This window comes from Ictidomys tridecemlineatus, chromosome 9 (genome assembly GCF_052094955.1).
Source record: "Ictidomys tridecemlineatus isolate mIctTri1 chromosome 9, mIctTri1.hap1, whole genome shotgun sequence".
In the NCBI taxonomy this organism is placed as follows: domain Eukaryota; kingdom Metazoa; phylum Chordata; class Mammalia; order Rodentia; family Sciuridae; genus Ictidomys; species Ictidomys tridecemlineatus.
The window spans coordinates 68,051,562-68,102,443 of NC_135485.1; the positions used below are offsets into that span (position 1 = coordinate 68,051,562).

At 37.4% G+C, this 50,882-nt stretch overlaps 1 protein-coding gene and 1 long non-coding RNA gene across 2 annotated transcripts; one reads left to right on the forward strand and one right to left on the reverse strand.

Moving 5' to 3' along the window:
* Positions 1–1,872: 1,872 nt before the first annotated feature.
* On the forward strand, positions 1,873–3,032 carry LOC144366519 (uncharacterized). The gene is made up of 2 exons (XR_013425578.1): positions 1,873–2,157; positions 2,324–3,032. It is a non-coding gene; the product is annotated as an uncharacterized LOC144366519 (long non-coding RNA).
* Positions 3,033–30,306: 27,274 nt separating this feature from the next.
* Hsd17b13 (hydroxysteroid 17-beta dehydrogenase 13) lies at positions 30,307–44,622 on the reverse strand. The gene is made up of 7 exons (XM_078021591.1): positions 44,259–44,622; positions 41,813–41,920; positions 40,710–40,841; positions 38,518–38,624; positions 36,687–36,824; positions 35,707–35,823; positions 30,307–30,590 (listed from the first exon to the last, which is right to left on the reverse strand). Exons 1-7 carry the CDS (start codon positions 44,466–44,468, stop codon positions 30,500–30,502), a joined length of 903 nt encoding a protein of 300 aa, XP_077877717.1. The 5' UTR covers positions 44,469–44,622; the 3' UTR covers positions 30,307–30,499.
* Between the last annotated feature and the right edge of the window lie 6,260 nt (positions 44,623–50,882).

The following is a 50,882-nucleotide window of genomic DNA, read 5'->3' on the forward strand; positions in this document are numbered from 1 at the left end:
TGGTGTTAACCAGGGAACAGTGGTGAGACAGTTTTGTTTTGACATCTGCATCTATAACATTCTCAGTTCACCTTGGCCAAATCACTTAATCCCAGTAACTTCACCTTAGAAACATTTTCTGAACCTTGATGACTAATTTTGTCTATCTGTTTTTCACTCTTGGTCAGGGACTCTTCATTAGGGTTTAGAAATTGTGATTAGTTAACTTTCTTAATCAAGTATTTGTGTCTGTAATAAATAAAGGTTAATTTTATTGTGGGCCTAAAATGCCTTTAAGTATGAATATGAAAGTAGCAAGTTATGTGTTTGACAACTTGGAGCCATCACAAAATGAACATGAAATATGCCCTATCAAAATGCTTTCTTATGTAATAGTTTGAAGGATTTTTCTGTTTTTAAAAACATTTTGCTGCTTTTAAAGGGAACAATATTTAAAAAACCAGTTTCTCTTATGACAATTACCCTGTAAGAACCTGGACAAATGATGTATTATGACAACAGGATGAGACATCCAAAATTCTTAGAAAATAAAATGGTTGTAAAAACTCCATATTAAAATATGCTTAGGGCTGGGGATGTGGCTCAAGTGGTAGTGCACTTGCCTAGCATGCATGAGGTAGTGGGTTTGATTCTCAGTACCCTGTAAAAATAAAATATTGTGTCCATCTAAAAAACTAAAAATAAATATTAAAATATAAATAAATAAAATATGCTTACAGTGGAAGATTATTTTTTGTAGATGAAGATTTGCAACATTCCTATATTTTATTTTCATATTTATAAGTGGTGCTAAGGATCAAACCCAGTGCCTCACAAATGCTAAGCAAGTGATCTGCCACTGAGCTACAGCCCTAGACGTGGGGAAGACTATTACAGGAATAAAAGTCATTAGAAAAGTAAATAAGAAATGCTGAATTAAAACATCAATTTAAATTTGGATAATTAATAATGATAAGCTTTACAAAAATGAAGAAAAATTGGAGGAAGTACCAAAGAGCAGTTTACACAGAAAGAAAATGGTTAAATAGAAAATACATTAACACATCTGTAATGCAATGGTGAGCCATAAAGATATAGAACATAAGAAAAAAAAAGCATTCAGGAAATTGTAAGTCAAAATAAGACTTGTTGTATATCAAATAAAAGTTTCTGTATGAAAAATGTGGGAAGGAATAATAATCAAAGACAGTCTCTGAGGTTTGGATGAATACTCATGTTTGAAAATGAAACGAAAACACTCATGTTTGAAAAGAGTCTCATTCTTGTGGTTGTAAGTGTGTTTAAAAAAAAACAAATAAGGTAGATCTCTGATAGTATAATAACATTTACACAGGAAAGGGCTATAAAGTTAAACATTTTAAGGTTCCCAGTTATTGGGGAAAAAAAAGATTCTGGTTAAGTTTACTTAGATGTTTCATTTGCATAATTGAGTTGTGTGAAATCACAATGGGAAATAAAATATGATATATATCAATAAAAGGGAAGAAATGAAGTAGCATTAAGAAAGGGCAGAAACATGGATCAATATAGTCAAATGCAGGAAAGAACTATTTTAAAAAGCACAAGTAGAACAACCAACACATTACATAAGACTCTACATGTAAAAATAAAATTCAGTATTTACAACAAATAAAAATAGATTAATCTTACTAGTGATGTCATTTACTGACTTTGAGTGTATTCCACCAATTCTTAGGGAGAAACAAGAAGCCTCATCTTTGAATTTTGCATCTAATTTCCTATTGCCATGTAAATATGCCAATTCTATTTCTTTCCCTAAGCATCAGTAACTACATTTCAAGTCTCAATCTCAGGAGACTTATTTTCTGCCTGCACTTAATTGTCCTTTATGTATTTGCTTTATCAAATCATTGTTAGTTAGACAGGCTTATAAATCTGTCTATAAATCACATTTCTGTAAATCAGCAAATGAAAATTTTTCATCTGATACAAGGATTACCGTATTTCTTCTCTGAAATAAGCTGACACCCCCATGTTCTGTAATTCTAGTTATGACTTTTACATTGTGAATCAGTCTTCAAAATCTGGTACTTTACTTCTGCTCATTATTGATGTTTTCTATGACACCATCTGCTTGGACCTGGATACAGGACAGTGTTTAACTTACAAACTGTACACAAGAACTACAATTTGCCAGTGAGTATTTTGTTACTGATTTGCCTTCAGATCTCTAAAATGTGCTGTTCAAAACTGAGCAAATTTCAACCTCTGAATTGATATCTATGATAGTGTAAACTTAGAGAATGTAAATGTAAGTTTAAGATGTAAAGTAAAAGTTGTTTTTTTTTTTTCTCTACTAAAGGGCATCATCTGAGTTCCTGCTCCTTGCCACTATACCCATAAACTGGCTTACCTTGTGGGCCAGAATAGTCACCAAGAACCAAATAAATCACAGTCCAACTCTCTTACCTTTGAGCTACAAAGGAAGAAAGACCTGATGTGATGTTGAAAACCACAGTTTGTACTTTGTTTTTTTTGTTGGTTTTAATTTTTTTACTTTAGGATATCTAAAATAGATTCTTATCAAAGTTGTAATCATTTTTTATTGCACATGGGAGAATGTTGACTAGCAACAGAGATACAAAATCAAAGAAAAAAATATATATACCCAAAGGAAATTCAGAAATATGACTCTGATATTTGGGATTGCTTATTATACCACATATTCCACAGGAGGCAATTGAGTGAGAAGTTGGATGTATGTTGACAGATATATAGGTCTGTGTTGAGAAGATGGGGTCCAAATCAGCAGTGCTTTCTACTCAAAATATTACCACTGACTTGACCCAAGACTAACTTTTCAGCCTGCAAAGAACTGCAAAGAACAAAGTATTGTCTTGCAATTTCCTTTTCAAATGTTGAAAAGCTTATGTAACTAAATGTGCCCAATGGGCGCATTCCAAATAGTGCCACTGATAATTGAAAAGAATCAGACATTTATCATCTATGGATTGTATCTTGAACAAATGTATATTTAGAGAGGTAATAAACAGAACCTGGCAGATTGGAAACATGGAAATCTTTTGCCACTTTTTCTGCAAAAGATGAAATTATTTCATCTCTCTTAACCTTTTTATTGGGTTGATGTTCCAAGTGTGATACCATGTTAACTGCACTATCATCAGCAGAAGTTTTGAGTTCATGGTTTATGTGAAGCTACATGCTTTTTCTGGAACCACACAGGTTGCTCTTTCCACTTCAGAGGATTCTTTGAATAGACTCAGGAAACAACATATGAGAACTTTGTTTTCTTTTACTCCTTTAAAGATAGTGGTATTTGGGCAGGGAGCAGACATTAGTTTCAAATATAACTATACTGGGAAATAATTTGCTTTGATTATATGGTAATTGATTTAGGTTTGCAATTTGTGCCTATCTCAGGAAAAGTGACAAAGCACTTAAGAAAATTTTTGTAACACAGTTAAAATCCTACTGAGAATCAAGGCCAACAGTGATGAATATAATAGAGGAGAAAGACCCACAATTATACAAGTCATTGAATTGAGTGTCTTAAAATATGTTCTACTGATTAAATTGATGTTTTTCTAAGATAAAAAATGGAAATATTACTGAAACTAGAGCACTGTCTTATTCCAAAATCCTATTAGTCTTCTCTAAAGGAAGTTGGGTATGGCTATTATACAATGATAGGAGTGGAGTGGGGAGGTAACTCTCCCTAGACCTTCTTGCTGAGCTGCTCATGGAACTCCCTGTAATGATGAATATCCTTCCTCAGATAGTTACATACTATAAACTTCCAGCAATGAACTCAGAGCATCCTTCCTCAGCTAGCGATTCCCACTGTGAACAGAAATCTTTCCACTGCTGAATTTCAGTATTTTCAACACTCAAGACAAGCAGTGATGGATCTTGGATTGAAGGAAAATAGTTATGACAAGCAAATATCTAATTGCCATTGCTTTGATTTTTATTGATTTGATCATACTGGAAATATTTTAATTTTCACAAAGCAGAATGCAAAAAGATAATTTAAAAGCTGGTGTTTTAGGCTTGATGAGGACTTTTTGTCTATCTCAGGAAGAACTTTGAAAGAAGCAAAAATCTTCCAATGTGATGAATTGGTAAGACAGATTTTCATGTCATTCAGGGCTAAGCTAGGACCACAAGTCAGGTTCCCCTAATCCCCACAGCTGATAAGAAGATCTTCCATCCTGGGGAGAACTGGGTGGCAGTTGGGGCTTCAAGACTCAGACTGGGATCACTTCATCACTTCTCCCTGTGCCTCCCCAGGGCTCCATGTCATATTTAAGCAGCCCATGCTCCCTACTTGTAACTGAGGGCCACCGACATTGAGAGCAGCCTTCACTCTAAGCCATTAAAAAATGATGAGGCACAGTTAATAGGCCATAATTTGATATTTCTGTATTCTGTTCCCAAGGGTTCCCTCCTAAGTTATTACCTAGGAAGAAACATGAAATTGCACATAAGACTGTGTATTTCATAGAAACAAAAGAAGGAGCTCTTTTTTCCCTGTACCTCCCTGTAATTTTAGGCAGTGTGTCTTCCTAGATAGAAATGAGGTTGCTACTCACAGATCAGAGATGTTGCCTTCACTGGCTTGTGCCATTGGGATGTGGACATGTGTACAGGGCTGGCTGCAGAATTTGTGTATCCTGGTGCAAAATAAACATGTGGGACCTCTTGTTAAAAATCTAAGGAATTTCAAATCTTCAGCAGATGATCATTAACCAAAGGTGGGGAATTTCTGAGTAGATTACTGGGTGGCTGCAGAGATGGCATGTCTGCAGAGCCAGGTCTGCACAGGCAGGATGCTCTGTGGATCAGAAGGTCAAGGCCTCAAGCAGACTCTTGACTTTGCCTGGCCTCTGCATCCAATGGAGACTGTAAGAAGATGAGGAGAAAGTTTGGGGTGGCTTCTTTGGGAGAAGGAGGGGTGGCCAAGGACAAATTCATCTCTAGTGATTCTCCTGGTCCTGATGTGCCTGGAGTTGGGTACTACAGGGCCCAAAGATCAGAAAATAGATAATGACAGGAGGATATTGGAAGGAAGAAAGAATCTAATATGCAAGAGCATGCTGGGATTGAAGAAGGGGTAGACACAAGGCAGGGGTTCTGGGCAGGGAATTATCCCCATTGTATTTTCATTGAATCAACTATATATGTATTTGTGTGTGTGTTTATTTGTTACACACACACACACACATGCATGCATGCACACATACATTATTTTCTTATTTTTAATGAAGTACAATGCATCAAATTCAGATAAATTAATTTAGATAAATCATTTTTTTCCTGTAACCTACTCCTCCCATTTCTCTACCTTGCTAATTTTTAATCACTGTCCTCCTCATTGATCAAGGCAGAAACAGGTAGTCATCTCTGACACCTCTCTAATACCCTATCACTTCTACCATCAGTGTCTCTCTTTAGGCAAAACAGGTCCTTTCCATGGATGCCACCATTATTCCTGGACATGACTGACAACACACTTTTCAATTCTTACCTTTTGCACCATGCAGACAGAAGTTTGAGTCTTCCTTTTGCACATATTATCTGGATGACTTCACTGAACCTCAGTTTCCTCTTCAATAAAGTGAGAATAATACTACTTATCTTTAAGTGTAATTACAGAACGTGAAATGAGAGTAGGGCTTTACCATCATCCTTGCTTTTGTATCCTCAGGTCATAGTTTAAATGTAACATTTTTTTAACTCTTAATATAAAAGCATTTAATATTACCACTTTATTTTGTGTTGAAAATATAGTTGTAAGCTATTAGTATATTAGGACTTTATTTTCCATGTCTCCCTTTACTTTTCCAGATAATTTCTGCCAGCATTGGAAATGTTGGCCTTGTCCAACTCATTGTGTTAAATCCATAAACAAATTTTCAGGTATGAGAATGACCTGGATGTATGCCAGAACGGAGTCTGACATCATTGGCCTGTACAAGGTACTGCATGAGCTGATCCTGGCCAGAGGTGACCTGGAGATGCAGGTTGAGAACTTGACTGAAGAGCTGGCCTATCTGAAGAAGAACCACAAGGAGGTCAGAAGTTGTTTCTTTCCTCCAAGACCCCCAAATTACAGTTTCAAGTTTACAAATCTGGAGTTAAAATATGTCCTGTTAAAGTGGTCACTTGTTTTAGACGTGCCTGTGTGAACATTGCTGCTGGTGCTGTTGATAATGGTTCCTACTAAGGTTTAACAAATTAGAGGAACTTTCTGATTTTATTACTTTCATTATTAGGTAATGAGAATTCTAATTATCTTGATTTAGTGATTTTGAAAAAAAATATGTATGGTATTTCAAAAGTTAGAAAATAAACAAGTCTATCAATAATACAAAATGCTATCTATGCCACACATAGAACTCTGATTGGCCATGGTGTATATTAGGGGCTGGTGTAGAGAATGGACACTGGCAGTAAATTCCTAAAGGACTCCACTCAATTTTCAATGACTCTGCAATCCCTGCAGGCCTAGGCACTGTTTTCAGCCCTCAGTTTGACAAACTGTAGTTGAAATCCTTCCAGCAACATGCTTACCAGGCCTCCCCTTCCTGTACAGATAGTGGACTCTCTAGAAAAAGAGCCAACTATCCCTTCTGGCCCATAGGTGCAGCATGTAGGGTCATAGTCACTAAAAGGACCAGTGAAAATATCATAAGTTTTTTTTTTTATCGTGTTCAAATATATTGCCTTTTTTTGTTCTAATAAGTTACATATGAGAGTAGAGTGGATTTTGGCACTTCATATATAATGGAGTATAACTTCTCATTCTTCTGACTGTATATGACATAAAATTACAGTGGTTGTGTTTTCATATTTACACACGAGGTAATAATGTGTGATTTATTCTCCTAACCCACATACTTCTATACCCCCTCCTCCTTTCATTCCCCTGTATCTAATTTAATGTGTCTCTACGCTTCCCTAGACACCTTCCCTTACTGTGAATTTGAATCTATAAATCAGAGAAAACGTTTGGCCTTTGGTTCTTTGGGATTGGCTTATTTCACTTAGCACAGTATTTTCTAGCTGTATCCATTTGTCAGCAAATTCCATCATTTCATTCTTTATGGCTTGGTAATATTCCATCACATATATATATACACCACATTTTCTTTATCCATTCATCTATTCAAAGGCACCTGGTTTGGTTCCATAGGTTAAGATATTGTGAATTGAATGACAGTAAACTTTGATGTTGCTGTGTTACTTTGGATATAAACCAAGAAGTGAGATAACTGGGTCAAAAGGTGATTCCATTCCATTTTTTTCTGAAGAATATTCATACTGCTTTCCATATGGTTGCACCAATTTCCAGCCCCACATGCCCTGTATGAGTGTACCTTTTCCCCCACATCCTCATCAAAATTTATTGTTGCTGATATTCTTGATAGTTACCAATCTGACTGGAGTGAGATGACTGCAGTGAACATTTTCTCATATATTTGTTGATTATATTTATTCTTCTCTGACATGTCTGTTCATTTCCTTTGCCCATATATTGACTGGATTATTTGGTTTTTAGGTGTAAAGATTTTTGAGTTCTTTATATATCCTGGAGATTATGCATATGATAACTATTTTCTCACATTCTGTAGACTCTCAATTCATCTTAGTAATTGTTTCCTTTGCTATTAAGAAACCTTGTAGTTTAATTCCATCCCATTTATTTATTATTGATTTTACTTCTCATGCTTTAGGAATCTTGTTAATAAAGTCAGCTCCTAAGCCAAAGTGGTGAAGAATTGAGCCTACTTTTTCTTCTCTTAGGCACAGGTTCTCTCTTCTAGTGTGTAAATTCTTGGTTCACTTTGAGCAGAGTTTCTCACAGGGTGAGAAACATGTTTAATTTCATTTTGCTACACATGGATTTCCATTTTCCCAGCACCATTTGTTGAAGATGCTATCTTTTCTCCAATATATGTTTTTGGCAACTTAGTCTAGTATGAGATAACTGAATTTATGAGGGTTTGTCTTTGTACCATCTAGTCTGTCATTAATCTATATGTCTGTATTGGTGTCAATACCATGTTGTTTTTGTTACTATCACTTGTAGCATAATTTAAGGTTCATTGATTTCCTATAAACATCTTTTTTTTAAACAAGGGATTAAACTCAGGGGCACTCAACCACTGAGCCACATCTTCTGCCATATTTTGTATTTTTATTTAGAGACAGGATCTCACTGAGTTGTTTAGTGTCTTATCATTTCTGAGGATGGTTTTAAACTCACTATCCTCCTGCCTCAGCTTCTATAGCCACTGAGATTATAGATGTTTGCCATTGTGCCCAGCTAAATATCACTTCTTTAGGGATCCCTTTTCTGCTATGCTCAGTGATGGCTCTCACAGGACCCAAACTGCTCTGCAGCATTCATCACATGAATCTGTCTTCTCATACCTGTCCTCTCCAAAAGGACAAGTATTCTGACCTTGGTATACCTTATGAGGGGCCTGACAAGGAGATGGAGTTCCCATCATTATATAACTAATATATTCATACATACTCAGCTTTAAGTAAGTGAGTAAATTCACACTAAAATACCACTCCAGAGATTCCATTAACCATGGATGCTGGTGTGCTTGCTTTACCAGAGCCAATCCTTTATAAGAAACAGAACTTGGTCAGAAAATGCCACTCCAGGCAGGCCTGTCAGAGTCAGGAATCCAGGTTCCCAGGTCAACACAACAGAACACAGGGGGTATGGAGCAAATGTATGGCAGTGCAGAGGGCAGGAGGAAACCCCAGGGGAAGGAATGAAAGTGGTATTATAAGGTTCCTTGGCTGAGGGCCACCTGAGTTGTTTGTCCTCTGGCCCTGGCAGCTCCCCACCCTGTCTTCCCAACTAAGACCATCTGAGAAAGACATAAGGGGGCCAGTGCCCTGAGAACACCAACACAGGCCTAAAGGTGGGGTGGCTTATTTTTGTGTGATCTTTGTGAAATAAAATACATATGCAAAGTACATGAAATGTATCTATGGAGATTGATGAATTATAGCATGAGTGGGCTGACACCCACCTCCCCAGTCAGGACCTACAGCATCCCCAGCACCATAGAATCACACACATATTATTCCTGACCTACTTGCTACATCCATAAGGTGGCCTTGGCCCTGGATTTTGTCATTACCATGTCCTCACACCCCAAAGATTAATTGTATGTCTCCTGGTTTTGAAGGTCTTAAGGATGGGAACATAGAGCACATTTTGTTCTTTCCACTCAGTATTTTGTGAGTCATCTTCTGGTTGTATGTAGCCTGTTTACACACTGTTCCTGCATTAAATTTTGCGCCTGAGAGTCTCATAAGCTATGCATCCTGATTCTGTTGATGGACAGTTGTGCTATGTCTGGCTTGTGTGCACTCTGTGTCTTAATGTGAGGCTATCCTTCTGGATGACTTGTAACATTGTGGGGAGTTTGGAGGGGAAGGGAAGGGAGGAGACACAGGAAGCATCTATTTTCATGGGGACAGGGCCGTTGTGAGAGGCCTGGCCTCAGAAGTGAGAGTGGGCCTATGGGCACCATGATGAAAAGGCACTGCAAATCTCCTTTGATGTTTACTCCAGTATGAGACTGGACAGGGATCCTTCTCCTAAAAAGATTTGGTTGTTATGGGCACCCCACGATCCTCTGGACTGGGCTACCTGATCCGTGCAACCCTCTGGGGTATAAACTAGTCCTATATGCATAGAGAAGCCAGGCAAGACAATCTATTGCAAAACACTGCCCATGAGGGACAGAGGAAACACCACCAACTGGCCAACAACTGTGTCTCTTTCCCAAGATGGGCATATCTCAAGAGGTTTCTGTTTGGGAGATTCAGGGATTCACTGTCACACATCCAGGGGCTGGCCTGCTTAGAGATAAGGTAGCCAGAACCCTGGAGTGAAGATGCTTACACAGCTGGCCCCTCCCCACAACTCAGCTGTGCTGGGAACCAGGCTGCTCAGGGAACCCAACTCTTGGAGACTTCTGAGAGCTCAGGGCAGAGCTCCCCAGCTTTTCAAGAAAACCTATCTCAGCATCACCTCAAATCTCCTATTTCCTACTGGGGACTCTCCTGGCCAAAGATGGCCAGGAGTCTCTCCTGTCATAGGAGACTGGGGGGGGGGGGCTAAAGCTCCAAACCCCAGTTCTTCTGTTGTGAAGAAATAAGACTTTGAGTCAGTCACTGAAAACCAGAAAAGAGAATTTTATTAGTAGTAAAACTAAATTAAGACTCAAACAAAGAGCACTCCCAAGAGGGTAGGTCATCTCCCAGCAAAGAACAACAGGAAACAGTGCTATCTCTGAATTTTTGGTGTTTTGTGGTTGCCTTGAGAACTGGGTCTACCTTCAGCACTCTTTGCCAATCAGGTGTTCACCTCCTTTGTGTTGGGTGGTGGAGTTTTGACCTTAGTTGGTCCTCTCCAGAACTGTCATGGTGGCCTTCTTGTTCAGAGGACTTCATCTACAAGTCAGTTTTCTGTTAATATGAATATTCAGGTTAATGACAAGGCATAATTCACCTTACAGCTCCTACACTACTGAGAAAATTTTTCTTCTGAAATATATTGGGACACCTATGGCCATAATTTCTAGCTTTATAATGACCCCAATTTACCCTGTCAAGAGTTAGAATAGCCCTCGTTAATCTTTCTTTCTGGATATATATCTTGATTGGCCCTCTTTTCCCTGTTTATTCTTTAAGGTTTCCACACCTGTTGTTTTTCTGTAAGTTATCTGTTTACCCATTTGCCTTAAAAGTAACGTAAAGAAAACCATAAAAGTAACTTTATTTTTTAAATTTTTTTAATTGGTTGTTCAAAACATTACAAAGCTCTTGACATATCATATTTCATACATTAGATTCAAGTGGGTTATGAACTCCCATTTTAACCCCAAATACAGATTGCAGAATCACATCGGTTACACATCCACATTTTTACATAATGCCCTATTAGTAACTGTTGTATTCTACTACCTTTCCTATCCTCTACTATCCCCCTCCCCTCCCCTCCCATCTTTTCTCTCTACCCCATCTACTGTAATTCATTTATCTCCTTGTTTATTTTCCCATTCCCTTCACAACCTCTTATATGTAATTTTGTATAACAATGAGGGTCTCCCTCCATTTCCATGCAATTTCCCTCCCACCTCATGTCTCTGTTTAATGTTAATCTTTTCTTCCTGCTCTTCCTGCTCTGTTCTTAGTTGCTCTCATTATATTAAAGAAGACATTTGGCATTTGTTTTTTAGGGATTGGCTAGCTTCACTAAGCATAATCTGCTCTAGTGCCATCCATTTCCCTGCAAATTCCATGGTTTTGTCATTTTTAGTGCTGCGTAATACTCCATGGTTTATAAATGCCACATTTTTTTATCCATTCATATATTGAAGGGCATCTGGGTTGGTTCCACAGTCTTGCTATTGTGAATTGTGCTGCTATGAATGTGGCAGTATCCCTGTAGTACGCTCTTTTAAGGTCTTCAGAGAATAGTCCGAGAAGGAAACTAGCTGGGTAAAAAATAACTTTAAAGAAAACCCATGACCTTGCCATGTTATTGGTTTCCATTTCACTGGTCACTACTAACTGCTACCTAATACCCCCTGCCAAGGTTCAAGACCCTAAATCATATCTGGGACAAGGGTGACTAATACCTACTTTCTGCTGATAAGGGTAGGTATCTTCCATACTTGCTGTCAGTGAAATGCTCTTGATTATGAGTTAAGCTCTATCCAGGGGGCCTCAATATCTGAAATAGAGGAAATCGTTTAGAGGCAAATGCCCTATGAGAAAAACAACAAGATACAACTATCAACATAAAATTGATATACCAAGAGACAGAGAAATATTAGATACATTGAGCTGTTCCAAAGACCAGAAATTTCTTCCACCAGAAAGTGCTAGAAAACCCCTAACTAAAACTTCTATCCATGGCAAGGGTGGTGAGGACAGAGCATCTTCTGGGGAATGTAAATCTGGTTTTTATGGTAGGGGTTACCAGAGACTGAAGTCAGAGGAAACTCAACACTAAGCAACATCCCCAACAATTTTTATATTTTATTCAAAGACAGGGTCTTCCTGAATTGCTTGGGGCCTTGCTACTTTGCTGAGGCTGGCTTTGTACTTACCATCTTCCTGCCTGAGTCTCCCCAGCCACTGGGGTTCAGGCATGTGCTTCACTTTCCAGTGGCTTGTCCTGCCACATACAGGGCGAGAAGTCTTTGGAAACCTGTCCTTAATTGGGCAGATTTTCTTCTAGTTCCCTCACTTTCTGTAATGATGACAGACACCTACAGAGGCTCAAGGGTTCTGTGGGGAAGAAAAGAGGGTGGCCATGAAGAGCTGCAGTCAATAATTGTATTGGTCTCTTGGCCCTCTTTTCTCCTTTCTTAGGTCCCTTCATGTTTCCTCCCGGTTTGATCATAAAAGACCTGCATGGCTAACATTAAGGGAAGTCCCAGGGCCTGCTACCAATTTTGTAATTTCTAATATCTGGAGCAAATTGAAGAATAAATTTATCTTTTAAAATAAGTTGCCTTTCAAGAGATGCAGGATCTAAGAATGTATATTTACTAAGCCTTCCTTCAATATTTCTACAAAAGTCCTGGGATTTCACCCCAACCCCTGATCAATTGATGCCAATGTCATAGAATAGTTTTCATCCTATAATTTTTAAGTGCTGCCTTGAGACAAATGATCAGGTGATCTCTGTATCACTTTCAAAGTGATTCATCATAACTCCAATGAGGATGCTCAGTTTGAACAGCAGAAGGGCCCACAAGGTATAAAGTGTTAGGAAAATATAAATTATCCTCCAAACCTTAGCAAACTGAGGTCTCTGTTAGAGTTTGACTCAAAATTATTGTTATATCTCTCCAGATTACCTCGAGGCCTGAGTTTGAATCCCTCTATATATTTATCAGGGTCATCAGCAAATCTTCCTAAATCCTGTTGGGCCTGTTTTAGATCTTGCATAGAAAAATGTACCTGTGTTCTTACCAGTCAATATTCTCCATTTTCCTCTTGTAATGTGTATAAACTGGTAGTAGGCTAAATAGGGACAGACTCGTGATGAGGGAAACCAGTGTTGCAGGAATGGGAGCAGGTAATGGTGGGTACAGAGGAGAGTGGGAGAATTTGATATTGACAGATGAGTGTTAGGTACATTGTTGAGAGGAAGGAAGGTGTGGTTTGGAGGCTCCTAGGCCAGTAAAGTTTTGACTCATTTGACTAGAAAGGCCTCATCAGAGTAGGATGGGCATGATATTGAAAGTGGGGTAGGGGAGCAAGAGTTTTTGTGTCACTCTATTGGAAAGATAGGTAGTCCAAAAATAACAACAGGATTACTGACATAGAAAAGAGCAAGAATCATTGTATTCCTTGGCTTTCCTTTGGAATAATAAATGTGAGGGGACGTGGGATCCATGCAAAGGCACTATAGAGTAAGGACCATAACAACCATTTGGGTGAAGAAAAGATACCAACTGAGAATATATTTCTTAGCTATGAGGGATCTTCAACTAGTGCCCCATAAGAAGATTTGTAAGTAGATAAAGGGGGTTAGCTCATTGCCCTCCAGATTCTGGAAGTAACCTATGAAAATGGTGGTGTGATGCCCATTACTGAAAAGAGACAGGGGGACACCATAAGGCAACAGCCACAACAGTGGAGCCTCATTGCCTCTCTGATGGCCTTGCACAAAAGAATGCCACAAAAAGCAAGAGAAAGTGTACATCTACATGTCAGTAGGAAAAAAATGTCACTGTTATTAAGAGGAAAAAAAGATGAACAGTGACAACATAAATTACATTAGACAAAGCATGAATGTGACATAAGGAAGAGGTTTCAGCAAAGGAAAGTGTAGACAGAGAAACTCAAAGCAAACTGTAAGATATCAGAGGCTAAGTTAGACATCATCTCAACCAAAGCTGGGAGAGGAATAAGGTGAAGTTTAAATTCCTTCCTGTAGATGGCTGTCAATCTGAGTCAAGGCACTTGATTAGATGTCACTGGAGAGTGGGGGGTTGAAACTCCAACCTCAGGTCTTGTGTTCCAAAGAAAGAAAATTTGAAGTCAGAAACCAAAGATAATGCAAGATAACTTTTTCTTAAAGTAAAAATAAAGTAAGGCTCAAACAAAGAGCATTCTCCAAAAAGTGGTTCACTCCCAGCAGAGAACAATGAAGGAAAGAGTGCTGTCTCCAAATTCATTGGTATTTTATGGTTGCCCTGGGAACTGAGTCCACATTCACCACTTTTTGACAATCAGGTGTTCAACTCCTTCATGTCAAAGGGTAGAGTTTTTACTTAGTTGTTCTTCTCCAGAACTGTCATATTGGCCATCATATTAAGTGGGGGGCTTCATTTACAAGTAAATACTATGTTACTGTGAGTATTGGGGTCAAAGACCAGAAAGAACTTAACTTTTTTCTCCTGTAATTCTAAGAAAATGCTCTTCTGAAATTTGAGACACTTATGACCATAAATTCTAGCTTCACAATGACCCCAATTGACCCTGACAAGAGTTAGTAATAGCCCCATTAATCTTTCTTGGTGTATTTCTTAATTGATTCTCTTTGTTATGATTATTTGTGTACCTGTTGTTTTTCTGCATTATCTGTCTACCCACTTGCCTTAAAAGTAATTTAAAGAAAACCTTAAGAGCAACATAAAGAAACCCATGACATTGGCTGTTATTTGTTTGCATTTCAGTGGTCACTACTAACTGCAATCTAACATCTCTCACCCACTGAGACAACTGACAATGGCCTTCTTTGGTTTGGCAGGTAGAGGTCAGAGGAGGGTCCCTTTGCCTTGGAGCTGGCAGGCGGCATGGCAGATGAACAAAATCCCCCTGCCTTCCACAAAGATCATGAAGGAAAGCAGGTAGAGAGTGGGGGTCAGTCACAGAGCTACCTTTGTCAGGATGTCCCTTCTCACACTGTACAGCAACCAGGCTTCCTAGAACTTGGTGAAGTTCTTCACTGATCTTCAACAGCCCCATGGGCAGGTTGGACACAAGTCCTCATAGAGAAGAAATTAAAGCAGAGCACAGCTGTTCAAGTGGCCCAAACATAATCACTAAGGGGATTGGAATTCAGGTTCCACCACCCTCGTTCAGGGCTCATATCTATTGGGTGGCAAAGAGCCAGTCACACATGGGCACTGGCCTGGGCAGGCACCAAGATGTGGTTTCACCAGACTGAGGTTCTGATGGACTTGGTGTCTGGTGCAAAACTTTAATTCAACTGTTAGCTCTAAAAACAGGAAAGCATATTTCTAATCAATAAAATTTTCCCTTTTTGACAATATTATGGTACAAAATTCTGATGTCTTTTTCAGATTTAAAAATGAAATAGTATAATCTAATATTATTTCAGCATAATATTTAAAACAACACAAAATGCAAGCATGGCTTTAGATTTCTCACAAAAGATATTTTCCCCCAGATTAAATTTTTTTTCAAATATATCATTTATATATCTTTATGGGGTATATTATGGCAACTCAATAGACGTATACAAGTTTTATCATGCAACTTTGATATTACATCCAGGAAGTCCCTATAATGAAACCTGAATTTAGTTTCATTGTGATGAATTACATTTCCTAGAATTCATACTGTGACAGAGTCTGAGAAACTGTCTCTTCAGGCCCTTCGAGAATTAGGACATTCTAGCATTTCAAACAGGCATTGATGCAGGAAAGATGAGTCTGGACACCTGAGGAATTTGGAGAAAGCAGATTTATTTAAGCTGCAGCAACCCAGAGGGGGTAACACCAAACAAGCTCTGGAGCCCAGGTCTGGAAATTCTCTAACATTGCAGTGGGTGGTTACACAGCACAATGTTTAATATAACTTAATTTTATTCCACATTCATAGGTTGGACAGAGGTTTCACAATGTTTTACACAGAAAACAGAAATTTTTGCACATCAACAAACTTGATTGGAGATTATTTTTTTTTTTAGGTTGTAGATGAGCACAATACCTTTATTTATATGTGGTGCTGAGAATTGAACACCAGGCATCACATGTGCGAGGCAAGTGCTCTATAACTGAGCCACAACCCCAGCCCTTCAGGCCAAACTCTTACAAGAAAGAGAAATCTGGCCTTTACAACAAAAAGGAGCTCAAAGCACAATGAGTGCTCTGGAAATTTTGCTGACTTCTTAAAATAATCTCTTCTTGATTAGGAGAGAGACTTGTGTGTTACAGTTAAGATGGGAGGCTTTTGGGAACGACAGCATTACCCCCTTTGATGCTCATTATTTAATCCTCTAAGTCAAAGGGCATTATCATCTTCTTGGCTTAAAGCTTTATATAATGTAATATCATAGTAGTTGTTTCTCTCTTTTTTTAAAAAAAAAACAAAAACACCTGCTTGTATAGTAGAACCACTAGTTTTAATGTAAAGAGGAAACAAACATGGAAGTAATAAACAAGTTCATAGCATAATCCATGCTATGTCAATTAAGCTTTTGAATCCACCAAGAAAGGGAAACCATCCTCCAAATAGTGAGTTTGGATCTCAACTGCAATGCCCAGTAATAATTGAACTGGTACATGTGTTTGTTTTCTGATATTATTAACTATGTGTTTGATTGTTATCAGTCCTAGAGTCAAGACAAAACAATGGACTCTGTATATGACAGAGGTAAGGGGTGGCAATGACAGTATAAGAGCTGTCTTAAAGAGTGAAACAGTCTATTTTCCTTTTGGTTAGTATATCTTTCACCTTGTACATCCGACCCAGAGTGGCTGAAGCAGAGTTGATGTTTCCTTAAGCTTTGGGAACATTCAGGTTAGTCAGGATCCAGAGTGACTTGAGCAGGGTTGGTGTCCTTCGGATCTTTGAGTTTCTCTGGTGTTTCCTTCTTACTGATGCTCAGCTTAAGGGGTACAAATTAAGGAGGGAAAGCTGCAAAAGAATGTACGTAAGAATAAGAGATTTTATTTTCAGGAGGTTCCAAAGCAGGCTAAAAGGAACAAAGTATTATATAATGTATATCTCTGCATATGTACATTCATGTATTGACATATTTGGTGACACTCTAAAAATTAGAGTAAGGGATTGTAGATAGTGCTCTATGTGGGGGTGTGACAAGAGGTGGGGGATATCCCAGGAGGCTTGAGCTATGTAGATTTAACTCATTGTAACTTGAAACAAATTTGAAAACAGCCTATAATTTCAAAAGCCTGACCCAACATCGGCTTATGATCTTTCATATATTATTATTCCATCTAAAAAATGAAGTAAATTCAACCGCCTGCCACAGGTCAGTTGCCTTCCAAAGGTGCACCTCTAAGTGGGTTCAATTTAATCTCAGAATATATTTCTGCATGGTAATCATGTCAAATGCCTTCCTGGCTCCCAAAGTTTAGGTACTGCTCAACAGCTTAATTTTACCCCTGGCTTATCCTCCTCACCAACTTTACTTTACCAGATGCAAACCCAAGGTTGTACCTAGTTCTGCACCCTGGTCAAGGTCACCCAGTTAAGAGGGATTTAAATCCAGCTCTACCCAATCTGAAGTCTTTACTTCTCCTCACACCACCCCTTAGCCAGACAAACTTGCTTACTTATATTTTTCCTTTCTTGATAATCTCTTGGAAGAAGCCAGTGTTAGGCTAAATTTGGTAGATCTAGGAGGGTATTTTCCCAATAGGCTATTTTTCCTACAAGTCCAGGTATGGCCAGTCTAGCTGTCCCGAGCCTGCTGCAATGTACTTGGGCATCACACCACTGCCCAGAGACCTTGTGCTCAGATGACCCTATGTCCATCACACAGAATCTCCTCAGGGAAGAGTGGAGGAGTAGGAAAAACAGACACCATAGAAAGTTCAAAAGAAAGGACCAGTAGGTTCTTCCAGGGCTAGACTCCCCAGCAGCCAAAGATCCCTCTCTATCTTGCCCTACCTGGCCAGCAGCTCCCAGGCTCTAACCCCACCCTCTCACCAGTGAGCTGGACCCACCTAGTCCCACCCACTGCCTGCTGTGAGGACTGCAGCCTTTATTTAGAGTGCTCACTTGTTTATTTGGATGAGTTCCCTGAGTTTGAGCCACAACTCCTCAAGGGTCCTGAGGACTGGTGTCTGGTCCTGGGGTGACAAAAGGCAGGCAGCATGCAGTGGAACTTGGTGAGGTGACTGTAATGAAGAATGATCAGTTTCCCAGCTCTTATACATCTTGAGCAGAGAAGCATCGTTGGGGTCAATTCACTGCAATGGCACCATCATGAAATCGTGGCATATGGTGGCAAGAGCAGCATCCAGCTGTTTTGGGCATAGGGCATCAGGCGTCAAAAGTCAGGAGTTGAGTATTGGTGTGAGGTGGTGGCCACTGTGGCGGTGTCAGCATGCAGCTGTGATTTAGGAGTTCTTGCTTCCTACTCATGGTGGCGGTGACAGTGGAGGAATCCAGAAACAGTGGTTGTAACAACAGATGCTTCTAGCCATGAGTGTTTTCATCTGCCATAGTGACAAGGGTTTGGCTGCAGTTGCAATGAAGTTGGCCCCAGTACTGAGTGTCATGTCTAGTATCCATGTTAAAGTCTGGTGGCAGCAGGGTGGAGCTCCAGAGTCTGGCAGGGGCAAAAGCAACATAGAGCTGCATCAGGGGTTCAGTCTAAGTATAGAGGTCGGCAACCAGGTGTGGGGTAAAGTACAATGACATTGGGGCTTTGGTGGGCAGTGTTGGAGTCCATCGGGAGTTTGGAAGTTTCAGTGACGCATAATGGTGGTGGCACCATAAGAGTTCAGAAGCAGGGGAAGCAACAACAGGCAGTGTCCAGCAGTGAGTATCTTCATCCTGCAGAAGTAACAGTGGTCCGGGTGAAGGACAGCGAAGGTGGCATCCAGTGGCAATGTGGGGAGTCTGGTTGGCTGCAGCGAAGAGCTCCAGGCCGGCATGGCAGCAAGGGCATGGGATAGGGGGTGTCAGAGTGATAAGGTAACCAGTAGATGGGATGTCCTCTGTGGTGGAGGCTCCAGGCCCTGGTCTTGTGCCTGGTCGACTGGCCTGTTCAGGAAGAAGAATGCAGGAGGTGGTGGTACCCAGGCAGCTGCCCAGGACCTTATGCTTCCCACAGCTGCCATGTCTCGCTCTAGCCATGAGCCCACTGTGTATCTGCTCACCCCATCGCCTGATGTAGCCTCTCTACTGAGGAACTAGGTTGTCTGCTAGGTTGGGGAGGTCTTGGGAGAGAACCTCCCCATCCCCAGCCACTTCCTGAGTAGACTGTAGGTGCAGAAAGCAGAGGTTCTAGGACATCTTCACCCCCAAAGTGCATTTCTTTGGCTGGGGGTGGCAGAAGACCAAGACAGAGAACTCGTTGTCCTTAGACTCCCACTGCCACCTGTGCCCTCCACCTTGTTTCGCCCCAGAGATGCACTTGGAGTGTGAGGATTTTCTAGGCCCCCCCACCTCCCAACTCTGCACTCTGCTACCACAGCACAGGGGAGATGTAGCTGGGGAGGGTGGGTGCCTTCTCCCAAGGCTGCCCTAGCTGGCAGCAGGGCTATTCATCCCTCAGAGGCTACAACTCAGGGAGTGGCAGGGTGAACTCAAGGATTAGGTGAGCAGCCTGGTGGACTCAAGGCCAATGCCAGGCATTGCTGGAATGGGCAGCATAAGGTCCTCAGCAGGTGTCTGGGTACCACAGGCTTCTGCTCCCTGCTTTGTGGGCAGGCAGGCCCTACAAGGAGCAATACCAGTTGCCTGGAGGAGCCACTGCAGAGGCCATCACAGCCTCCAGTCACCCTCTGACTCTGAGGCCTGCTGTCCCAAGCTGTCACCATCACTGCTAACAGAGCTCCACACTGAAGCCACTGGAGTCCCCACAGGGCCACCAGTGATGCCACAGCCACCATCACTGCACTTGGCACCTTTGTCAAGTATCAAATAACTGTAACTATGTCGGTTTGTCTCTGTGTCTTCTATTCTATTCCATTGTTCTTTATGTTCATTTTGATGCCAAAACCATATTATTTTTAGTACTATGGCTCTGTAGTACTATTAAAGTTTAGGTATTGTGATACTTCTTGCATTACTCTTTTTGCTCAGGATTTTTTTAGATATTCTGGGGCTCTTATTCTTCCAAAGACTTTTAGGACTGTTTTTATAGTTCTGTGAAGAATATCATCGGTATTTTGATAGGGATTTCATTGAATTGTTTAAAACTTTTAGTAGTATGGCCATTTTCAGTATATTATTTCTGCCTACCCAAGAAATGAGAGGTCTTTCCATCTTTTGTGTTGTCTTCAATTTCTTTCATGAATGTTCTATAATGTAAATTGTAAAGATCTCTCACCTCCTTAGTTAAATTAATTCCCAAGTGCTTTATTTTATTGATCTTATTGTAAATGATATAGGTTTTCTGATTTCTTTCTCAGAAAACTCACTATCAAAGTATAGAAAAGCTGTTGATTTTTGAATGTTGATCTATGGATAATGATCTTGTATCCTGGTACCCTGCTGAACTTATTTATGAGTTCTAGAAATCTTCTGGAGGAGATTTTTGAGTTTTCTAGATATAGGATCATGTCATCAGGAAACAGAGATAATTTAACTTTTTCTTTTCCTCCTTATATCCCTTTAATTTCCTTCTCTTGCCTGATTTCTCTGGCTAGAGTTTCAAGAAGTATACTGAACAGAGGTGGCAAGAGTGAGCATCCTTGTCTTGTTCCTGATTTTTAAAGTAAATGCTTTCATTTTTTGGTATCATATTGGCTTTGGGTTTTTCATATATAAACTTTATAATATTTTATAACTTTTAAAATTTAAAATATGAATGGGTGCTGAATTTTATCAAAAGCCCTTTCTGCATCTATTGAGATGATCATATGATTTCTTGTCTTTAGTTCTATTTATGTGGTGAATTACATTTATTGGTTTGCATATGTTGAACTAACCTTGTATCCCTGGGATTAGACCCACTTGGTTATGGTGCACTTTCTTCTTGGTGTGTTTTTTAAATGCAATTTGCTAATATTTTATTAAGGATTTTTGCATTTTTTTTGTACCAGAGATTGAATTCAGGAAGCACTCAACCACAGAGCCATATCCCCAGCCCTATTTTGCATTTTATTTAGAGACAGGTCTTCATTGAGTTGCTTAGGGAATAAGCTGAGACTGGCTTTGAACTTGTGATCCTCCTGCCTTAGCCTCCTGAGCCATTGGGATTTCAGGTATGCACCACCACTCCTGGCCTGCATCTTTGTTCATCAGAGATATTGGTCTGTAATTTTCTTTCCTTGATTTGTCTTTCCAGACAGTTATAGGTGAAATTCTTTTTGTGACTAACTGAGCTATATTCCTGGCCCTTCCAGACATTTTAAAATCAACTATGTTTTTAAAATGCCAACTTGTTACTGTCATAAAAACAACCTATATGTACAACTTTTGGAAAATGAATCCTTGTTTATCAATTTGTGCATTTATTCAAAACAAATGCATAAATTATCAATTACACATTATGTATGTAAAATTATTATAATTTATATATATATTACATATATATTTTTCTACAATACTTTCATCAGCATTTGAAGTTTTCTATTTTTATCAGTTTTCTGCTATAATACAGAATTCCACAGATTGGATAATTTATAAAGAAAAGACATTTATTTATATCTCAAAGTTCTTGAAGATGAGGAGTCCAATGTCAAGAGGACAGCATCTAGCTAGGGCCTTCCTGCTGTGCCATCCCACAGAAGGAGGAAGGACAAGTGAATTCTTGAGAAAGGGAGAGAATGGGGTCAATCTTAACTTTTTATTGGGAGGCAACTCCCATAATAATTAACCCTTTTGAAGATAAGTTATTCAAGATCAAACTACCTTTAAAAAGTTCCCTTCTTAGTATGGTCATGATAGTAATTAAATTTCATCCTGAGATTTGAAGGGAACATTGAAACCATGGCAGATGCTGTGACTTAAATGGGTTGAGAACCACTACTTTAGGTTACATATTCTACTTGAACAATTCTCTGTAATCAACCAGTTCTTCATTAAGGAAAAACTTGAAGGAGTTTTATTATTATTGTAATTCAGATTTGAAATTTATAATGCATATCTTTATAGGAAAACAGATTTTATTTGTTTTCCTATCAAAAGTATCCTCTTTCCAATCAAATAAAGTGTGGTTAAAATTTTTATTAACATTGATGTATATTTTATATAAACTTGGTTTTGTATTTTTTAAGTAACTAAAGTTTTATTGTTTTTTTTACTTGTTTGATTTTAGTGATTACCTTAATACTTTCATAAAATATATTCCTTTAGGTGGTATTGAGTAAAATAAGCTGAATAAAAACCATCTTTTTCTGGAATCACTTTCAAGCACTAAATTTCAGATTAAAATGTTGTTTTTTTAATAAACATAATGTAATTTCACTAATAGAATAATTTATTAGTACATGGGACTTTAATAATGACACATGATGATTTATTTGCAATTATTACATAATAATTAATAATTCTTTCATTTATTTAATAATTTATTCATCATATAAGAGATGGTAAAACAGGCAATGAAAATTTTATTAGTAACTGAGGCTTTGCTTCATGCATTGTTATGGTTTTAATGTGAGGCGCCTCCCAAAAGCCCTTGGATGAGACAATGCAAGAAGATTCAGAGGATCTGAGAGCCTTAACTCAATCAGTGAATTCATCCTCTGATGGAATAAATTGAGTGGTAACTGAAGGTGGATAGGTTGTGGCTGCAGGAGATGGGTCATTGGGGGTGTGCTTTTAGTATATATTTTCTGTCTGGTAAGTGGAGTCTCTTTCTCTGCCTCCTGATAATCATGTGAACTTCTTCCCTCCACCACATTCCTCCGCCATGATGTTCAGCCTCACCTTGAGCCCCCAGGAATGAAGTCAACCTTTGAAACCATGAGCCCTCAAATAAACTTTTTCTCCTCTACAATTGTTCTAGTCAGGTCTTTTAGTCACAGCAGCAGGAAAGCTGACTTTTTCCTTAGAAGGATAATAAACAAGCACTAATGTTAAAATGCCAATAGGCTAAGAGTCTTTGGAAAGAATTGTTTTTCCAAAGCTAATAAAGTCTAAAACCTCAAAGCATAATAACTTAAGTGGCCTACTTTGACCATTTCTCTATGTCTTAGTTCATTTTCTGTTGTTATAACAAAATGCCTTGTGGTAAAGGAAAAAGGCTTGGTGAGCTTACAGTTTTGGACATTCAAGAGCATGGCATCACCCTTTATAAGCTCTGGTGACATTCTATGGCAGATGGTGTCACATGGTGGAAGTGTGTATAAAAAGAGATCACATGGTAAAGCTAGAAGCCAGAGGGATTCAGAGGTCAGGTTGGTCATTTTATAACAACTCACTCTTGAGAGAACTAACTGGGGTCCCACAAGGACTACATTAATCCCTGCAGAGGGCAGTGTCCCTAAGGACCTAATAACCTTGCACTGGGCTCCACCTCTTAACGGTTCTACTACCTCTCAGAATTGGTTCACTGAGGACCAATGTTAGGGTCTGTAAACAAGTCAAGATGGCGCCTGGCATTTTGCAGAGGGAGTGGTTTGTGAAGTAACGCCAGTGAGCCATTAGGTGTGGAGATTCCTTATTGGTTGACTGCTGTATCGAGTTTATGTTAATTAAGATAAGCTGTGTGGAATGTATATATACCGCTCCTGTCCTACAATAAACGGCTCCCACTCCTGCTGTATCAATGTACACAAGTTGTTCGTCACCCCCCAGTTATTTTGCTGCAACCGGAATGTGGCAGACCAAGCTTCTAGTATGTGAGACTTTGAAGGATACACACAAGCCATATTCAAAGTCATAACATTCTGTAATCTATTCCAAAATCCATTACTCTGATTCATTACTTTAAAATCAACTTTCATCATCAGAAGGAAAGGAACCAGAGAGCATCAGCAACCAGGACTTAAAAACAAGTGACTCTCAAAGTTAACATTTCAAATGAAAAGGTTTAAGGTTTTATTTTATTCCCAGTAAAAGTATACCTTCAAGCCCTCAAGAGAGGAAAAGGAAGAAAAGTCAAAACCAATAAACCTAGCAGTGCTGAGACCTCTACTTCAACAAGGGCCAAGATGGTCTGGCAGTGGCCTTTCTCAGATCTTGTCTCTGAGGGGTGGCAGAGAAACAAATGGCACTCGGAATATGCTTCTTGGTTTCTCTGTTCACTCTCTACCTGTTCTTTCCTGAATGAAAAGAAAAGTGTTGGCTTTAGATAATTTTTCAGAGTTATCTAAGTTAAAAACAAAATCAAATAGAAATATATTTCAAGTCACCCAGAATCTTGTCTTTTAGATTTCATCTATAGGATCAGTCAATAATATGTTATAACATTTTCCTACTAAAAAAAAAAGAATATCTGGAAATATTAATATTTCCGTAAGCAACTTAAATACGCATAAAAACATTTTTCCCATAGGAAAAGGGCACAACTATGTCATATATTTTATGTTTACAAAATAAAAACATGATTTTATATCTTAAATATTTATTCATTCTAAAAAAAAGAGAATGAAAGTTACATGGTGTTAGTTCAATCAGGAAAATATATTTCACCATTATGACATCCTTTATCAATGTTTATTACTGTGCAGAAAAATATCATGCATTGAGTGACTTAAAGCAGCCACATTATGGATTCATAATTCCATGGATTAAATATAAGCACTGCATGGCTGAACTCCCACTCAGAATTACACAACAGAAATCAAGGTGTCAGCCAGGGCTATGATCTTATCTGGTTTCCTAATCTTCTTTCAAGCTCCCAGCCAATTGGCAGGATTAATTTCCTTGCAATTGTAGGACTGACCTCCTGTTTCCCTGTTAGCTGTGGGTGGAGGACTGTTTTCAAGTCTTTGAGATCACCTCTTGCCATATGCCATCTATAAAATGAATGAATGTTGCTTTCTTCCAAGCCACTAGACCATGTCTCTATGACTTCTCCTGGGAAAAGAGAAAAATTTTCAGACTGAGAAAAATTCTTTGCTTTAAAAAATTTCAGACAGCCATATGTGGTGATGCAACTCTGTAATCCCAGCACCTCCAGAGGCTGAAGCAGGAGGATAATAAGTTTGAGGCTCTAAGCAAGAAGATCTTGTTTCAAGATAAAAAATAAAAAGGGCTGGGGATGTAGCTCAGTAATAACTTTGGGTTCAGTCTTCAGTACTGCAAACAACAACAAACTCATATGATTTGATTAGGATCATAAAGATAATCTCCTTTTCTTGAAGCAAATTGTGTAACACGACTTAACCTCATCAGGGTAAAATCCATCATATTTGTAATCACAGGATTATGCAGGGCATGTACAATTAGGAAGGGAATCTTGGACGCTATCTTGGAATTCTGCTGCTCACATGTTCTTTTACTATAATGATTACTAGAGGAACAGCAGTTTCTGAGGAGTAGGTTAAAAAAAAAAAGAAAAGACAATAGAGATGGTCCCAATGAAGATCAAAAGAAGTCAGGGTAAAAAAAAAAAACTTGTTATTGTTGTGTGATGAGACAGAAGTCTTGACTATAGTGATTCCATTTTGTTTAGTGACTCCATTTTGTGAAACAGCCACGCCAACTAGAAAGGTCATAACTGGGGCAAGTTGTTTTTCTGTTTGTTGTGGATACCCTCAAGAACATGGAACTATCTAACTGGGCTTTGTTTCTGTAACTGGGGTAACTGGGCTTATTTTGATTGGCTAACCCTCCCACTTCTCCACTTCTGTTAACTTGCTTGCTTGCATTAGCTAAACCCCCTAATATCTCTTTGTGGTTTTTTTTTTTTTTTGGCTTAAATTTGAAGCCAAATTGAAGGGGGCACACCACTCTGACTATCTCACTTTTAGAGAGTAGAGTTTCCACTGCTGGCCAGCAATAAAGGCTTAATTGGAATGGCAATGTGTGGTCTGAGAGTTATTTGAGGGTCTCGGTTTGATCCTGAGCACCACATAAATAAAATAAAGGTGGGCTGGGGTTGTGCCTCAGCCTAGGTCGTGCAAAGCCCTGGGTTTGAACATCAGCACCACATAAAATAAGTAAATAAAATAAAGATATTGTGTCCACCTAGAACTAAAAATATTTGAAAAAATGAAAAAGACAAGGAAGATCAGTTGAGTAGACAAAGAGGAATAAAGGGAAGGGAGGTGGGATAGAATAGAGAAAGGTGGTGATGTAATCTTCCTATGTACCTATATGAATAAACCAGAATGAATCTCACAATCACATACATTCCCAAGATACTAATTTAAAAAATAGACTCTAAGTTAAAAAAAAGAAAGGGGAGTTTGAAAAGAGAAAGGGTGTAATAGAAGAAAGGTGGAAGATAAAATGCACCAAATAATTGGACAAAGTATTGAATAGTGAGTACAGAGCCATCAAAGGGTAAGAGATTTTGGGAAACAAAAAGGAAAAAAAATCCAAGTTATTGAAATTAGATTTGGTAACAAGCAATTTAGATTTTGAGTTGTTTGAGAATATTTAAGTCTTAAATATTTCCAAGTTGGCCTCATATTGAAAAATCACAAAATCTCTTGAGATAATAGAGTCCAATAGCTAAATATTTTTGCATTTTATAGGTGTTTTGGTGTGAATGTATGAATATCATCTAACTGTATATGGATTGTAAAGCTAATTTGAATGGGAAATAGTTATATATTAGGCAAGTCAGAATGTGTTTTCTCATAATTTGACTGTGATTTCTGTTACTATAAAAGATTTCCATCAAGTTGATGCCATTTAAGTTTCCTATAATCTCAAACTTGTTTTAAGTAGCTGGTAAGAACTGATCATATATAGTATATCCAATCAAAGAAGAGGGTTTCAGCAATACACCTGGCACATGTGAAGAAGTGAATTGAAAAAGAAATCATAGTTTATTTAACAACCTTTAGATATAAGAGGAACAAAAAACAGAGAAGTTTGAGAGAACCCTTAGGGCAGGATTAGAATTCCCATCTTGTGGTTTCTCACATAGTTTGTGAAGATATGAACACAAATGTAATTGGACTTGATGCAGTTATCAGATATTTAGAACATCTTTTGGTCACACGATGCTGCATTAAATTCAAAACTAATGTCACAAAAAAAGCAATGCTTTAGTGCACATTATGTAGGGATCTTTTGAAAATGAGGATTCTGACTTAAAAATCTGGGGTGAGTCCCAAGAATTTGCATTTCCAGCACACTTTCTGTGATGGCTACAAGGGCAGAGGGCAGTCCTAGGATGAGTCTTCTGGGCTTCCCTCCTTGTGAAAGTGGAGAACTTTAATGTTAGATGTTAATATCATCTTTGGAAACATTATCATAAATGTAATATAAGATGTAGAGGCTAACTCAACATTTTCTCTTCAGTCCTGTATTCACCTGGGTTCCTTTAAGCTCTGTGTAAATCTGGAGGTGCTCGGCAGTATCACTATTAGACCTGACAAGTGGGAACCTTGTCCTAGTCCTGCAGCTCAGAGAGCCTTGCTCTTTGGAGTGACCTTTTTGAAAGTTTTAAATCCTCTTTTGGTGGCACTTCTGTTTCTCCCCTTTGGGGTATTCTCTCTCCTCCTGCATATATGGATTACAAGATATCCTGGAAAGCTCTGGGACTTGCATCTATGGGGCCCTGTTTCCTGGCTATGCTCCAGGAGGGTGACCCAGAGAGCAGATTGTTACTACTGATTTGCAGATATTGCTTTTGCAGGAGCATGTGAGATTGGGCTTCCAGAATGATGCTGGCATATTTATTTTGAGTGATGTTCACTTACATCAGACATAGTTCTAATTCAGGCCTTTGAGTGCTTATTATCTGTGTTCTGAACATGGTTTCACCTCTGATATGTAACATCCAAGGGCTGCAGGGATGGGATCAAATATCCTTGCCATTAACTTGCCAGTAATTTGCCATTGTCACTCAGGACAGTCACCCCATCTCCTCTATGTCATAGGTCAGGGAGTCTTTTGGTGGGAGACTGTATCTACTTCTTGTGAGAGATCTCTAGATTATTGCTTCTCCATACCAATAGATCATTTTGATTGATGTAGTGATGCTGTGTTCTCCATGACTGGTGTTAAGCTCTCCCAGAGGAGGGTCAGACATTCCTTGTATAAAGGGAACTGCTGATTTTGTTCTCCTGGGACAAAATAATTCTCTCCTGCTGGAAGTGATGAATGGGAAGCAGGGTGCAGTCAACATGAAATGTATCGATTCTGGGAATGCAGTGTTTAAGGCTGAAAGAGCTCAAGACAAGTCATAGTTGGAAGATGTGTGGTTCTTAGATGCTGTAACATTCTATATAATAAATTGAATCTATCTAGAATTCAAATTTATCATTTGTGTTTTCCTGTATAGCCTGGATCAATCTTGAGTTCATGGTTATTACCAAAGAAATGCAATAATCATCTGTCACAGTGGATGATACAATGCACAAAGTAATGGTGAAATACTAAATAAATAGTAGTACAATATTGTTTTAGTCAGCTTTTTCACTGCTGCAACTGAAAGAATCAATCAGAACAATTGTACAGGAAGAAAAGTTTATTAGAGGGCTCACGGTTTCAGAGGTCTTAGTCCATGGACAGCAGAATGTATTCCTTGGGGCTCCTGGTGAGACAGGACATTATGGAGGAAGAGTGTGGCAGAGGAAAGCAGCTCACATGGTGATCAGAAAGCAGAGAGAAGTCTCTATTTGCCAGATACAAATATATACCCCAAAGCCATGCTCCCAATTCCCACCTCCTCTAGCCACACCCTACGGCTTCAGTTACCACTATCAGGCTTGATCTTTCTTGCATTGCCTCACATGTGAGCTTTTGGGGAACACCTCTCATCCAAACCATAACAGACATTTCAGAGGGTAGAAAATTCATATTATTCCAATATAAACATGTTACAAAGAGCCATAGCATTATAAGTAATAACAGTATTGTTACCCTCTTTTTGTGGTGAAAGGTATGAAGTTGACAAGGAATGGCTTATTTGATAATAAAGGAAATAAAGAAATAACTCCTGGACCAAACAAGAAGAGATGATACCTGGGTATCAAGAAGGATTTTACAGGGCTGGGGCTGGGGCTCAGGAGTAGCGCACTTGCCTGGCATGTGTGAGGCACTGGGTTTGATTCTGAGCACCACATATAAATAAATAAAGGTCTATCAGCAACTAAAAAAATATTTTAAAAAAGAAGGATTTTACATGCTCTGACTGGACAATAAACCAATAGCCCATTATTCCAAATCTTCAGTAAACCACAATATCACTTGCACATGAACTATGAATTTTATGATACATCTTTATTTAAGTAGCTTATATAGATAAGATCATTTAAAAAAGTATTTGCCTATAGATCTGCACTCTAGTGGCAGTCCTGGGACTGGTAGGAGTGAGGAGATGGAGATTATCATAGTAAAACATTTAGAAACTCAGCTGGAATTTGTAGGGAAGAAGTCTACATTCACAATATTCAAGAAAAAATGGGCAAAAATAGTTCATTTGTGCTTCCACGCATTTCTGTGAGATTTATTTTGAAAGGATTAAAACCAAAAGTGGAATTAAAACAGAAAATTTGGGGCCAAGGGCATACCTCAGTGGTAGAGCTCTAGCTTAGCATACACAAGGCCCTGGGTTCAATCACCAGCACTAAAAAGTAAATAAAAATAAAACAAAAACAAAAACAGAAAATCAAAATCAAAAACAACCCCCAAAATAGAAAGTTTTATTTTTTGTGGGGATTTATTTGGGTAGATTATGATGTTAATATGTGTATAACTGAATATTTTTTAATTGGCTGGTGTGTTTAGTGATTGCTCAATAATGTACAACAAAAACCAAATATGTACAAGAACTTCCATCAAGTAAAAGACTAAGGTGTTGAGATTTCACAGTTGCAAATCTGTGTAAATATTTGGCTCACCAAGTTAGATAAACAATATAGCTCATTATTTACTCCCAGGCTGTGAGAAAAACTGGACATTAAAGACAGATTGTTAGTAAAATAAATTCTTTTGTAATTCATATAATCAAAGAAATGAGACAAAATTTTCATTCTTTACAAAGAGCCAACTCAAAGCAATATTAAAATCCTTCATCAAAATAGAAATCATTACAAATAATTTTTGGAAGGCAACCTGGCAGTATTTTATGAAATTTTAATGGTTTACCCTATTGTTTACTTATGTAGTAATTTAGTTTATAAAATATTTGCACAACACTGCAAATATCTATGTAAAAACATACTTACTGTCTTTTTCCTTGGTTGCCTAATGAACACTGTCTTAATCCTTTCCTGCTGCTGTAACAAAATACCACAGACAGGGTTATTTGTAAACAATAGAAATTTATTTCTCACAGTTCTCTAGTTTTGAGACATAGAAAGGCAATTAGTTTTGCTGCTAGTGCCAAATCAATGTTTTTAATATAAACATCACTGGAAAATGTGAAAGAACAATTTGAAGCATTGACTCTGTGCTTAGATTCACATCATAAATGTGCATACATCTTTGTCCTACATCATTTCATTCTGGTTTTGTGACCAACCACTGCTTCAAATTGTATATTCTGTATGCGACTTAAAGCTGCCAAGGCACGTTCAGGAAGAAACCTACATTAAAAGAAAAAGAAAGAAAAGAAAAAATTTAGTTTAAAAATCTCTGACTTCAAAGTCATTTGTTTGTTGTTAGTTAAAATGGCCTGACCATTGAGTTATCTAGCTTGTATTTAATTTTCTTCTCTTCCTTAGTGCCCCTCTCTTTTGTGTGTCTTTTAGCATTAGTAGTCCATATTGCAGGCAAACATAAAACACACTCTTCTCACCCTCTCATCTTACCTAAAATTGTATGAGACCTTATATCTTTAATGATCTAAAACTGAAGGTCTGAACTCATTGCTGAAATTGTTGCTTAATCTTGATGTCAAGACCATATAGAGAGACAGCACGAGAACACACTCCATCCATTTCTCCACCTCTCCTTAAGTAGAAACTATATAAGTAATACTCTATAAAAAGATAAACTAAAGAACTTAAAAAATATCCAGTGCCTTAGGAATTTATTGTTTAGTGGGGAGGCTATATAGCAAACTTCAAACAATCAATGAAAAATATCAGCCACATACAATTAAGGACTGGAACCACGAGGAGGGTTACATGGGCTGGAATGTCAGAGAAAGCTTCGAAAGACAATTGTATATTCAAGGATGGGAAAAATTTTGATAGACCAAAGAAAGAAGAGAGTGTGACTGAATGGAAAGAGACAGAAATAACATGTTCTGCAAAGAAAGTCATGTTGATATTTTGGTATTGTTCTCTAATTAAAGAACCTTGGGATGGGATCAAAGGGGCAAGGGAGGTGAGGTTGGGAGAAGGACAAGGAGAAGAAAAGAGCTGGAGCAGGCCTTTCAACTACTCATGAAAAGAAACCTTCATATTAGTAGTTGTATCTGCTCACAAAAATGTGTCTCTCTGAAGAGGAAGTAAGCGTAAAGAAGACTAACAAGATGGCCCTGTTACTGAAATAAACAAATTCATAATTATAGTTGGAGATTTCAAGGGTCTTCTCTCATTTATTTATTTATTTGGTAGACACTAGTTAGTTTGTTCTTTATTCACATTGAAGAGTTATGGGTTACTTTTCAACAAAATAACTGTTCAGGTCAGGGAAACCCAGTGGCTTTTATGTACAGGTCCATCCCTGGGGACCATACTTTCTGAGGGGCCTCATCTAGCCCCTTCCTGGGTCTCTGGAAACCTACTATAAAGAAGCAGGAAACAAAAGCCAGTTTGACTTTGGCACTTGCTTTCACCCCAAGGGAAAGTGGCAGCTGGTGGTATCGGAGTCTCTCCCTAGTGGTTGTGGGTTCTCTCAATTATTGGGAGATCAAGTAGACAAAAAAAAAAATCAATAGCGCTATAGAAACTGAATAACTCTATCAACCACTTTGACCTAATTGACATTTATAGAACCCTCATTGAGAGCAGAATACTTATTCTTTTCAGGTGTACTTGGAACACTTTCCAAGATATACCAATGTATATTCATCTATACTATATATTAATCTCTGGTATGAAACATATCAGAGATATGAAACATATCTCAACAAATTTAGAATACTTGGCTAATACAATAGAATTAAATTTGAAATGAACAGCAGAAAAATCTCTAGAAAGTTTCCCCAAATATTTAGAGACTAAAAAAAAACATTTCTAAAGAGTCCATAATATAAATTAGAAAATATTTTGAACAGAATGTAAATAAAAACAAAAAGTATCAAATTTTGAGGGACAGAACAAAAGCACTACATTTGGGGAAATTAATAGCAATAAATGATTTTTTAAAAAAATGAGATATATATATATATATACACACACACACACACACACACACACACACACACACACAATAGAATACTATTCAGCTTCACAAAAGAAGGAAATGTGTAACATGCAACAACATGGATGAATCCTGAGAACCTTGTTCTAAGACATAAACCAGTCACAGAAATGCAACTACTGCATAGTTCCACTATATGAGGTATCTAAAATTGTCAAATTCAGAGATCCAAACAGTACAATGGTGGTTTCTAGGTACTGATGGATAGAGAAATGGGGAGTTAATAATAATAGAATTTTAGCCAAACAAGATATTTGAACAAACTAGGTGGGTGTGGTGGTACACACCTGTAATCCCAGCAAATGGGAAGGCTGAGATAGGATCACAAGTTTAAGACAAAATTCAGTACTTTAGGGAGATTCTCAGCAATGTAGTAAGACTCTGTCTCAAATCTCAAAAACAAAGAAAGGAAGAAAGGAAGGATGAAATAAATAAAAAGAAAAAGACTGGGGATATAGCTCAGTGGTAAAACACCCCTGGATTCAATCCCTAGTATAAAAAAAATAGCATAAACTCTAGAGATCTGAAGTGCAACATTGTATCCATAATCAATACCAGTGTAATGTACATTTATAAATCTATTTAGCACTGGTTGTCAGAGTGAGGGAGTCACTATTGTGCCAATCCTTCCCACTTAGGGGGGACCCACTCTGGGTGATTGTACTAGTATTATCCAAAAATGTAGCTTTTGAGTTTGCTCAAGTTGTTGATAAATTGAGTCTTAATGAAGAGGACTAAAATCCTGATGTAGGTATTCAGTGTCTTAGCACAGTATCTTTTCATCTAGAGGTAGCTTGAAGTGAAGGGCTGAAGACCAGAAATCCTGAGAAGTGGGAAAAGCCTTCTAGCGTGGGTGATGAGGCCTGATTTCAACTTGAATTTCACTTTTTCCCCTCGTCAGGTCTGAGCCTGGGACCACTTATGTGACCTTTCTGAGCCCCAATTTCTGAACCTGTAAGAGGAATAATAATTATTTTGCCCTGAAAGATTATTATGAAGTTTATATTAGATAATATGTCCTATTCACAGGTGTTTGGCACACACAGAAAGAATTGACTTTTCCTAGATGGTTTAGGGTTCATCTTCCCCAAAAATCAATTGTCTGAATCTAACTGACCTTTCTTATGAGATATTAATAATTAAATGGTGTGATTTTCTCATCATTATGACACATCAGAGAAATATTAACCAATTAAAGTAATATGGCTTTCATCATCTCATTTGAGTGGGTGGACTCATAGTTTTCCTCTATTGCATATAACACTGATATTGTCACATTTACACTTTTTAAAAACCATGGCTTATGTTTTATATTTTTATGTATTTTGTTTTATGTATTATATTTTAAAATATAAATATCATTAATATAAAATTTTCTTTTTCCTTTGAATTCCAGTCCTAGAGAAACATTTCTAGTTTTAATATTTCTATTAAAAGGTCACTCCACCCCCAAAAAATAAAAAAACCAAACTGTTAACATATAGATTTCATGTTGTGTTCCTAGCACAATAAAATAAAAAGGATAAAGTATCAAGTCTTTAATTCCTTCACATTAAGAAATTAGAAAAGAGAAAATTAAATGAAAAGTAAGTAGAAGCAAGTTATATATATTAAAGGAGAAATTAATTAGAACGTAAAAAATGGGAAAAATTAATTAAACCAATCACAAGTTTTTTGAAGAGATCAACAAAGTGGACTTCTAACTAGATTATGAGAAAGAGAAGAAACAGAAATTATAGGTACCAGGAATAAGAAATTCTAAAGAATTAAAAAACAATAAAGTAATATAATATACACATTTATGTCAGTATTTTTGACAACTTAGATGAAATGGAAAAAATTCCATGAAAGACACATTACCAAGAATAAATAAGTAGCCCCCAAATCCCTATGGTATTAAAGAAATTAGAATTGTAATTACAAACTATTCCCTCTATGAAAATTATAGGCCCAGTACCTTTGCTGGGGAATTCTACCAAATGTTTACAAAGGAAATAATACCAATACCACAAAAACTATTCCAGAAAATAGAGATGGGAATGCTCTCCAGTTCACTCTCATAGAGTCAGTATTACCCTGGTATAAAATCAACCACAGTACAAGATAGAATTGGTTTATCTTTTAGAATGAATCAATGTAATTCATAATATTAAACTAAAATGGCAGAAAAATCATTTGACAAAATTTTTGTCAAAGTAGTAAAAGAAGAATTTATAGCTAACATCATACACAATAGTGAAAGGCTGAATATTTCCTCTTAAACTCAGGAGGAACACTTAGATGCATGCTGTCTCTAGTTCTATTCAACACTGAATAGAACTGGAGATTCTAGTCAGTATAACAAGGCAAGAGGGGCTGGGGTAATGGCTCAGTAATAGTGCTCGCCTTGCACATGCAAGGCCCTGGGTTTGATCCCCATTCCCACATATAAATAAATAAAATAAAGTTATAAAAAAAGGCAAGAAAAAGAAATAAAATCATGTAAAGGGAGAAATAAAAATTTCTTTTTCAATGATTGTGTAAAAAATCTGATAGAATCTACAAAAGATCAGTGAGTTTAACAAGTTAGTTTAGCAAGGTTATAGAGTACAAGAATGAAATGCAAAAATGAAATATGTGCTAGCAACAAACAATGAAGAAAGAAAAAAGTTTAAACATGCCATTTGCAATAGCATTAAAACCATGCAATACTTGGGATAAATCTTTGGAAAGATGTGTAAAACCTGAAACTGCAAAATTCTGCCTAAGGATTTTTAGAAAATACTTATTTTTTTAGTTTTAGGTGGACATAATATCATTATTTTACATTTATGTGGTGCTGAGGATCGAACTCAGTGCCTCATGCATGCTAAGTGAGCACTCTACTACTGAGCCACAACCCCAGCCCCCTGTCTAAGGATTTGGAGAAAACAAAACAAAACAAGAAAGATAGATTGTGTTCTTGGATTGGATGAATCAATAGTGTTATTATGTCATTTCTCCTCCAGTTGGTCTATAGTTGAAGATCAATGCAATCTCCAACAACATCTCAGCAGATTTTTAAAACATAGAGCTTTTATTAACTACTTTACTATTTTATGTGCTTTTTAAAACTATCCTTCCTTCTGTTTGAATAGTCTTTAGCAAAGATTGGCCAGAGATGGTAGAGAAAAGGAATCATTTTCTATTTTTGAAATGAGTGAGAAAAAAAGAGGGAAAACTTAAATGTTCATCCCAGGAGTGGAGTCTCCGTAACAACTTTTATAACTGAAAGACTGTCAATAGTATAGTCCTATGGACAAAGAGTACAAATAGTCCATTTGTGTTTTAGGTGTTTTGTGCAGTACTTACTTTTCCAGTATTAGAGAAATACCAATATATGATGGAACAAAAATCATTTTCTTATTAGTAAGTATTCCATCTATCAGACTTCTTGCAACTTCATCTGTCTCTAATACAGGCCATAATCTGTGATTAAAAAGAAAAAGTTTATTTTCATTTTTAAAAAGATTTATTTATTTAAGTGCTAGGGATTGAGTCCAAGGCCTCACGTGTGGCTAAGCAAGTGCTTTACCACTGAGCTAAACCTCAGGCCCCTAGTTTCAATGTTTTTCATTAATGAAGATAGACAAAGTAATAGATCCTTCCACCAAAATTAGAATTAGGTTTTAAAATGTTCCAGGTTCTACCACACAAATGTCACTTCCCTCTTTCTCACACATCTTATGTTGATATTTTGTTAATACAATTTTATATTTTTTCATATCTAGTAGGTGTATTTCTTAGCTCACACAGTAAAAATACCAAAATGACAGAGAAGTCTTAGATGGTAAGAAATACAGGAGCCAGAATATGTTAGTTAGTTCTGTGGCCACTACTGTGGACAGTATAAAATTGGCACATAGCCTTACCTTTCCATACTGTATTTGTGGAGCATGACCCACTATTGGGAAAGGGGATATGAGGTATAATTCAATGTGGAGGTGTGGTTTCCAGGAGAGAAGGCTTTCTCCATTACCTTAAGTGTGCCTCACTAACCTACTCCTCCCGACTCCTGCTCTCTCTTGGCACCCAGGTGTGTATTGACCTTTGTGCTGGACACAAATAAATACCAGTTGCCTAATTAATTGGAATCTGATCACGCCTGCTAGTCCCTAATTTGTTTTACCCCCCTTTATTTGTTTAACTTCAAAGCAAAACTTAAAGGTAATAAAACAATATTTAAAAGGAACCTCCCATTTTCTTAATTAACCAACTTAAAAAGTTTCTCAGATAGTTTTCACATCAATTTCTCATGCCATATTCCCATCCTAACTTGATTTTGACTTTACCTTGTGCTTGGGTTTTTGGTGAACCCAGTATCCACAAAAACTGGGCAGAGACATGAGGTTTTGATACCAGTTTTCCCCAAGGTTTCAAGTTCTGCTGTCAGAGCCCTGTGAAAGCCAACAGCCGCAAATTTGCTGGAACTGTAAGAGAATAACCAACCATCATCAGCTAAAAGAGAGCAAGACAGTCAGCTATCTGTAAGAAAGCAGAATCATTTGATTTGAGAACAAGAAATCAAATCCCCCAAATCATCTCCTTGTGATTTTTCTGAGAGGATGAATGGTCATTAAGTTTCATTTATATTTTCATATATGATTAAACAGAATTCTGAATGTAACAAGTTGCCTTTTTCTTTTTTGTTGCTGGGGATTGAACCCAAAGCTTTGCTCAATTTACGTGTGTGCTCTATCCCTGGTCCCTGTGCCCAGTTTCTTAACTAGCAACCATAATAAAAGAACAATTATAACCTTATTGGCTGGCCTGATGCTCACTTTCCCACCCTACATATAGCATTTTTCCATTCAATCTTCAAAATGTTTTCTAATCAGTTATTATTTTTTTTTATTTGGAAAAATACCAATCATGAAAAACATATTTAGAAATACTGCAAAACTAATATCTGTTTCAAACTTCTGTAGGACTTCAAATATTTTTCTGCTTTTGATGACTGACCTGATAGTTTCCTTTTTGACACTGGTGCCACTTTGTCATCTTAGCACATGTCTTTATCTTTATTTTTCTTTTCTGATTTTTAAAATGAAGATATTAAAATATAGGTTGTCTTAAAGATTCAATAAAGTACCTTTTGTATAATCACTTTATCTATGTAGATTTATTTAAGTATTAATTATATAAATGCTTTTGACCAAGGTGACACGTAAAAACAGTAATGTTAGATAGTGGTTGTTTTCTCCAAGGAGAATGAAAGAAAAACTATTATTACATCGAGTTTCTACATTTCTAAATATTAAAACAACAGAAATATTTAATCTGTGAAATTCTTATTTGCATTTTAAGATAATCAAGGAAGATTGGAACAGCCATATGTGTGTATAATAGCAATCTACCCTTTGTTGAAATTTAACTGTATCTGTGACTGCATTCAGTGTCAGAGAGAATTTGGTTCTTGACTCATTTAACCTTGAATGTGTATATATAAAGTATATAATAGATCAACTAACTGACAACCCACACACCTACCCATTGATACTCATGTGTTGGTAGAGATTTTTCTGAGGTTAATGTAAAGCTGAAGTAAGAAAGGGAGATACCATTACAGAGTATACAAGGAAAGATATTTTGCAAACAGTATATGCTGAAGGCCTCCTACTTCCTTTTTTTATGTCCTTAATAGAGCCTGGGGGTGTGGTGTTTGCATTGTTTTTACTCAGGTGGAGGCCTCTCTACCACATGTGAGCACACACACATGCACAAATGAACTTTCACTATTCAAACACCCACTGGAAAATGTTTTGATGCAGAGTCCACTGTGGTTGGCTTATCTTGGACAGACATGCCATGCCATAGATTTGCATTCGTTTTAACTTGTGTATATTTTGTTTCTTATGCTATGTGTTTCTGATTTCTTCTATCAACATCTCTTTATTCCAGGAAGTTATGGAAATATACTTGGTATTTCTGCTTTCTTACATTACTCTATAGAGAAATTTTCAAAGATATTTAAAATAAAATTACAATCATTAAAAAAATTATTCTAACTTACTTTTCAAATTCTGCAACTCCAAATTACTATGCTGTGAGTATTGAAATTCAAAGACTAATAATCACTCAAAAGTACAGAAATACATAGCACTGCTGGCAAGTAATACTTACCAATATGGGATAAGATAGGGAATTACTCCATGGCCGCACACTGAAGCCACTGTGACAATGTGGCCGTAATTTCTCTTTATCATTGAAGGAAGAAGTGCTTTTATGATCTTAATGCCAATGTAGAAAGAAGAGAAACAATGACAGAGGCATTAGGTTTCTAAATCAGGTCATCTTATTTTTGTTAAGACATAAGGGCAGACTGGGGATGTGGCTCAGGGGTAGAGTGCATACCCAGCATGTGTGAGGCCCTGGATTCCGTGCCCAGACCACAAAAGAGGTTTTTGAGAGAACTTTCCAATAAAATAAAATAATTGCAACATTTTATGACAATTTCTACAAATTGAGAGAAATTAAAAAGATAAGCATGTATTGGTTTTTAGCTGGCATTAAACACTGTACCTTGTCTATCATCTGCTAGGAACACATCTCAATATTCCCCTTTCTTCTCTTCAGAATACATATATGCATGTGTGCGTGTGTGAAAAACACACACACACACACACACAAACACACTAGCTCCTTTTTGGATATGTCATCTAAACAATGTTATTATTATTATCATTATTTTTCCAGTGGAGATAGAACTCAAGGCCTCATGAATGGTAGGTAAGCAGTGTGCCATTGACTTATACTTCCAGCCTCTTGATTAAGGGAGAAATTCAGTCTCCAGAATTGAAAGAAATCCCTATGGTAATCTGATATTTTGTAATTTTGATTGGGGATTCATCATTCTAATTACAAGAGTTGAAATCTTTTGTACCTGTCAAACAGTTGAGAAGAATGAACTAAGAGTCATATGGAGACCAAAACTATTATAAGGTATGAGTAGATTCAGCATCTTCCTATTTGTAATATTATAGAGATTATATATAGTAATATATATATATATACTACAATATACTAAGTCTGTAATATATATATATAGTATTATACATACATGTTATAGGAAACAAAAAGCCTTTCTTTTTCCCTCCAAACCTTACTGTTTTGTGAAAAATATCAATAATATTTTATAATCCTACCCATAGACCCTATGCAAATTTATTAGGCTAAAACTACCAAACCAAGCCACTTAGAAATTGTGGACCCATAGAAAGTATGAGGAGATAATGAATGCTTATTATTGCTCAAACTTCTGAGTTTTGTTATGCAGCTATGGATAGCTAATGTATGGGTCTCTGGGTAGTTTTGTGGGCATGATCGTCAATTCATATTGGCATGTGTAAGGGGCTGGGAAAGGTAAAGGGAGGCATCTCTTTGCTGTCTTCAAGAATCCAGATTTGCCCCAGGTTCTACACTAATAGTAGGCCTGGAAGATTGATTCATATAAATGCTTTCTACAAAGGCAGTTGAAATTTATATTTTAGTTTCCCACAAACCTAACAAATTATAAGAGGTTTCTTGAGCTTTTTTCTCTTCTTCCCATCCTTTCTTTTCTTCTTTCCATTCTTTCCTTCTTTTTGTCTGGGGATTTAACCCAGGGCCTTGACACATTCTAGACAAGTGCTATAACATTGAGCTGCATATCCACCCCCTTTGAAAACACATTTTATTTTATTTTTCTTGTTTGAAAACACATCTTATTTTGAAACAGGATCTCACTAGGTAGTGCAGGCTGGCCTTGAACTTTTGATTCTCTTGCCTAAGTTTCCTGAAGAGCAGGGATTATAGGCATGCACCACCTCACCCAGCAAGCTGTATTTCTAAATTTTAGCTTTCCATGGGTCTGGAACTTCTCAGAGTCCTACCTAGAAGTGTCCCAAACTGCTGTATTCATTTAAGTACTTTCTTTGATGTCTTTTCAGTTATAAAATTTCATGAAATGAGGTCACAAATGAATGTACACTGTGTATATTTCCTCTAGAGGATCAAAAAGACATCTACTGATGACCGACCCTCAACAAAGCTCCACAAATATTTGATGAGGACCTGGTACTTGCCCACTGTGTATTCAATACTGGTGGATAAGACAGATCAAGTGGCTTATATTCTGGTGTGTTGTGCCCACTTGAACTCTAACCTTCCGTCAGAGACTGTGGCTCTTCCCAAGCAAACTTGATAATTCCTGCTTTAAGAAAAAGATTTGGTGTGTTTCCCACACCCAGGTGTGTGAACTCAATTATGAACTCCATGTGTCTTCAATGAAGGCATACAGATGTGCACAGATCAGAAATATTTCTGATTATACTCACCCAAAAATGTCCCAGGATGTTGACTTCAAATGTTTTGGTAATTTCCTCATCCTTGGTACTAAGAAGATCGGCTGGATATATTGCTCCAGCATTATTCACCACGATGGTTACATCACCCACTTCTTTCTTTAGCTTTTACAATGGAAAGGACACATCAGTTGAGTTATACAAACTCAAAAGTTTTGGGGCTGATATCATCCATATTTTTTATTCTACTAAGTGATGTCTCAGAGTTTAGGCATGAAAAAGCTTCTAGTTCAAATAATAGATGCAAAGGCAAAACTTTCATAAATGTGGGCTAAAAGTCTTTTAAACATCTAAATTTTAGTACCAATACATAATGGGATTTTGAAATCTTATCAATAAGGTAAATTTAATATTTGTGTTGATAAATTGATATATAAGTTCTGATTACATATTTTTCAAGTGCTGATTGAGTTATCACAGTTCCACCACCTACAACTACATGATCTTTGTCTGGATTAACCTCCTTGAGCCTTAATTAACTTATCTACAAGATGAGATTAATAGAACCACTGAACTAAACTAACTTAAAGAATACAGTAGTTTATTGAAGTGTTAGGTTCATTGTGTGTACTTGATATTTGTTCTTTTAAAATTTGTTATAACTTCTTTTTTTTTTCAAGCTGGGGATTGAACTCAAGGCTCTACCACTGAGCTGCAACTCCAGTCCTAGAATTATTATAACTATTATTACATTTTCCTTACTAGAGTAAATGATAACTAAAATTTTAAAATCTTACAAAGGACATATTAAAGGAAGAAAAATTACTGCAAAAATACCAGGACTGAAAACTAGCAAGTAATTCATTTTTCCTACTGATAAACCTTTTGTCAGTTACTCTGTGCCACTGCTCAAACTTCTGATCAGAATGAAATCGAACCACAATATGAAACCATCATAATGAGCAGAGTTGAGTGGCTTCTCTAGAACAAAAAAAGCGACATATCCTTCTTTTGTCACATTACTTCATTTGGCAGTAAAGTCTAATTTAAATCAGTCATGAAGTACCTTTTTATTTTGCATGTCAGGGGTCATCGATAACAAAATGTGTGACCTGAAGTCACAGGAGCTGTCTCACCTGATTCACGGAGCTGTAAATCTCCTCTCGGCTACTGCAGTCGACCACAAATGCATGCACCGTGGCCCCTAATTTTTGACATTCAGTTGCAGTTTCCTCAACACCATGCTGTAATTGGGGGAAAACATATTCAGGAAAGAGTGGAAGAAAAAGCACTGGACAAGAAAATTTTAAAAAATATTAAAATTCACATCCAGAGTACCTCCTTATTTTTAAGAAACCTCTTGAGAGAGATTGTTTGCTTGCATTTCTGAAAAATTAGAATTCTCCTCAAGATTTAACATCTGCTGACTTTTATAGAGATGGTTATGTTTTTAAAAATTATACTTTCCCCCTCACAATTTATAAACTATTCTCTGTGGTAAAGAGGTGAGGACATGTCAAAGTCCTTTCCTCCATTATTTGGGTTCATCCCTGAGGGAATGGTAGCTGGTTTTCCTTTACCAGCACTGCCTCCCCTGCGTTCTTTGTATTTCATGATTTGGGGTAAACCCTGGAGCAGCAGCCTGAAATCCCAAAGAACAGTCTTTAAAGAGCCCAGGAATATTGTAGCAAAGCCAGTGTCCTTTCAATTAGCCTTTTGAGGGGTTGCAGAAGAGTAAAAGGGGGATGGGTCAGGAGAGTCACTGACTTCAGCGTCAGCAGGTAGCTTGCTCACTGCCAGAGTGCATGGAGGACTATGTAATTCTCCATGCTGTCTCTAGAATCAAGGTCATAAGCAGCATAACCAGAGCTTTCATCCGATACTTTGATGAAGAAAAAATTCTTGAGTTATATAATTGAGCTAGAGCACTGCAAGATGTGGTGCCTTGTCTTTTTATAAATGAAATGCATGCTTCATTTGCAGTTTCAGTGTGCATTGTGAGCTCCTCTTTTCACTGTGTTCCTAAAGCAGCAGTTTCGATGGGACAAGGGCCAAACTTGCCTCTCATCTTGGAAGGCAAAAGAAACCAGCTATGACAAAAACCTAGTTGGTCCTTGACTAAAGGAAAACTGAATTACACCGATAGCCTTAGAGCAAGTCATTTAATATTTTAATATTTAACCATAAAATTCAAGGATTTGCAGAGAATTTTACAAGGTTGGGTTACCCATCATTCAGGCAGAACCTTAAGCCTTTTTTAAATAACTTCTTTCTGATTTTATGTTTGCCTTGTCACTGGAAATGTTAAAATTGAAAAAAAAAGTGATAGATATAGTCCTCTCTCCAAAAAGACATATCTGGAAAGAGATCCAAAGGTTAAATTTTCATGGATTTATGAAATAACTGCCTGAGAAAAGCAGACAACAATTTTATCAATTTGTAAATTCTTGTCCTAATCTAGAAAGTTTATTAGAATTTTTTCAATGATCAAATTCATGCCAAGTCATTTTCATATGCCAAATTGTTTTCATCTAATATACAAATGCTCCTATCTGTTAAGTAAGGAAATACCAACTTTTTCTTGAAAGTTATTCTTCACTATCCAGAAAGAACCAGAGAAGAATTACTTCCTAAAGTTCAGGAGATATTTTCAAAGTCCCTAGGAAAATAGGTGTCAACTAGACATGATGGCAAGGAACATGAGAGTAATAATTTAATGGCAATTTAATTCTCATTGTGATTGGTGGAAGATCTGGTTTTCAAAAAAATTTTGCAAGTTTTCCAATCTTAAAATATTTTTGGTACATATATTCATGATTTTATGAGAATTTATGAGTTTAGGGAAAACCATATACAACTTAAGTTATTTCAGATTTGGGGGAGGTAGTTAAGATAGCATTTACAAACAAGAGTACAAGAGAAATATGAATGTCCAAGAGAAAGCTTGACTCCCTGCACTTAGATTTTATTTAACATAACTAATGCTAACCATGTGCTAGGCATTATTCTAGGCACTTAAAATACATACTTAATGCTCTTGTACAGGAGTTGGCAACATTTTTCCTCAAAGGGCCTAAGAGTGAATATTTTAAGAGTGTGTATGTGAGACAGGAGGCACTAAGGGTTTCAGTAGCATGTTCTTCTTTGTTTCTTTGGGTTTTGTTTTGATAACCCTTTAGAAGTGTTAATATTGTTCTTAGCCTAGGCTGTCACAGGATAGATTTGGCCCTTAGCTATAATTTGCTATGGTTCTTGATACCCCTAAGGTATTATCCCCATTTCAGATATAAGAAGGCTGAGGCAGAGAGAACTTGTGATTTGGCTAATTTAAGCAGCTTGGAATGATCCTGGCTCTATGTTTTTTTGTTATACTGTGCATAATGACCTTACTTTCAAAAAATCACTGCTCGGGTCTTAATTATGTTCCCTTCATATAATCAACCTGATGCAAATATATAATAAACTCCAGAAAATTTAACCAACTCTCATAAGAGAAATATGAAGATAAGCAGATGCTAAATCAAGAAATAAAATATGAGTCCTACTCTGTGAGTTTAAAAGATTTGGCATTACATCCATTACCTTATTAATATCCCAAAGAACCAGTCTGCTTTTCCGCTTTGCAAATTCATAGGCAGTCAGCCTGCCTATTCCATGCCCAGCTCCGGTAATGAGAACAATCTCCCCAGCCACAGATTTTCTCTTTCGGGGAAGGAAAAACTTCACCAGTGACTCCAAGTAGGAGTAGATGATGATGACCAGAAGCAGGAGGATATCCAAGACAATGTTCATGGCTCAGCTCTCCACTCTTCCTCTGGCTGTCTTTGTGTAGTCCTCAGAAGGAGATGGCCTCTGCACAGAGCACCAGTGAAGACCTGTGTGCCCAGGTGTTGACAGCAGAGCTAAATGAGGAAGGCTTTTGTGTTCTGCTGAGTCAGAGCCACCTCTGAGTTTTTGAAGTGATGCCAGTTGCTAGCAAAAGCTTAGCACGGATCAAGGGAAAATGCTCTTTGGTCATGTTTGTCTTAGAGCTATTGTGTACCATGTTTCAACATGAAATTTAACCTCTAGAAGTAATTTTAGAGGTGAAAGATAATATCCTGGTATCTCTCTGTAAATTGTGTGTGTGTGTGTGTGTATGTGTGTGTGTGTGTGTGTGTGTGTGTTTATTTATTTTTTCAGAAGAGAAAAGGAGAAAGTAAGATCATTATCTTAGAAATTAAAACATGGGTCAGTGAAATGTAGTGGTTTGATGTTATTCACAAAATTTCAGCATTAATACTATATTTCAGCTAGCTAATCATCTTAACATATGATTTTCATTTCTCAGAAAAACTTCTGAGGTTGAGGGAGATTTTAGGTTATGTAAGACAATCAGTTCCCTTTATGATGATATTTGAAAGATCATTTGACCAGGTGTTAGAAGTCTTGACATCTGACATCTGTCTTAGTTCAGGTAACTTTAACAAATTACATGAACTTATGTTGGCTTATAAGCAGATTTATTTCTCACTGTTCTGGAGGCTCTGAAGTCCAAGATTGAGGAAATGTTAGGTGCCAGAAGAGTCTATGTCTAGTGAGGACTGGCTCTCTGGTTTATGGACTGCTTTCTTTTCACTATGATCTCACAAGGCAGAAAGAGGAAAGGAACTCTCTATGTTCACTTTCTAAGGGCCTCATCCCACTGGCCAAGTCCTCATGATCTAATCACCTGCAAAAGGTCCTACTTCATAATACTATCACATGGGAGTTATGTTTTCAACATAAATTTGAGGGGAACACATTCAGTCTTTAGCAACTTCCTAGCCTAGTGAAAGAACTCTTGTCCATCAATAGATGAATGGTATGATATATATATATATATATATATATATATATATATATATATATATATAGTATGCACAATGGAATATTATTCAGCTTTTAAAATGATAAAGAACTTTTTCTTTTCTGGAGGCCAAGACAACAGATTGGCTCCTGGACAAGTTAGCAAGCCCCTGTCTCAAAAAATTTCTAGAGATGATGTAGCTGAGTAGATTGAACTTCTAGGTTCAATCTTGGATCTAATTCCCAGTAATGAGAGAAAAAAAATAAGGAAAAACACATGCTACAACATGAAGGAAGCTCAAAGACAATATGCCAAGTCACATAAGCTAGACACAAAAGTACAAACATGGTATGATTTTACTTATAGAAAGCATCTAAAGTAATCAAGTATATAGAAATAGAAAGCAGAATGGTGGTGGCTAAGGGATGCAGGTAGGGATCATGGGGAGTTACAGTTTCAGTTTGGGATGATGGTAGTTCTGAAGGTGGGTGATGGCAATGGTTGTACAGCAACAGGGATGCACTTCATGCCATTGAACTGTGCGTTTAGAAATGGTTAGAATGGTACACTTTGTGTTGTGTATGTGTGACTTTAAGTAATCCCTTTTATTTTTTCTCTGTTTTAGTTTCCTTTTCTGGAAAATATAGATAAAGCTCGCTTTACCCAATACAGACCTTTTCCCCACATCACAATGTCAACCTTCCTTTACACAAGGCAGTTATAAGGATCAAAGAGAGAGCATACATATGAAATGGCTTTACAAGTAGCTTGCTAAGTTGCCCAGGCTGGCCTTGGGCACTTGGGCACTTGTAAGTGTTATTCTCTTACAATCCTCTTATCTTAGCCTCCAAAGTAGAAAGGTTCCTTCATTTTAAAAGTTGAATAATATTCCACTATTTATGTATTATACCATTCATCTATTGATGGACAGGAGTTCTTTCCACTCTTTGGGATGGTTACAGAAATGAAATAATAGTAATAGTGTTACTATTACTATTGAGCTTATGTGTTAGTGCAAGAAGGTTTAGAGGAGAAATATTGGAGAAATATTAACCCAATCAGTGATTTAATTCCCTGATAGGGATTAACTGAGTGGTAACTGAGGTGGTAGGGTATGGCTGGAGGAAGTGGGAATTGAGGCATGGCTTTGGATATATTTTTATCTGGCAAGTGGACTCTCTCTGCCTCCAGATCACCATGTGAGCTGCTTCCCTCTGCAGCACTCTTCTGCCACGATGTTCTGCATCATCTTGAGCCCCAAGAAATGGAGCCAGACATCTTTGGACAGAGACCTTTGAAACTGTAAACCCTCAAATAAACTTTTCCTCCTCTACAGTTGTTCTGTTGGGTCTTTTAGTCACAGCAGCAAAAAAAAAGCTGACTAAAACACATAGTAATGGGCTGAATTTATTAAGCACATACCATATGCCAGGGACTATGAATATTTAATCCTCACAATATATAATTGAGGTGAAAACCATTAAAATCTGTATTGTATAGATGAGGAACTGATATTCGGGCAAATAAGTAACTTGTTGGCAGTTACATGACTGGTAAGAAGTGGAACGAAAATTTAAGCCCAGAAAGTCTGATTCTGAAGCCCCAACTTGTAACTTAACAAGTTTCTGATTTAGCACTGCTTTTGTACTACAGGGTACATGAGTGCATATCTGAGAGATTTTTTTGATTGCCATAAATCAGTCATGCTACTGTCATCTAATGGGTAGAGGCCAGGATGCCGCAACATCTTACAATGCATGGGACAGTCCTGTGCATTGTTTTGTTTTGTGTTTTTGTGGTGTTGGGGATTGAACTCAGGGTTTCATGCATGTTATGCAAGTGCTATACTGTTGAGCCACATCTTTAGCCCCGTCCTGTGCATTAAAACAGAGAATTATCCAGCCCCAAATTTCAGTAGTGGTGAGTCTGAGACACTCTGACCTATGTTATACCATTTTGCATTGGAGAGAGTATAATTGGTTAAGTTTGAAACTTGAGTATGTGTACACACAGACACACACACAGATATGTGTATATATCTATATATAAGTGCTTGACTATTCGGCATGCAGTTTTGCAGTGTTATTTATATAAACTCTTAAATATTAACATGGGTAGGTTAGATTAATTCTCATGCTGGGCTGCAATGCAGAAATCTATTTTCAGGTTGAATGTCTCTAAAGGCAACAGTCAGTTTGCTCAGAGGGAGCTAGACCAGAGGACAACACCATCTAAATCCATATGCTACTGATATACATCTGAAAAGCCATTTAAAAACTTATAGAGTCTAGATTATTTTGTTTCTGGGGTATTTGTGTTATCCAAGAAATAAGAAACACCAAGAAAGTGAAAAACAATATTTTTCTCAAATAGTTTGGATGCTTAAAACTTTTTGTCTATAAGATTACCTAATAAAACTTGGGAGGCTGAAGCAGAAGGATCATTAGTTCAAAGCCAGTCTCAGCAACCTACTGATACCCTGTCTAAAAATAAAAAGGGCTGGGGATGTGACTCAGGGCAAAGCAATCCTGGGTTTAATCCTGAGTACCACAAAGGTGGGAAAAGAGAGATATTACCTGGTAAACTACCATTTTTGTTTTCTGTTCCTCAAATATATAGGTTCCTATATACTTCCTTCAATAATGCTAGAAATATACAATCTACTCCCTGTTCCCTGCCCTCCCTACCTAATTTTTGGAGACACTTTGTTTGTATGTCTTTATGACACCATTAGCTTCATTTTAACATATTTTAATAATAAAAATGTTTAGTTTACTTTAATCATGTTTTTAGGTGAGTTGTTTTCTTCTGATATCAGTGAAGGTAACTTGAATTTGTCATTAATTTTCTTCATATCACATTTTAGGATGTTATTCTCAAGTAAAATTTTCTCAACTAAGCTAAAATCAGCTATAGTATTTAGAATTTTATTAAACTCAAATACTTTCTGAACTCTGCCTTTTCCTTTTCCCATTGAAATGTCTGTTGGTGGTACAGGTGGAGATATTTTAGGAACTTAGCTATGTGTCTGGAGTTCAGGGGGAGGATCTAGGCAGGAAAAAGAAATGTAGGGATGGTGACTGATATGTGTATATGTGTGTGGTGGGGATTTTGGTGAGGTAGGGATAACTCCAGGTTTTTGGCTTGGGCACTTGTAAGTGCCATTCTCTATTAGGTAACACAGATGAGGTACAGGAGATGTTAAACTTTGCATATGTTGAGTTGAAGACATTTACTTAACTGGAACTGGAGATGATATAGATTATGCAGTCTAATTTAATTCTTTTATGGATGAGGAAATGGAATTCAAGAACAGCTAGCTTACATGAGATTTCCCAGGGCATGTTCTGCAGTTTGAGGCAACCTGAAATTGTAGGGAAGACTATGTAAGTAAAAGATACATCTAGGTCACTGAATTTGGGCTTGACTTAGTCATCCTAGATATCAAACAAAAAACCCACAACTTTTTGTAATCATATTGGTGCTCAAGCCAAGTGAAAATTCCTGCCTACTTTGGGGAAGAATTTAGTGTCCAGAGTGGGTTAACACTCTCCCAATGTTGATCTATATTTATTTTGATTTCAGGAAACTTTATAGACTGTGATGATAACAGGAATAGGCTAGGCTGGGCCTTTTTCAGTTGGAATAATTGGGCATCTGCATTGTAGCATTTATTGCATCTTAAAATGGTTGAATAGTTTGTTACCGTTGTAGATTCCTACTTGTTATTTTAAAATATTGTTTGAATTCCAAGGAAAGTTTGGGTAAATGGAAGTAGGGTAAATGGAAGTGGGCTTAGAACAATAATTCAACTCTCTGAGAATCTCAGTGAGGCTCTATGATAGGTCAGTAAGTCTGTGATCTATCCAGAGTTTGATTTCTAATTAGCTACAGAATTTTAGGTAGGTTGTTTCAACTTCTCTGGGATATAATTATCCATAAAATGGGGATAAGGGTGTCTACCACACAGAATTGTCAAAGGAAGTACATTTGGTTCTTGATCATTGTTTCCCTTCTTCATAATAACATTGAACCATTTAGCCAGCAGCCAAATTGGTGTTGAAGATGTTCTAAGGGTCAGTTTTAGATTTTTCACTCTTTCTAATCCCAGTTCCCAATAAAAAGACTACTTTCTGTCAAGTGAGAATGGTGGCCTGGGGTTGGGAGTGGGTGGTGGGAAAGCCTGGGAATGTTCTCAAAGGAAGAAGAAAGAGGCCAGTAAGTGTAGCAGTCCTGTGGTAGGGTTCCAGAATGATGTCAAGGATTCAAAGGAAGGCCTTGGGGTTTGTGGAGGGATGCTGGGTTTCTGACTGCAGGCAGAAGTCTGTACCTCACAAAAGAGAGCTGCGACTATCAAAGGATGCCTTAGCATAAGACCAGGATTGACAATTTGGAGTCTTTCTCAATTTAACTAATGAAACATAAGCCTCTTTAGGTGTGACCCTTAGAAGTACTGATAACTCAGATGGATTTTCTTATCTAACTATTGAGAGGTAGATTTCAAGTTAGGCTTAACTTTATTCAAATAACATTTAAATGTTTTCCGACTTTGAGCCTCAGGAGTAATTGCTTAATGTTGGTAAATTAGAATAAGCTTTTTATAAATGCAGAGAACAAAATCAAGAACCTCCATCAACAAATCTGTTTCTTTCTTGCAGAGTGGGGCTCCAGACTCAAAGGCTCCTTTTCTGGGTTTCTACATCCACTGCCACATCCACAGCTAGTTCAAGTCCTTCTAACAATCCTACTGCACAGGATTGCCATGGGGTTAAATGGCAAACTGTGCCTGGCATATGGTTAACATTCAATAAATGGGATAGGCTACCATTCTGTCATATAATATCCAAAGAAGAATGCTTATTTCTCATCATGGTTAATGTTAAAGTTCATCCAAGTAATTTCTGATGAGTGTTTTAGGAGCCAAGACATATTTATTGGGAAAAGGGGAATGCTATCAGTATACTTTGGTGAATGCTAAATGATCTTACTGAAGTTTCCTAAAGGCCTTCTCTTAGCTTACTTCATTGGCAGGCAAGCTGACACAGGTATTAACTTAACAAATCTATTTGTAAGTGAGTTAGAAGCTTACTGTATTTAGTGTATAAGGTAATTTATGGAAAAGAGGGAGAAACATAATGTGGAACAATGCCTTCTGAGAAATCTTGTAGAATCCATAGCACAACTTGCCTTAAACAGATTACCATGATTCTCATAATTTGCATTGACACTGATGAGATGACTTGTTGAATAAGTGGAGCTTTTAGCATTTGACATTATATATATAAACATTATTAATATGGATAAAAATCTATTACCTTGACATTTCTGAGCTTAAAATTTGCTCATTTGCTATATTCCACAGGGATCAGTGGTTCTTT

Excerpts from the sequence above, each read along its gene's own strand:
- Hsd17b13 (XM_078021591.1), bottom strand. The coding sequence starts at position 44,468 with ATGAACATTGTCTTGGATATCCTCCTGCTTCTGGTCATCATCATCTAC. Across the intron at positions 38,625-40,709 it reads ACATCCTGGGACATTTTTGG|ATCATAAAAGCACTTCTTCC; the intron begins GTGAGTATAATC and ends ATTGGCATTAAG. Across the intron at positions 35,824-36,686 it reads ACCAAAAACCCAAGCACAAG|ATTATGGCCTGTATTAGAGA; the intron begins GTAAAGTCAAAA and ends TTTTAATCACAG.